The sequence below is a fragment of the Capricornis sumatraensis genome, chromosome 2 (assembly GCF_032405125.1).
Source record: "Capricornis sumatraensis isolate serow.1 chromosome 2, serow.2, whole genome shotgun sequence".
Taxonomy (NCBI): domain Eukaryota; kingdom Metazoa; phylum Chordata; class Mammalia; order Artiodactyla; family Bovidae; genus Capricornis; species Capricornis sumatraensis.
Window position 1 is genome coordinate 205,797,205 of NC_091070.1, and position 71,021 is coordinate 205,868,225.

At 47.8% G+C, this 71,021-nt stretch overlaps 2 protein-coding genes across 4 annotated transcripts; one reads left to right on the top strand and one right to left on the bottom strand.

Moving 5' to 3' along the window:
* Positions 1-2,749: 2,749 nt before the first annotated feature.
* Positions 2,750-6,359, top strand: SLFNL1 (schlafen like 1). Its single transcript, XM_068961874.1, has 4 exons — positions 2,750-3,136; positions 4,876-5,376; positions 5,498-5,641; positions 6,231-6,359. Exons 1-4 carry the CDS (start codon positions 2,750-2,752, stop codon positions 6,357-6,359), a joined length of 1,161 nt encoding a protein of 386 aa, XP_068817975.1.
* Positions 6,360-8,813: 2,454 nt separating this feature from the next.
* Positions 8,814-39,574, bottom strand: CTPS1 (CTP synthase 1). Of its 3 annotated transcripts, none has more exons than XM_068963931.1 (19): positions 39,515-39,574; positions 35,840-36,018; positions 34,128-34,298; positions 31,794-31,894; positions 30,889-31,005; positions 27,886-27,969; positions 27,325-27,405; positions 23,295-23,446; positions 21,807-21,939; positions 18,984-19,072; positions 17,743-17,837; positions 17,009-17,071; positions 14,821-14,864; positions 13,703-13,799; positions 12,480-12,535; positions 12,285-12,381; positions 11,596-11,740; positions 10,918-11,009; positions 8,814-9,623 (listed from the first exon to the last, which is right to left on the bottom strand). In XM_068963931.1, exons 2-18 carry the CDS (start codon positions 36,003-36,005, stop codon positions 10,925-10,927), a joined length of 1,776 nt encoding a protein of 591 aa, XP_068820032.1. In that variant the 5' UTR covers positions 36,006-36,018; positions 39,515-39,574; the 3' UTR covers positions 8,814-9,623; positions 10,918-10,924. The 3 variants fall into 3 exon arrangements, 2 of the variants coding, with proteins under 2 accessions (XP_068820032.1, XP_068820031.1); XM_068963930.1 differs by lacking the exon at positions 39,515-39,574 and adding an exon at positions 38,698-38,711; XR_011144407.1 differs by lacking the exons at positions 8,814-9,623; positions 12,285-12,381; positions 39,515-39,574 and adding an exon at positions 38,698-38,711 and having other exon boundaries at positions 10,921-11,009.
* Between the last annotated feature and the right edge of the window lie 31,447 nt (positions 39,575-71,021).

Sequence of the window (71,021 nt, forward strand, 5' to 3'; positions counted from 1 at the left end):
TCTCCAGCATAAGGCTGACCTCAGTCCCTGCCCACACCCCACCCCTACCCCTCAGCTGGGGTTCCTAGGCAGCTTGCTCAGACATCCATGCTTTCTGTGGTGTCAGGGATCCCAGCCACGGGCGCCACCCAGTGGACACTCTCCAGATAATGTGAGAAGAGCCCTATCTACAGCCTCCCTCTGCCCCTCATCTTTGGGCCCACCTCACATTCTTAAATTTAAATTCAAGAAGTCTTTTACCTCCGGTGCTCAGGAGGGTTATCAGTAAGATCACAGACATCCTTAAGAGGACTGAAGGGAGCTGCTTGTTCCATAACACTGAACTCAACGTCCGCCACCACCTAGCTCCTACAAAGCCTGGGGTGCTGTAAATAACCCAGTTACACTGCAGTGCATTTCAGTATTTAAAATATCATTTTGCAAATGTATTTAGTGCTTACAACGAAAGACAGTTTTTATCCCCCTGGCCAAAAAAAGATGGAACTGATGTTCAACTCACATAAGGTTAACAGAGTAATACAATCATTGAAAGACATTTCCAGTAAGAATGGGGAGAGATTTGGCACTCAAATCCGTCTGGGAAATTTCGTGCCAAACAGCTGGTTGATAGTGAGGCCCCTGGAGAAGGATGTTGTGTTCACGTTTGTTCTCTGGTACATGTCTCATCTGTCAGGGCACCTCTCCTGACCTTCTGTCAGTCTCTGCCTAACTCAACATGGCTTAACAGCCTAAATCAGCCACAGCCCCCACCCCCCACCCCCCTTGTACACTTTCTGTGAGGACAGCTCATGATGGCAGTCTAGAAAGGCCTGAAGAGGAGGACCCCAGAGAGCTTAGAGCTGTTACCCCGTAACTCTCGGCATGACTGCAGAGATCAGGCAGCACTGGCTGCAGAGTCCCTCCCCAGAGCCTCACAGTACCACCTCTCAGGGCCTGGAGCCTCTTCTTGCCCCCACACCACAGTCGCTCAGGTTCCCCACCCAAGCTTCTGCCTCAGTCCCTCAGGGAAACAAAAATTCATTAGCATCTTCAGAACGGGCTGCTCAGAAGAGGAGGTCAACCTTTGCACCTGCCCTTGGACACCACCCTCCGCCCTGCACCCCATCAGAGCTTGCAGAAGCAGTGGGAAAGTGCTGCCTACATCTGCATCATGAAAAGCACCATCACAGCCCCCACCCACCCAAGAACGGATTTCTGCATTAATGAAGACCGTGTATCACCCGAATCTTGGTACCTGTTGAACAGCAGGTGACAACCCTGTCCTTCAAAAGAGATGGCAGTGCTTGACCTATTTCTCAGGGCTCTTCAGGACAGGAACCATCTCTGCAGCCCTGGAACCAACTGCATTCTGATCCCTGCTCAGGGAGCCTGGGATTGGTAACTGAGGTGGGAGGTGAGGCCCAGTGTGGGCACAAGGGCCTGGAGAGACCTGGCAGAGGGAGGAAGTGTGTCTTCAGCCCCTGGATTCTAGGAGCTGTCCGGAAGGAGCCCCCCACCAAGCTGCACAGGACATCTGTCTACGTGGGGGTGGGGTGTCAGGGAGAAGTGTTCCTGACCCCTCTTCATAGCCTGCCTGCTGGAGGCATTGTCGACTCTCCTGAGCTCACAGAGGTAGCTGCACAGGCCCCGCCCACTTCCCACAGCCCTGGCTCCCTCTCCTGAGCCAAGCCCCTAAGCGCCCTGTGGAGCTGCTGGCCAGGGGTCAGGGGTCTGTGGGAGCTGAGGGCTGGCACCTCCCATGCTCCCCCAGGAACCATCAGGACATGAGGGTCATAGGCCTTCCTCTTCCCCCTATTCCCGTTTGCCCTGGAAATGAATGTCCCCACTCCAGCAGTGGTGGCCCCCAGACCCTGACTGCCTTAAGGATTCAATCTGAAAAGATGCAGGCCAGCCATACCTGCCACAGAGACCGGAGGCTCGGTGTGTGTGGGTGAGTGGAGGGGCTGGTGTGTGCACAGCTCAGGAGCAAGGTCCCTGGCCTAGTGAGAGGTGGTGGGGGATGGACCCAAGGGCCCAGCTCCGACCCTTCCTCGCTTCCTCTCCCTGGACCCAAACCGGAGGATTTGGTCGAGACAAACCTCCTCAGATTATATGTATGTATGCAAACGCTGTTGTCCTGTGAGGGGCCATAGCTTCCATCAGAGTACCCAAAGCATAAGAACCTCTCTCTAAACCCTCTGACCCAGCCTGACCCCTTCAGAGCCTCTGCTGGGCTCACACCAGCTTCAGAGCAGGCAAGAAGCCCAGGGGGTCCGTGACTAATCCTCAAGAGCCCTGGGTTAACGCCCTAGCCTGGGACTTCCTGAGGGAAGACAGGCCCGCTGAGGCCAGTGACAGGATATGGGGGCCCCTCAGAGACCTGAGTTCTGCCTCTCCCCCTCTTTGGTCGTACCGCCTCAGTCTTCCCTTCTGTGGAAATGGAGCGGCAGGCACACACGCTCTGTTCGCTGGCTCAGCTCTGACTCCCCTCTTCCCTGTCCTAGGCCTTGGGTGGGGGGCAGGGCCCTTCCTGCTGGCTCTCTGCCCACCCTCTCTCTCTCTCTGGCCCTCCTCAGCCCCTGTCAATCTGTGAACCTCCCCGGAGCCTCGGCCTCCCCGAGTCCCCTGGGAGGCCCTGGGCCAGGCTGAGAGCCCAGGCCCTGGGAGGAGCAGCCAGTGGTGAGGAATCCTAGAAGCCCCTCCAGGGGAGGCCCCTCTGGAGACTCCCAGGAAGAGACCACCAAAACACAGGCACCCCCCGACCCCTGCCATGGAGCCCCCAGGCAAGCAGCCCCTGCTGGAGCTTCCCCCAGAAGAGCCCCGGCCTGAGGACTCGGGTGCCAAGGCAGCTCCCAGCAGGCATGTTCTCTACGTGGGCCACCTGAACCCCCAGTTCTCGGTGCCGGTCCTCACCTGCCTGCTGAGAGACGCCCTGGAGCGTCTTGAACTGCCGGTGGCGCGAGAGCACATTGAGGTCGTCCGGCGGCCACGCCAGGCCTACGCGCTGGTGCAAGTGGCCACCCCCGAGGACACCCTGGCCTCCCTGCCCCAGCGCCTGCACACGGCCTGGGGGCAGCACCAGATCATCAAGGAACTGGTGGCCCACGGGAAGGAGCCGGTGCTGGGTGAGGGCCAGGAGCCTTCAAACCACCGAGAGGTAAGCAAGGCTTCCCACAGCAGGGGGGCCGCCAGCCCCAGAGCCTCCCTCGAGAGAGGCCTCAGTGTAGATGGCCTTGCCCGGTGGGCGTGAGGGGTGTCTTTGAGGAACTGGGGACAAATTGGCAAACTGGGGCTTGCTACTCAAATAACCATGGTCCCAGAGGGACACTGACCCTTGGAGCTTGCCTCCAGCCTGGAAGCAAGTGAAAGCCTGAGTATCAGACCCTCCCTGCGTCCATCTACAGCCAGCAAGTGGGTCCGGCCAAGCCAGGCCCAAGCATATACAAGGGTCCTGACCTTCTCCTTGGCCAAGTTCATCCACTCAGTTGACACACACCTGCTCCGGCGGGCAGCACAGTGGAGAGTAGGGCTTGACCCTGCCCTCGGGGAGCCCTGCTTCTATGAGCAGAGCCAGACCCTTCCAGGGCGGTGGAGGGGGAGGCAGCCTGAAACTGGAGAAGGACCCAGGAAGGTCCTCACTGATCTCTGAGGACAGATTCCCCAGGGAGTGAAACCCAGGCTGGGGCTTAGGCAATGGGACTGACTCCATCAAAGGACATCCCTAGCAGAGGGATGGGGCACATACCAGGAGCCCAGGTGAGGGTGGCGGCATTTGCAGGGTGGTTGGTGGCTGTCCCAGGGGGGGGACTGACGAAGAAAATCAGGCCGGAGGGCAGGGCTGTGAGACCACAGCAGTGCCAGAAAAAGTGGGCTTTTGTGGGAGAGGAGGGAACAGTCAACTCACTTCTTGAATTCTCCTCCTCCTTGAATTTTGAATTCTTGAACTGAATTTCCTTCTGGATGAAGCCTCCATGACATTTAAACTGTTGCAGAGCTACATGGGCTTACATTTCAAGACCTGTGGCCTGATGGCACGTTTATATGACACTGAGGCTGCTCTCAAGTCTCTGCTAAGCTTGTCTTCTCTGGGAGCTGCTGGTAGGGCAGCTGGGAATGGCTCTCATCACCACCCCAGCCCGCACTGAGCTCCCAACCCTGGAAGCTGCTTTTGGAGGCTGAAAGGCAGCAGGGAACCAGGGAAGGGTTTTCAGCACAGCGTGACTGCGGGACTTGTATCTGGGGTCAGCGAGAGAATGGATAGGACAAGGATCTGGAGGCAGGGAGTCTGACGGTGAGACCTAGACCGGGGCAGCGGCCCTGAGCAGGCTGCTCCTGGAGCCCTCACACAGCAGAAACCGCGGAAGGGACTCAGGAAGGCCCAAGGATGGGAGGGATTCAGGCCCGGATCAACCAGGCTTTCAGGGAGACTAGGAAAGGGGTGGGATCTTTGGGAGGCCCTCTCAATTCAGAGACCTGCAGCTGTGTCACAGGGGACCTCAGGGCGCTGAGGCATCTTCCAGAATGATCCAACCCTGTGTCTCCTAGGCCGATGCAAAACCCGAGGGCAGAGAGCAGCTGCAGGTGTCCCAGCTCCCGCTGGAAAAGAGAGCTCCTCCCCCACAAGCCTCCCATGGTTCACCTGGGAAGAGGCCGGAGCACTGGCTGCTTCAGACCCTCGACCCACAGGGTTTCCCACATTGGCCCCGGCACGATGGGCAGAATTAGGCCCCTCCGACCGGGAGGGGCATCAGGATGCCCTGTGTGGGCTGGGCCCCGGGGGCGGGGGTTGGAGGAGAAGAGGGAGATGGGGGTTCTGGCCGCCTGTCCCTCCGGGTTGGCTCCTAACTCTTGCCAGGAGCATACACCCTGCTCTTGCCCCCACCCCCACTCCAGCAGGAAGAGGAGAGTGGCCCCAGCCCCGGTCTGGTCCTGGGCTCCAGCCCTCCGCGAGCCAGGCCGGCCCGACCCCTTCCCACCCGGGCATTGGGTCCGCAAGGAGTCTCCCCCAGCTGGCCCAGCGGCACGCGCTCAGACAGCGCCATCGCGCACCAGGGCATCCTGGGCCAGGAGCGCCTCTTCCAGGGCGCCTTCCTGGGCAACGAGACGCGCAACCTGGAGTTTAAGCGCGGCGGCGGCGAGTACCTGAGCCAGGCCTTCAAGCACCACTTGCGGCGCTACGTGTGCGCCTTCCTCAACAGCGAGGGCGGGAGCCTGCTGGTGGGCGTGGAGGACAGCGGCCTGGTGCAGGGCGTCCGCTGCAGCCACCGCGACGAGGACCGCGTGCGCCTGCTGGTGGACTCCGTCCTGCAGGGCTTCAAGCCCCAGGTCTTCCCCGACGCCTACAGGCTCACCTTCATCCCCGTGGTCAGCACCTCCACCACCGACACCCCCCTCAAGGTGAGCCCTGCCCCCAGGCTGCCCGGGAGCCAGCGAGGCAGGGCCGACGCCAGGCGGGGCGGGGCGGGGGCCGCACGCTGTCCTGTGCGGCGCCAGCAGAGCTGCCGTTGCCCTTCCCAAGGTGATCCGCCTGAGCGTGCAGGCTCCCAAGGCCCAGGCTGAGCCGCAGCTCTATGAGACCGACCAGGGGGAGGTGTTCCTGCGGCGGGACGGGAGCATCCAGGGCCCGCTGTCCGTGCGCGCCATCCAGGAGTGGTGCAGGCAGGTGGGTGGCCCAGGCCCCGGCTGGGCGGGGAGGGGGCCCCTCAGCCATTCACCAGGCAGGCCTGGGGTCATCGGGTTTCCCACCAGTGCTCCCACGGGGAGCAATAAGCCCGCTGCATCCCAGATTCCTCTGCAGTGTAACTGGAGGAGCAGGGAGAACAGTGTCAAAGCTTTAAGACAAACCCAAGAACTGTGTACTGCACTTGGGGGAGGTCCTTAAGCTGGGAGTGAGTGCCTAAGTGAGTGCTGGACGCAGCCCCAGAGAAAAGCTTTCTCAAGAGGGGAACATCAGGTGACACAAAAACAGAGGAGGGCGAGGGCTGACAGGACAGGGCGAGAGGCTGCAGAGGGCGAGTCACCCCAGGGTCTGGGAAGTTGGCAGGACTTTGCCCAAGACCCCAGGGCTGCTTGGTCAGGGAACCTGGCTTCTCCACCGACCAGGCCCAGGGTGGTGCCCAGTGGCCTGGAGCAGGCACCCCCCCACCCCACGACCACTTCCAGGCTCTCTGGGCCTCGCCTCCCTCCCATCAGTTCAGCCCCGGGTCTCAGCCGTCCTCAGCTCAGACCTGGCTTCTCCCGTGTCCCCTCAGAAGTGGATGGCTGAGCTGAGCAAGCTGGAGGAGAGGCTGCAGGCGCTGACGGCCGAGAAGGAACAGCTCCAGCAGCAACTGCAGCAGCAGCAGCACAGGCCCGTCTCCTGCACCTGCTGCGTCCTGTGAGGGCCCAGTGCCCCACCTGGAACATGTGGGGCTTTCCTGCTTGACCCTACGTTGCCCCCAATAAAACCAGTCTGGGCTGCTCAGAGGTGGACAGGAACACTGCACTTCCTGGCTCCTACGACACCGTGCACACAGGCTGGTCCCCACGTGGTGTCAGTCCTGAGCAGACCCTGGGCTGTGTAGCTAAGAAACTGCTCTAAGCACGAGCCCTCCCCCCAAAATCCCACCCCAGGGGGCCTTACTTTCAGAAAGAACTGGGCCAGTGCACTCCCTTGGCTGGGCTGGCAGGGACTGTCCTTCTCCCTGAAGGGCTCGTGTAGCTCAGGCTGGGGTCCCTGAACTCCCAACGGCTAGGCAGGGCCAGAAAAGGATTCATCTTGGGAAAGCCCCTCTGCAGATGGCACGTGGCTAACTGTTCCAGCTGACAGACCACCCTGCAGCCCCTCCCCTGGCTTGCTGGGATTTGGGACTAAAAGCTCTTTAATAAATTACATGCACCCAGGCCAGAATGGTTCTTTCTAGAACATTTGGCTGGTTGGTTGCAACTTGGTCATGAGTCCCATGCCCAGCCCACCTCTGTCCAAGAGACTGAGCCAGCCCTGGGCTCCTTCCCACAGAGAGCTGTGAGGGAAGGAGCCTGGATGTTTGGGGTCCAGTCCATCTCAGCTTGGAGACCGGGTGCTGTGCTCAGTTGCTCAGTCGTGTCTGACTCTGCGACCCCATGGACTGTAGGGCTCCTGCCAGGCTCCTCTGTCCATGGGGATTCTCCAGGTAAGAATACTGGAGTGGGTTGCCATCCCCTCCTCCAGGGAATCTTCCCAGCTCAGGGATAAAACCCAGGTCTCCTGCATTGCAGGCAGATTCTTTACCAGCTGAGCTGCCAGGGAAGCCCTGAAGACCAGGTATCTTAGGGCAAATCTACAGGACAATAGACAGGGCAGCTGGTCCTGATTCTCTCCAGCACCTGCACAGGAAGGAGACGTCTGACTTCTCCATGCACCCTCCAGCCACCAGAGAGGATTCCTGCTCTGGCTGTTTCCCCTGCCATCTCTACCAGCAGAGCCGGGGACTCCGCAAAGCCAATGTCTGACCATGCCATGCTTAGGTTCAAAGTCTTCCATCTCATCAAAAGCAAAGCACCACAGCACTCAGGGTTGCTCCATGAAGACAGACCCTGCCCAGATCACCAGGGATGAAGAGGAGGACAGGGAGTGGGCCCAGCTCCCTCCCCAAGAAGTCCTGGGCACTGGGTGGCCCATGCCAGGCGTGAAGGCAACCCTCCTGTGCCATCTCCACTACAGCCCGCGGCCCTGGTACCATCCTGTCTCCGGGGTGAAAGGCTAGCGGGGCTTGGCAGGCCCCAGAAAGTCATTCTGGTGGTCCTGTTTCTAGGTTACGTAAGCAGCCCGCACTTAACTGGCTGGTGGAGGCCCACTCAAAGCAGCGGGGGCACAGCTGACCCCGTGAGGTTTTGCAACCGTGTCCTCACTGTTGGAGGGAGCTGCTGTCACCAAGAGGCATCAGAGCCTTCAGTCTGGGGACTGGCTTTTATAAAAATAACTGAAGACAGACCGGAGAAGAGGTCAGAATTCACCCAGTCAGCCACATTCAGAGTTCCCAAACCAGTATGGAGTCCTCTGTAAGTGAAGAGGCCGTGAGACTCGCCAACAGACAGAGGCAGCTGGGTTGGCCTAGGTCAGAGGGCGGTGCTCCCACACAGCCTTCTAGGCCTCCGCCGTAACGGTGGCCTTGGGCTAGCGGGTGGAAGGCAAGCGGGAGCCTGCCTCCTTCCTGGGTCTCCCTGATGAAGGAACTGGGCCAAATGGTGGGAAACATTTTTCTCCCAACCCCCGGCTTCTCAAACGTCAACAAGCAAAGGCTACAGACCTCTGATAAGCAGCCCAGTCTAAGCCCTGGGCCTCGGCCTCAGACACAATACAGAGGAGCCAGCTCCCAAGCAAGTGTGCTCGGCAGCCAGAGGGTGGGTGGGTGGTCCCAGCGTCACCATCGTGCCACGAGGAGCACGGATTCAGGGTCTCGATTTTCACTTTGGAAGAGAATCCAAAGGACGATGACCCGCACTCAGAAGGCCAGGGCGGATGAGGCAGGCAGGCTGCTTCTGGTCTACACCCATCAAAGGGACTGGCCTCCTTCATAAATACTTGAATGTCTATATGCTGAGAACCCAAATTTGAAGCCTTCTGGGGAAATTCTGGTTCCTATTAGGCTCCTCTCTTAGTTTTTAAACAAAGCTATCAGATCCCCCACCTCAGGCTGCTCCCTGTGGGGAGAGCCTGGCACTGAGCGAGTTCAGGGGTCACACGTGGCCAGCACTGTGCTCCAACGGCTCCCATCTGGCCGTGACATGAAGAGCACGACAGACAAGGTGTGTCTCTTGCTCTGCATTATTTATTTAAGTTAGAGTATACACCAAGTCCAGCCAGGATATAACAGGCACGCAGCTCAGCCTGTCGTTACACCACATTAAGAAAATAGCTTTTCATATTGCATTCCAACCGGAGTAACACCATTCTGGAAGGAGACAGTCCCCTTGAGCAAAGCTGTCTACATAAGAGAGGGGTTTAGAGGGAGTGTTCCGTAAAGATCCTTTGTTCTTTGTTAAGTGACCCCTTGATGCAAGGAGTGATTCCGGAGGGAACTCGCGGCCAGAGGACAGGGATTCAACACACTCAGACTTCAGGGAGACAGAGTTCTTGCCGTCTCATGTGATGCCAAACTGACGGTCCTGAGCAAATCCCAGCCATGGTTGCCACAGAGAATCCCTGGCGCAGAACGGAGCCGACCCTCTGTCTCTGGTTTCCCTCTTCCTCGTGGCAAGGGGTGCCCTTGGGTTCTGGCACCAGGTAATGACCACAGCTGGACTCACCCCTCATGCCCACTAGACCGCATGGCACACCTCTTATAAGGGCCCCCAGGGAAGGAACAGCTGCACACGCGAAGCCACAGTGATGCAGGGCGGCCGCAGAAGCTCCGTGGCCGCGGGCTGCCCCGGTGCCCGGCCCTCACCCGATCGGCCCCGACGTCCTGCCCCTCGTCCGAGGCTGGAGGACCACAGAGGAGAGCGCGGACACCCGTGCGGGAGCTGGTCCACACAGCAGGACATCAAGTCACAGTCTCCCTGGATCCCTCCCCCATAATAAAATAATCTTAATAAAAACATAATTTAAAGGAAGTGTCAAAAGCTGAGTGTAAAATCAAAGCTGTAAATTCCTGAAGTCCAAAGGCTCTCTTCAAGAATTATCCCTGTTTAAAAAAAAAAAAAAATGAGCAATTAATTATAGGATGCATGTTAAAATAGAAAACTGAGAATTTGTTGTCAGCTGCTGTGTTAAACTGCCTGGTTTTCACTGAGGACCAGTATTAGGAGCCTAACTCGAATCACGAGAAGCTAAATTTCAGATCCCTACAGAATCACATGGACGCCACCTCTGCCCCAACACAAGCAGTGTTTTCCAGCGTGCCAGTCTCCTCACGGTGCCACTCACAGGGGATCTCCACTTGGGGCGGCAGTTAGAAACTCCATGTAACTGACCAAGCATCTGCCCCTGTACCGTTACAAAGGTTCCTTTCTTTCCAGGGCAGTTACTTAGACTATCAGATTGCCTACAGCAATATCTGGTGAAGATTAATGAATACATGAGTGCTAAATGCTCACCCGGCAGAGAAGGCAACCAACTACCCCCCACCCCCACCCCCAATTCAGACCTCCTTCTCACGCCTGCCCACGTGGCTACGGTCATCACAGGCCAAGCAGCTGCTCAGCATGACTGCGTGCCCATGAGACCATGCCTGCCGGTGGAAAGGTCCCCGGGTGGGGAAGGCAGCTTCCCATGCCTGAGGCAGGACCTCAGCTTCCCTATGGTGGGAGCCCCCGCACACCCCTGGTTCTCCTTTAGACCCCCCAGACACCCGGCTGACACCCCAGCCCCCTTCTGAGCAGGTATTTCTGCCGAGCGTTCATGCAGTTAGCTTCATGGGATTTTAGACAATTCTTGGCAGCTGCCCACAGTTACTGCACTTTATAAATTTTCCAAAGGGTCACAAAAGACAAATATTCCAAGTTGTTCAATAACTGCTCTGATTTTAATTTATTTCCAGAATAAGCAAGCAACACGAAAGTGTTGTATGTATTGGTTTTAAAGCACTTCCTGGTGAAAACTTGAGGGTCTGCAGAAATGACAGCATACTGCCACGCCTGTCACCTCCTTCAAGATCTCCAAGTTTATGGCTACATGAAATACCATGGCTCTAAGAATCCAGTTCCCCCAGGTTAGGTCAGATCAGCACCTGAAAGGAGCAATCAGCCAGACGACAACTGCCCCATGCCTGGTGTCGCCCCAGTGGAGTCCCCAGAGCAGGGCGGGTAGATGTACTCTAACTGTGGGGGGCCGGGTCCTCACCCTTTGGATGCTCACCATGACCTGACCACTTGTATCCTCTGGCAGATACAATCTTTCAGCACTAAACTTTCATGATGCTCTTACAATTCTGGTGTCACCACCATTTAAAACAAAACAAGTTTCAAAGTATCACTTACGTTGCCATCAGTCGTGATTTATTGACGGAAACTTCAGTTCAGTGATTTCAGAGTCAGGGGAGCTGCTCCCACTTCTGTCACTGTAGGTGTCCCTGTAGAATTCAGATAGTTTATTCATCGGCTTCCACCAAACACTTGCTTTACTTCCCTGATTCTGCAGCCACCACGGCACCCACAAAGGGATGTTTGTCTGCTTGCAGCAGAAATCAAAGACATTATATATTTAGCAGAAAGCTGCAGGAGGATTTTCTTCTTGTTATGAAAGATATACATTCGCTTTATATCTCAGTCATGATGGTTAGAGACCCACCAAGACAGGGTTGTTCCCAACCAACACAGCAGTGGCGCATGAAATCCCCCCAGGCTGTGGCCAAGGCAACCCCCCCCACCTCCCCGTGAAAAAAAACACAGTTCCCCACGGGCCACAGGGCCCGAGATGGGATCCTGGAGCCCAGGCGCTGGAGAGGGGGACATGGCCACCATGCCGGGGGGCAAGGCCAGGGGCGGCACAGAAGCAGCCTGAGAAAACCCCAGGGAAGGAGAGGATGCTTGTGTGTCAGCGTGAGAAGCAGGGTCCCAGCAAGGCTCCACAGTCCTTTGCTCATCATCGATGGTGTGGGGACGGCTCTCTGTAAGAAATCAGTGACCTCCCAAGGGACTAGGGGAGCGCGACCTCACCTGGGCGAGAGCCTGCAGCCTTTCTGGAGGTAATGCGGGAGCCTCCCCACGGAGGCTAGGAGGAGACCAAAGTACGGTGGGGAAGGCTTGATAGGTCTGGACAGAAACTCAGGGTGATACTGCACTCCAACGAAAAAGGGATGATCTGAAACAGAAGCACAGAAGAGCCAGCTTCACTGTGTGTCCGCATTACATGTGGGAAGATGGGAAAAAATCTTGAACGATCCACGTTTCTGCAGACCCTAAAATCATCTGAAAACAACTTATCTGGAGCCTGGGTAGAAGCAATCACAAAGCACAGGAGATGTGATGCCCTTGAGCTGCAGATGAAGTTGACCCCTCCTCTGCAGGTTCTGCCACCCCGATTCTCACCCCCACACCCCAGCTCCCTGACTTGAGCAGGATTGAGTCCTGCAGGTCCCGTGAGATTAGACTCCGGTACCAAGTCTGAGCTCTCATTCTGGAGAACAAGAACGTGAAGCCAGAGGTCAAGCGGCTGCCTAAGGAAGGCCTTGGTGGGAGGCTGAGTCCCCCAGGGCTCCAGAACCTTGTCCCCAAGAGCCCTCCCCTCCCCAGGCGGCACGGCTGCCTGATCTGGTGAGGTCAAGGGCAACAATTTATATTACTGTGTTTTTCCCACATGCCAAGAAAACCTGTTTCCCACTAAACACAACCACCCAAGCAAGCACCTTCCAACTCCACTATTTCCATTCTCTCTCCTTCAACATCTTGGCCAACGAACTTCAAGCCTTGCTCCTCCAAACACTTTTTCAAGACTGGATTCACCTGTGAAGCATGAAGAACAGTTTTGCTGGGCTCTCAGCTGTGTTTCCAGAGTAACAGGAAGGAGAAAATGTCAAAGGTCACAGAGCTCACATCCTCACCTCAAACCTGTGGCGGTGCCTCTCTTCCAGGTAATCTGGATCTCCGTAGAGTTTCCCTGGGAAAAAACCCACGTGACATGAAGGACCCTGATTTCACAAAGGCGTCCATTCACACCACATCCTGCCGCCCAGGTTGCCTATTCTCATCTACACGGCCAGGCCCTTTGAAAGTTATTTCTGTGACTTTGCTGCCCATCCCCACTGCCTGCTCTAGGAGCACAATTCAGATTCTTGGGCTTTTGATTCTTTGCAACTAAGAAAAACTAACAGAAATGGACTTTTACCACCATCCCTCACACGTGACTACAGAGACACCGGGGTTAAGTCAGAGCCGCTAAGGTTACCCAGCGCCTGCTGTTCCCCGGGAACAAGAGTGGCATTTGCCCACAGGTGAATTCCCAGAGCCAAGTGAGACCCCCCAAACCACAGGAGCTTAGAGCCAGAGGACTGGATGACCACCTACTCAAGTGACTCAAATTACGCAGCCTCCGAACACCGGACAGATGTATAGGTGCTCTGCCAACAGTGGCAGAGTTTCCCCAGTGGAAGAAAAAGCAAATCTAATCTAGTAAATTCCTAAATATCTTAAATTTCCCCTAAATCTTTAGCAGATGTTAGTTATTGCTGCTGTTTGTCACTAAGTCATGTCCAACTCTGCAACCCCACAGAGCCAGCCAGGCTCCTCTGTCCATGGGATTTTCCAGGCAAGAATACTGGAGTGGATTGCCATTGCCTTCAAGGGATCCTCCCGACCCAGGGACTGAACCCACGTCTCTTGCGCTGGCAGGCAGATCCTTTACCACTGAGCCACCAGGGAAGCTCACATTATGTTAGTACGTCTAGAATAAAATCTGTTTAGGTTGAACCAGGTGAAACTGCCATTTCTGTAAGATAAGTGCTCGACATCTGCCATTTAAGTGCTCGACATCAGCAGTTTTATCCACTTTGACCTAATAAGACCGGGAAGTAAGACTGCCATGGATTTCCCCTAAAGGACTCATTCTGGTGAGTGGTCCACACCCAAAGTTCCCCCAGACCCCCAGCTGTACTGCCTGTGACCTACGAGCATGGTGCTAACTTAGGCTATTACAGTGCATCCTAAGGAGTGTCACTGGGAAAGAAGTAAAGAACTTCCAAAGTAAGAACAAAGCTGTAAATGCCGGCCTGGCTGTAGCACCGGGACGTGCGTCCGGCAGGCTGGGCTGGAGGGAGGCCGCTCTTACTCATGACAGAGTTCTTGGTCTGGAACAGAGTTCTCCTCTTGCCCAGCCGCATGGTTCCACCCATCTGGCCAGGGTTGTGTTCCGGCATGTCTATGACCTGGAGATGTTCCAAAAACAAACATGTGCTACCAAACCCTGCCTCAGTTAGGAGACAGACCGCCCGCACTGAGTGAAGAGAGCCTGCAAGGAGGTCCAGCCTTTCCTTAGAAGAGATGCTTGTCAGAGGAAAATGTATCCTAATGGCCATTCTTAAACCTATTCTGGCTGAGTGTTTCACCCTTCAGCCTGTCCTCCTGAGTCGCAGGACTGGACATTGCTGCCCCCTGCCCTGGCCATTCCTGCCCTGGTCCTTTGGACCCCAAGGGCCTGTTCTAATAAAGACTGACACAGTAGCGTGGACACGAGACCAGACGTGTTATCATACGTCTCCTCCACTAGACTGACAGCTGCTCGAAGGAAAGGGATGCTCTTATAGGGCTGGCCAGGAACCGGGAGGAGCTTGGCGAATGTCTGCGGGACTAAGAGGACCTTTTCTGGGCTCCCCCACCTCCCTGAGGTTCCACGTCTCAAAATCTTTGCTCTTTTCTCCCTGTCACGCCTGGGCTGGGGATTCAGTGACGAATGAAGGCACTGTCTGCCCCCCATGAACCACATTCTTCTGATGGGAGATTTAACACGAGGAATGCCAGCCTCCTGGGGCTTGGGCCCATGTCAGACAATCAGTCCTAAGTTCCAGCAGTTCTTTACTAAGACGGCCTTCTCTCGGGGTTGCTGGGGATTAAGTGATACAGAGAAGTGAGCAAGTGCCTGGTATGTAATAAGTGCCCACGTAAGTGTTTCGTGTCAATATTGTTCTAGAGCGTTCCTGGGAATTACTTAATCAGGAACCCCTACTGCCACCCCCAGTTGGCTGAAGTGGCACCTGTCTTAAAAACTTCCTGTGGCTAACTGCGAAGAATAGTGAAAAACCACGTGATGAAAACAGAAAGTTCTTCCTTCCTAGCTGGGACATCTGCAACAGGGTCCTCCAGAATGAACCCAGTGGTCTTGTTTCCCGTCTCCAGCCCTCAATCACACTCGTAACATCCCTTCCACACTCTTCCAGACACGGGACTCACCACGGGATGATTGGTGTTGGGGTCAAACTCTGTAGAATTGGCATCTAAAAAGCCAAAATACTTTTGTTACAAAAATAGGTACAACCAAACGGATTATTTAACAGTTTCATTCCTAAGCTCTAAGTCACAAATTCCCTCCTCAGCTTAGTTATTCAGTGATGAGAACCAAAACCAGGGATAACATTCTCAAGATACAAGGGCACTCAACAAAGGGGAATTGTTTCCCATTGTATCTGTAACTCTCTGGGAAGTCAAGCTGTACAAAATGGCAAAATCAAATCAGTGGCATAACCTGATAACCTTTACTCAGATAGTGCATCCGTTTGATGGCTCCTAGACTGTCTCTCTCTCCCAGGATCTCTCCTTGATGTGCAAATACTGTTTCTTCTATGTTTCTTTCTTCCTCAGCATCTTACACATTGTACTACCCAACTGCCTGACTCAAGAGCTAAATCAAAAATTTGATTTCAAAACCCAAATATCCTTTCTATCCTTTACTGAATTTACCATCTGACTATAAGGGAAAGCACTGAAGACTAAAATAGGAAGAACCCAGTCCCCGGCACCCGGCACTGTCTGTCTGCTTGCTCTTTCTGTGCATCTGTGAGCTTTCATCCCCCTCCGGGGCCTACCCTGGGGCCAGGTCTCAGATGCAGGGAAGCTCATCTCCAGGTCACCCACCCACCTGGGGACCCCGGTGGGTGCAGCAGCAGGAGGTGATGGCTGTGCAGGGGTGCAGGGCGCCCGAGGGCCACCTAGAGTGGTAGGTGGTAGGACAGAGCTCAGAAGCCAGCACCAGGCCGTGCTGCCTACAGAACCGAGCCGCTGCCTCCTCAGGGTTCCTGTGAAAATCTGTGACAGCGAGCTGGCCCCTGGGAACCCCTCGTATTTGGTAAAGCCAGGCTGTGTTCTATTCCTCAGGTCACTTTGCTGATTCTGCTTAGAACATGTAAGGGTCTGGTGGCTGCGATGGGATCACTGTGCCCCAGGATTCACACCACGTGTGGTCCCCTCCTCCCTCCGATGATGGCTCAGCCATGGGACACTTGGTAAGGGCCTACACAGCAGGCCAGGTGGTCGCCACGCCCTGAGGAAGCTCGGCTGAACTGGTGGACAATGAGACTGTCCCTCTGCCTCTGCCGGGCAGAGTTGAAAGTAGGGCAGGCTGAGTTGAGACACAGCACACACTGAGCAGGAAACCACACACGAGTCCACTCAAACCACAGAGCCCTGAGAAACAGGAAGCCACTGCTGGAAGCCACTGAGTTCCGGGTGGTCTGGAAGCAGCAACACAGTCAGTGTAACCGGGCCAGCGTTAGGGAGCGCTTCCTATCGCCAGGCGCTGTGCTGGGCCTATTTACAGGTGGCATTTCACTCAGCTCCCACAACCAAGTGAAGCAGGTTACCACTACCACCTCCATTTTACAGGAGAGACAGAGGTTCAGAAAGGCTAAGATCACCCACAGTGATAAAGGGACTTCCCTGGTGGCTCAGTGGTAAAGACTCCACACTCCCAGTGCAGGGAACCCGGGTTTGATCCCTGGTCAGGGAACTAGATCCCACACACGCAACTAAAGATCCCGCCTACGGCAACTAGGCATGCATGCGTGCTCAGCCGTGTCCGACTCTTGCAACCCCATCGACTGTAGCCCCCCAGGCTCCTCTGTCCATGGGATTTTCCAGGCAAGAATACTGGAGTGGGTTGCCATTTCCTCCTCCAGGGGATCTTCCTGACCCAGGGATCAAATCTGCATCTCCCAATTAGCAGGGGGGTTCTTTACCACTGAGTCACCTGGGAATTCCCTAAGACCTGGAGCAGCCAAATTTAAAAAAAAAGAAGGGCAAAATTTGAGGCCAGGTCAAGTTCATAATATTTGCACAGGCTCACACTGGCCAGAGTTGGTTTCCTTGCCGTGTGCCAGTTCAGGGTCTACAGCCATGGTGACGGGAGTGTGGGCATCTCCAGAGAAAGGTGCAAGGACAGAGGCGGGCAGCTCACCATGCTCCCTCCTCCAGTGGCTAGTGGTTCCCCTGGAGGAGGGCAGAGTGTTTTCTGTTGATACATTCAGCAGCTTCCCTTCGCGGTGGCTGTGAGATACTGGGAAACCAAGCCTGGCCTCCATGGCCCCCACTGCCCAACAGGCACCAGGAACATTCCAGTGAGAATTTAACACAAGTAGACACTTACCTTGCCATCCCAGCACATTTCTTGAAAATTCAACCACTGCCAACTGCATTCCTAAGCACACACCTTCCAGATAGAGGGAAAGCAAATGAAACTCCATTGAAAAGGGAGTCCCCATACTTCCAACCCGCCTGCGTGGATGCGGCATGCTGACTGTTCACAGAATTCCAATGACAAACATTCATAATTTTCTGCTATAAACACGCAACCCCCTGCTATGTTTTATCTATAACAGATTTCAAACATGGGGTTTAAGTGTATATGAAGATTTCAGGTTTTAGAGTCATGTGATCTTAGAAATAATATTCTCTTCAGCACTTTAAAATTCAAGTTTTCTTATCCTCTCTCATTAAGTTCCCACTTAAAATGGATCATGCTGAATATGACTGAAATTTACAGCACCAGGAAGCATCCAAAATCACTCTCCCCAATTAGACAGCTGGTGTTCCAAACAAGGATATAAAACCCAGTCTCACATGTCCTGCCAAACAGCTGGTTTCAGTAAATGGACAAGATTTCCTAATTGCTATTTCATTCTCTCAGAAGTCCATAACAATGACATGGAGCTCAAGTTTTAAATGTTCATTTTAAAAAGGAGTTTAGATTTCTCAAAAACAGAACCCAAAGGCTTCTACTTGAGCTGCTATCTGGAGAGACAGCATTTATGTTTGATTTTGATAATCTCTGTTTATTTACAGGCTCACGGGGCACTTTTTCTTGTCTTTCCTACTCCTTACCCAAAAAAGGCTTCTTCTGTTTCCGAGCCCAGGAGATGGCTTGGATTTTTCCTTCAGTCCCTCGGACACCAAATCCTCCTGGAACCAGCACGCCACTGTGCAAGAAAGCACACCACAGGCAGCCCCTTTCCACCAAGTCCAGCTCCCGGAAACCACCCGAGGGGTCACTTCCAAGACACTGACACCCTGAAGTCACTCCAGCTCTGAGGACTGTGATTTCAACCCTGCCCATGACTTGTATAGAAGCACTATGGACTTGGAAAATGCACATAAAAGCATCCACTCTCCTTCTTAGTAACATCAAGAAAATGCTTATAACCAGGAAAAAAAAGATGGCATATGTAACTGTAATGTCACTACTGCACAGTATTTGTCCCAGGCAGGGATTCTTCCCTAGGTTTGCAATTTTTTTTTTTTTTAAACCCCTCGGCTCCCCCAAGTAGGAAGGGGGCCTTTCCTGGTCAGTCAGCGCCACACTAACCATAGCTGTATGGCTCTGTAACATTCAACTTATCTAGGGAACCAGAAATTCTTACTGATTTTTTTTACTGTTATATTAGATAATAGCTGCCAGAAAAAAAAAAAAAGAAAAAAAACCCTATTTATGAAATTCTACTGATGGACCCTCATCAAATGGTCTGAATGAAAAACCTTTTATAAGCCTCATCCAGAGAATCCCCTGGTGGTCTAGTGGTTCGGATTTGGCACTTCCACTGCTACGGCCTGGGTTCAACCCTTGGCTGGGAGACTGAGCTCTCATAAGACTCGAGGCACCAGAAGGGATTTTTTTTTTTTAATTAAAAACAGTCTCATCTAAAGATGCATACAGTAAACATTATCAGTGAAGTTAGAAGTAGGCTGCTTCATAATAACTACACTAATAAGCTGTGGAACTTCCTCGGTGGTCCAGTGGTGAACACTTCACCTTCCAACGCAGCGGGGACAGGTCTGATCCCTGGTCAGGGAGCCACGATCCCCAGATGCCTTGTGGCCAAAACACCAAAACATAAAAACAGCCATACTGCAACACAAACACTTTAAAATGGTCCACATCAAAAACATCTTTTTAAAAAATTGATAAGCTATCTTTTTGTGAGGCTTCAGTCCTCCAGGGTGTAGCCCTTTCAACAATTAAAAGACATTTAAACAATCAGATCATCTGTCCCCACGAGAGAGCACACACTGTCTTCATGAAGGCACACCTCGAGCCCCTGAAAGCAAAGGTAGAGAGTTCTGCTTACTGAGCGCTGCAGAGCTTCTGCCAGGCCTCGTGGTAGCGCACCGGCTCCTCTTGCAAGGTGCTGTGCTCCAGGTCGGTGGAATCTACGTACTGGGCGTGGGCAGAGCGGAGAGAAAAGAAGCAGGCTCGTGACTCCTGCACACGTTCTCTCCTGACCTCTAAACAATGTTACCAGCACACCATCTTTCTTAAGTTTAAAATAAAGTTTAAAAATAACTTTCATGTATTCATACTAATCTTTTAAAGATGAACTTTAGCATCTTTCTTATATTTTAGAATATGAATTTCCTTCTCAAATCATTAAGCTTTGGCTCTCCATCTATACTCAGTCGACTGGGTGCAGACCCTGAAGTTTCCCCTCTGTTCAAGACATCTTCCCCAGTCCATCTCCCCTCCCAGGGGGCTTCTCATTCTTTCTCCTCAATTGTGCTGAAGTATAACTTACATACAATGAAACACAAGCATCTTAAGTGTGTACTTGCCTGAGTTTTGTCCCATGCAAAGGAGTGACCCCTACCTTGATTAAGATCTAGAAAGTTCCCCACGGTTCCCTCTGGCCCCCTGCAAACAGCGTCCTTCCTGCCTCCTGCTCCAGACGATCCTGGCTCTTGTTTTCTGTCACCACTGGTTCTGCCTCCTCTAAAACTTCAGACAAATGGAGCTATGCACTGGGTAGCCTTCCGTTTCTCAGATTCATTGTGGTGTGGCGTATCACCACGGACTTCATTCCTTTCTACTACTGGGTACTTTTCTACTGTAGGAATACACCATATGATAATGTTTATCCACCAACTCATCCTGGATATTCGGGCTGTTCCCAGATTTTAGCTGTTATGACTAACTGGTCCGTTTGTATAAAAATACATTCTTTCGGTGGACATGTTTTCACTTCTCTTGAGTAAATATCTAGGAGTGGGATGGCTGGGTCACACAGAAGGCGTGTGTTTACCTTCATGTGAAACCGCCAGACTCCTTTCTCAAGCAACTGCACCAGTTTACGCTCCCGCGTCCTCACCGACACGCTTAGCCACTTAGGTGGGTGCGTGTTGGTACCTCACTGAGACTCAATTTGCATTTATCTCCCTGACAACTAAAGGCATTAAGCATCTTTCCGTGTATATTGCGTGTATCTTCTATGGAAGTGTCTGTTCAAATCTTCCGCCCACTTTCCCATTACATTGCTCATCTTCCTGCCCCTTCCTGCCTAATACCCTGCGGTGACTTCCCTGAACCTGGGGGCAAAATCCAGGAGTGGCCCAATTGATACATTTCACGACCAGGCCCTCACGAGCCTCTCTCCAGACACCCTCCAATTCACACTTCTCCCATCCACTGAGCTCCCAACCATCCCACACCTCCAAGTCCTTGGATAAACGCTATCAGCTCTTGGGAATGCCCTTCCCTGTGACCTTATCCATCTTCCCAGACCTGCCCACACACCCCTCTTCACACATCTACCAAGGCAGGATCTCCCCGCTTCTGCGTGTTCCCTTCATACCTGAGAGACCTCACTGACTCAGACACCCTTCTCAGCCTCTACAATCTAACACATGACTGGCACAGGGTACCTCCAAGGGGAGAAAATGAATCAGGGACTGAAGAAACTAGTGAAAAAATAAGGCAAGGCAAGGTAAAGAGATCCCACAATTCTTAAAGCACATAGAACAGCTCCTCCTCTAGGAACCTGCTCACCAGCTGAAGGCGGCTTCATTTTCATCCTGAGAAACTGGTGGAAAGCAGGAGGCCAACCCCAGTGCCAAGGGCGAGGTCAGCTCCCCAGGGCCATCAGCTCTGTGCCTAGTCAGCCCCTCAGCACTGAGCTCCAACTTCACTTCTAATTTCTGACCCCTCCTGAAAAGTTCTATGTGGGAGACACTTTGCTGGGGAAAAAAAGTATAAAGGGACAGCGGAAGGTTCTCAGGAAGAGCTGACCCATAAAGTACTTCCTCCACCCTAGACACAATTCCAAGCACTTCACATGAACTCACTCAATTCTTACAAAAAGAACTCTGTGACAAAGACACCATCACTAACCCTTTTCAAGATGGGGAAAGCAGGATTTCCCTGGTGTCCACTGGTTAAGAATCCACCTTGCCTGACAGGTTCTATCCCTGGTCAGGTAACTAACATCCCACGTGCCTCAAAGCAGCTAAGCCTGCACACCCCAAACAGAAAGTTTGTGTACCATAAGGAGGGTCCTGAGTGATGCAACTAAGACCCAATGCAGCCAAATAAATTAAAAAATAAATATTTAAAAAAATTTTTTTTTTTTAAATGGTGAAACTGAGGCCCAAAGAGAGCTAAGTAACCTGCCCGGGGTCACACAGACTCTGCGGCTTTGCCGCTAGGCTCTGGAAGCCCTGCCCTAAACCTTGCCCCTCCGCCGCCTCCAGGAGATGGGCAGGGGCTGTGCCCTGACATGCCAGCAGCTCAGCTTCTGCCTGGCTTGTCCCAGAGAACACAGTGAGCACTGTTCACCAGTCACTGCCCATGCTCCAGGCACCAGCTGGGTGAGTGGAGACAAGTTACTGAGAAACCTCCTGGTTCCACAGGGTGGACACCGGCCAGAGGCCAGCAACTACGCCACATGCTTGGCCACTAGGACTCCTCACCACTGGAGTCATCTGACGTTCAGATCCAGGTGTCCCTCCTCGTGGCTTCTACTCTGACCACATCTCCCCATATTTCCTAAAAACGCTCTGCTGCTCTCTCCCAGCCAGGAGGCAACCACAGATCTTTTTGAATTCTAAAAAGAAATTCTGAGCCCCAAAAATACAAAGCAGGTGTCCATGCCACACCACACTACACCTGTGTCCCCGCTCACCTTGATTTCCAGTTTGTGGTTGATGGCCAGTGCAGAATGCTCCAGAGCTTTAATGACAGAAGCGTACGAGTCTGAGAACTTGGTGTATTTTCCCACGAGGGCAATAGAGCAGGTCTCCAGCAAGCGATCATATCTATCACACAAAGGTCAAGAAACATCAAGTTATGCAGGCCATATGTACCTCCATGAGACGAAAATCACTACTTAAAGAGGGGGGGAAAAAAGTCTGAGAAAAATATGATAGGAGCGACTACTGTCTGAGTTCTATGTACAGAACAGCAAAGACAAAGCAAGTTTCAGATCAACATGGCAGGCTTTGTAGAGAAAGTAGGATTTTGGAACCTGCTACCAAGAGATGGCTTCAAAATCTACTCCAAATTTTTTTAATGAAAAAACTAACAAACACAGACAATTCACAAGAGTTATGTGATGAAGGGAACAGTCCAATTATGGGCATCCACAAAACAGTCCAAACTTATTAAAAATTTTTCATTATAAAGTATTGTCAGTAACACAAAAAAGCTTATAACATTTTATGAACGATCATAAAACTGTGTGCTATTTTTGTGGCCACATAATGATATACAAGCAAATGGACATAGACTGAAAGGGAAAAATGTCAAAATGAAAATGAGGATGGCTGAGCAACGGCATGCGTGCTCCCTCTGCAAACGCTGCTTAGTGCTGTCTGGGTGACTGCGGCTCCAGCAGCCCGCACCCAGAGCTCAGAGGCGCTGCTCAAGGTCTGTCACGTACTGTGTAAGCATCTCAGAGTGAGGGGCACACAGGGTGGGCCAGTCCTCAAACCGATGAGCTGTGACAGCAGCAGTAAGAGTAGACTGGCCAGGACCTCCAGCCCAGAGTGACCCACAGCGGCAGGCGGGGAGGTCCTGACAATGTTCCAACCCCCTGCCTTCCTGCTTTTACTTTGATTCAGATCTTGAGCAGCTTCATGCAACTGTATTTATTTTTGATGACAGACGCCCAGCTAAAGCTTTTCTTCTGCCTGATAATATCACTGGCAGCTGAATGTTTTGAAAAATTCTCTTCCTCTGACACAGAAAATAAGAATCCAAATTCAGTGACAAAAAGAAAGGAAGAAAGAAAACACTGGACATCGTTGCTGATCTTTTTGTGGTGTGGGATGGGCACGTGCCCAAACACAGCTCAGGTGCCTGGGAGCACCCAGGAGTGCTCCAGCCATGTCCCGCCGTCCATGTGGGCCGCAGGTACCAGCCCATCACCACAAGGAGCCCTGTGTGCACGGGAGCAAAGGGGACAGCTGTGTCACCGGTGACCTGAGCCAGCTCTCTCAGGACTTCCTCATCCATGACGCAGCTACGTGAAGGCTGGCTAAGATCCTCTCTTCCATGAAGGCCTTTCCAATGTGAGCTGATACCACATAAGAAAGAGCTGAATTCCCTGACCTTCCACCAAAAAAGGGGAAAAATAAGGCTGAGACCCCCAAGTCCTTATTAAGAAGCAAACCTGTCGGCCATCTCTTTCCATTTCATCAGCATTTTTCGTGGCTGCCTCTCAATAGGAAGGTCAAGTCTCCGGAGGAAATAATCTACAACCCCCTGCTCCTCTAACAATAAGGGGACGCGGTAGATGGACGAGACATCGTGGACACAGATCACCTGTTTAAAAATGAGCAAAGTTAGTTCATGAAAAGGAACAAAAACTAACTGTGCCAACAGTCTCCTAGCAGGTATTATGACCTTGGGAACATAACTGTTCTAAATTTGAAAAACAGAGAAAAGGTCAACTTTCTAAAAAGTATAAATTGAGAAGAACAGATAGTGGCTAATCTCCTATGAACATGGGTGCTAAAGTCCTCAAGAATTTATAAACAAAACCACAAATTAGTTTTAAAAAAAATTATGTCCAAGTAGCAAATGTCCCACAATCAATAATTTTAAAAATTGGCTTTCACTGGAATCACTCCCAAGTGAGCTTTTAAAAATTCAAAGGCCCATGCAGCACTGCACACCACTTAAATTTAACAGTAGAATTAACTACAGAAATAGATTAAAAGAGGGGGGAAAAAATCACCTTGGTGGATGCAAATTTAATACAAATTCATAATAAAAATTCTTGATGAATTAAGGAAAATGTGAAAATATAAAAAACCCACAGCAAATACCATTTGGCTTGATATTTAATATTAATGTCACTTAATACGTAAAGTCTGAAACAGGCCAACCTGGCCACTATCACTATTTCTATTCAATATATTAGAGATATGAGACATTACAATTAGTTAAGAAAAAAGTATATGAATTGGAAAATAAGAAACTATTGCCGCTAATTGCATATAATATTGCTTATTCATAAAAACCAAGCAAACTTACAGGCAAACAATCAGAACTAATAAGTTTAGTAAGGTTGCTAAGCTTGCGATCAACCTCAACAGGGTTTCCTACGTGTGTATGTGTGTTCGCCACTCGGTCATGTCAGACTCTGTGACCCCATGCGCTGCAGCCCACCAGGCTCCTCTGTCCATGGAATTCTCCAAGCAAGAATACTGGAGTGGGTAGCCATTCACTTCTTCAGGGGATTTTCCCGACTGAGGGATCAAACCCACGTCTCCTGCACTGCAGGTGGATTTTTTACCACTGAGCCACCAGGGCAGCCCCCTACATAGGTCATATCTAATCAGGAAATTAAATTTTTTAACAATATGCCATTCACATAGTAACAGAAATTATGAATACCTATAAATAAACCTAAAACACAATTCCCAAAGATAAAAAGTCTATAAACCACCTTCAGAAAGAAAACTAGATTACTGATCTTTCAACAAACGGAGCTGGAACAGCGAGACAGCTCCATGCAAAAAAGATGAGTTCCAAATTTTACTGAAGTTACCATCCATAAAAATTAACTTACTTACAACGAATCCTAGACCTATGTACGTGTTACGACCTAAAATTATACAACTTTTAGAAAACACAGAAGAACATCTTCATGACCTTGATTAAGCAGAGTTCTTAGATATGACACCAAAAGCACAATCTATAAAGAAAAAAACTGATAAACTGGGAGTTCATCAAAAATGTAAGAGCTTCTGTGCTCCCAAAGACACCATTAAGAGAATGAAAAGACATATACCTGAAACTAACATGACACTGTAAATCAACTGTACTTCGATCAAAAAAGGAAAAACAAAATGAAAAGACAAACCGCAAGCTGAGAAAAAAATATGCAAATGATGTATCTGATAAAAGACCTGCACTCAAAATATGTAAAGAACTCCTAAAACTCAGTTAGAAAATTAAAAGACAGGAAATAGATGTGAAGGTCTAATTTAAATACAGAAACACCTGTCACATTTTTAATAGTGACTAATTTCAGCAAAGTTCTAGGATGAAGAGAGAGGAGGAGGAAAAAAAAAATCTGTATTTTTAAATAACATGCAACCTTGGTTCCCAGCATTAGCTGTATGATGGAATTTGCTTCATATGTACAGTTCTGCTTCTCAACAGTTGTGAATTTTTTTTAAAGTCCCCTACTGCAGCCATGAAATTAAAAGATGCTTACTCCTTGGAAGAAAAGTTATGACCAACCTAGATAGCATATTCAAAAACAGAGACATTACTTTGCCGACTAAGGTCCGTCTAGGCAAGGCTATGGTTTTTCCTGTAGTCATGTATGGATGTGAGAGCTGGACTGTGAAGAAAGCTGAGTGCCAAAGAATTGATGCTTTTGAACTGTGGTGTTGGAGAAGACTCTTCAGAGTCCCTTGGACTGCAAGGAGATCCAACCAGTCCATTCTAAAGGAGATCAGTCCTGAGTGTTCTTTGGAGGGAATGATGCTAAAGCTGAAACTCCAATGCTTTGGCCACCTCATGCAAAGAGTTGACTCATTGGAAAAGACTCTGATGCTGGGAGGGATTGGAGGCAGGAGGAGAAGGGGACGACAGAGGATGAGATGGCTGGATGGCATCACTGACTCGATGGACATGAGCCTGAGTGAACTCCGGGAGTTGGTGATGGACAGGGAGGCCTGGCATGCTGCGATTCATGGGGTTGCAAGCAGTCGGACATGACTGAGCAACTGAACTGAACTGATAGAAGTTGGAACTTTCCTTTACATTTTTGGTTCAGATGGTGCCTGCAATGCAGGAGAGCCAGGTTCAATCCCTAGCCCAGGAAGATCTGGAGAAGGGAATGGCTTACCCACTCCAGTATCCTTGCCTGGAGAATCCCATGGACAGAGGAACCTGGCAGGCTACACAGTCCATGGGGTTGCATAGAGTCGGACATGACTGAGTGACTAACACTTTCAATTTTAATAATGACCTATTCTATTACAGAATTGAATTACCTTGGCTTGCAGGGACAGAAATATAAAAAACAACTGAAGTGCATGAAAAAAAGGCTGTTTATACCAATGAAAGTATTCTGACGTACCACACACTTAGTGTGAAACAGAATCCCTTGGATGGAGCTCCTGGCTCAGGCATCAACCCAGGAACAATGATCTCCAGCCTCCGGCTGCTCCCACACCCTGAAGCACAAGCTGCCAGGGAGCTGGAGAGGGACCGCTGCTTCTAATGGACAAAGGCTTCCCTTTGCTTCATGGGCTCTAATGTCAGCACAGTTACTTTTGTTTTCTCATATTCACTTGCCATACTCCTAGAAGCCTTGTGCATGGATTTCTCTTATTTTAACCCTGCTGCTTCACTCATTCCTCTCTAGGCCAGCGGGGCTCCTCTGATTCTCAAACAACCTAGTAATAGAACAAACCATCCATAACCCGACCGTAAGTTCCTTGACCTCAACTTCCTTCTGCTCTCCATCAGCCAAACATGACCAGAGTCACAATCCCAACTCACCACCCCTGGAATTTCCATACCATGCACTTGAGATATATCAGCTTCCAAAATGCTGAATTTCCTGTACCATAGGTAACTGCCATTAGCACAAGTAACAAAAAAAGACTTAAATATGTCTAGAGCCTCCAACACCTTAGACAGCAGGCTCCAAGAATATAAAGTTGAATAAAGTGATCCTTGCCTTTAAGAAGCTCACGGAGACATACACAGACGAAACACACACACACACACACACACACACGGGAACACATACACATAAACACAATAAGGGGCAATGACAGGCTCACCAACAGGACCTGTGAGACACACAGGTCACCCAGAGTTTTGAGGAGGTTTGGAAGGTAAAGCTTCTCAGACAATAGTGTGTCCTAGCGGGGCTCCGAAGGATGAGGAGGAATAGGAGATTGTCAGGCCTATTTCCAGGGAGGGGAACACCCACTGGGCATGGCTGGAGCAAACAGTAGGAGGAGTCGGGACAGACAGGACAGGTAAAGGATGTTTGGGGAACCACAGGGATAAGGTGATGGAAAATCACAGAGCCCATGGGTGTCAGTTCTTCTAGGGAACAGTCTCCTGTCTCAAATCATGAAATAGCAATAAGCCTCATGAAACTGGTTAAGAGAATAGGATAATTAGAAGCAAAACACGGTTTATGAGAAGATGAAATTTCTACTTACTTGTTCAGGTTCCACATGGCAGAACATCGATATTTTCTCTTTCACTGACGTGTCAAGAGGATTTGAGCACCTGCACACAACCTAGACATTTGGAGGGACAGAAGGGGTTACAAAGTTGGGTTTTTCTCCCGATCGAAATTAAAGTAGACACCACATTGTTAAGCTGGATGAAAATGTCAACTCCTAGCACAATGCAGGGAAACTGTAAAAATGGTACCTGTTTTCAAAACTTCCTAAATCCCAAGTCGGAGAAATGTGCAAGAGTGGTAGGACAAATTGACAGAGAGATTAATGAGCCAACTGGGGTTTTCCTCAACCACTGTTCTTGGGTAGGAGGAAAAGGAGAATGAGTGATTGGCTAGCAGGAGAAGACACAACTTCATACATGCCAGGTAGGGAAATCTTTGCAAACCACATCCCAGTTCAAAGCACTAACTCTATTTGGCCACCATCGGCTAGCTACACGCAGGCCAAGAAAACAAAGGTTTTAGCTTTCATGAAGGCCAGGTCTTAATTAGACAGACAAGGTCACACTGAAACCAGGTAACCAGGAAATCTTACCAGATCTGGGGAGAGCCCAAGCCCTCTGAGTTCCCGCACGCTGTTCTGGGTGGGCTTAGTCTTCTGTTCCCCTGTTGAACTGGGCTATTTTACAGGAGGGGAAAAAAGAAGTTAGTTTCTCTGTGATACGGGACTTTCAAGTATGACTTTTCTCCCAACCTCTTTTAATACGTTACCTAAACTCCCATTTAGTTTTTAGACTGTCAAGTTTACACACATACATGTTTTACAGTAACAGAATCATTTAAGGTTTGTCCAAAAAGCAGTAGTACCAGACCTATCTATCCCTTTGCCTTTCCAAACCCTAGAGACAGCCACTCTTCCACTTTTGTCTTTAAATTGGAGTATACATGGTTTTTCTGGTGGCTCAGTGGTAAAGAACCCGCCTGCCAGTGCAGGAATGTGGATTTGATCCCTGCGTGGGGAAGATCCCCTGGAGAAGGGAATGGCTACCCACTCCAGTATTCTTGCCTAGGAAATCCCACGGACAGAGGAGCCTGGCCAGCTACAGCCCATGGGGTCGCAAAGAGTTGGACACGACTTAGCGACTAAAACAATAGTTGATTTACAATGTTGTGTTAGTTTCAAGGGTACAGCAAAGTGACTCAGATATATTTTTATATATACGTAACTATATACATATATATACATGTGTATGTGCACACACATACATACATGTATACTTTTTCAGATTCTTTCCCATTATAACTACAAGATATATAATGTAGTTTCCTATGCCATACAGTAGGTCCTTCACCCTTGAATAAGCCTCCTACTATGCTTTACACTGCTATTTCTTGACATTTTGAGGCATCTTCTACTGATTTCCCTTTGGGATCAGGAACCCACTCTTTTCATTTCCCTGCCCCCATTACATGTACCTGCCTTGTGTCTGCAGCCCCCATCTCAGTAGATACTGTGCAAACTAAACCACATGCCATGACTTTTCCAATGATTTGGCTTCCTTGGTTGGTTTTTTGGTTTTATTTTGTGGATATGCTGAGTTTTCTATATACTAAATTATTCTCCTCTCACAGATATATTTGTTGGGTATATAATTCTAAGTTAGAAGTCATTTTCCCTGAAATTTTTTAAGGGAAACAGCTTCACTATCTTTTAGCTTTCAGGACTGCTGTTGAGAACTCTAATGCCATAGTGATTCTCGATTTTTCTCTTTAGAGATTTTTAAAATTTCTGCACCATTATTTCAAATTTTCACGACTATGTACCTTGGTGGGGGGTCATTTTTCATTTAATAGGCTGGGCATTAACTAGGCCCTCCAATCTAGAAACTCCTATCTGGAAATTTCCTTGAATTCTTTAAATCAGGAGTCAGAAAAATTTTCCCATAAAAAGCCAGACAATAAATATTTTAGGCTTTGTAGGCCACACAGTCTCTGCCACAACTACTCAACTCTGATGTTTTAACACAAATGGGCACGGCTGTTCTATTTTCAGAAACAGAAGGTGGGCTGATTCGGCCTGTCTGTTGACCCCTGGTTCACATCGCACATGCCTCTCCATGTCTCCCATTTTTTAAAAACCCCATTATTTGGATCAGAAGTCCTAGACCAACCTCTAAGTCCCTTGCCTTTTCTCTCCTGATCTTCCTGCTCTACTTTATAGGGTATTTCCTTAGCCTTCTCTCTCCTAAATTTTCATTCTTGCTATTTAATTTCTAATTTCCAAGAATTCTTTTCTGTCCTTTGAACATTCTCTTCTTAAAGTATCCGGCTCCATCTAATGGATGCAGTTTATTTCCTCTTAATTCTGAGGATGTTAATGAGATGTTGCTTTTTCTCTTTCTGAAGTTTCCTTTTCCTACCCCTGCAGAGCCTCAATTTCCTCTAAGTTAATTTTCTTCTGTTGTTTTGGTCCCTTGCACGCTAGACGCTTTCTCAAAATGCCTTGTGGTCACTGGCTGCCAGCTCACTGTAAAAGCTAACCACAAGTTCTGTGAGTAGGTGGGCTTGTCCCTCAGGGCCCTAGCTGTGGGAATCTGACTGGTCTATTTTCACCAGGGAGCCTCTGAAGGCAGTGTGTTTTCTCTTGGGTTAGTCACATACCCCAAGAATCCTACAATCTCTTATAGACAGTCCCTGCCTGACTATGAAAGTGTGAAAGTGAAGTCGCTCAGTTGTGTCTGACTCTTTGCGACCCCATGGACCATGGAATTCTCCAGGCCAGAATACTGGAGTGGGTAGCCTTTCCCTTCTCCAGGGGATCTTCCCAACCCAGCGATCGAACCCGGGTCTCCCACATTGCGGGCAGATTCTTTACCAGCTGAGCCACAAGGGAAGCCTGGCTATGATATCTGCAAACCCAGTAGCAGAAGAGGGCAGGGTGTCGCCACAACATAAAATTACACTGTCCCTAGTGACTACTCACCCAGAAAAAGCCTAGTCCTCTGCCAAGGCAAGAGAGGACTGATGCCCAACAGTGCACATTAGGGCAGGGGATGTCAGAGTCTAAGTGCTTCGGAAGTAGCAATTATAGCGAGCCCCACCTCACCCCGAGGCGCCCAGGGCTGCCCATTCCCGAGTCTTCATGGTTCTGCAGGGTGAGCAGGCTTGCTCTCTGTTTTCCCCCGCTGCCAGCTTAGGATCCAGCTCTCCCAGGTCTGCCCGGCTCGTTTCTACAAGGCCCTCTGCTTTCTGCCTTCCTAATTTCTTGTTGCTACTGACTCCACTCAGAGGATTCATCTTTGTGAATTTTTGTCTTAAAAAAAAATTCCCTTCACTCCAGTTGCCGTATAGTTTCACCATGTACTAGAGACAAACGGACCTGTGCAGCCTACTGTCTTCAACTGCAAATTTCCCTGATCAATTTTTCAAATGTTTTCCATTTGACCTTTGTAAAAATATGATTATAATAATTTAAAGTTCACAAAGAAGTGTGTATTCCCTGTTTCCTGCACCTCAAATATTTGAAACAGATAAGGAGTGAAAACCACCCTTTTCTCCCTCTTCTCCGTCCCCCAAAGTGAAGCCCGAAATGCCTTACCTGCGGCACGAGGCTGACGTGAATGTTACAGAAGTTCTCTCTTTTGACCTTAAACTGGAATTGACGGAAGGCCTCAATAAAGGGCATGCTTTCTATATCTCCTACTGTCCCACCGAGCTAGAATAACAAAGTTAATTTAGAGGTGAAGCACTATATCTTCTTGTGGTTTAGTTTCCTAACAATTGCACTGTGTCATCTCAATTATCACTAACAACATAATACAGATGCCCTGAATCCAACAGACGTCAGTTAACAAGAAGCAGACGTTTCTCTGGACTAAAAGATCCCTTTCTGATAGGCTCACCATTCCCCAAGGTCATCACAGATCTTTCCACATCATTTCAAGGAAAAGGTCAGGTAAGCGATGCCCTAAGGAATTTTATTTGTCTGAAGAGTCACAAAGCAAAGAACCTGAGGTCTTACTACTTAGCCATAAATAACTTCTGTATTACAATAAAAACCAGCTTTAAACAAACTGCTGGAGTCTCCTGTTTTCACAGGAACACTGAGATCTAACAGCTGGGACCAGCAAAGCAGGAGCACAGAAACTGAAACCAAAGGAGGCTCAGGGAGGAACATTCCTGCCACTGGAAACAGAAGGTCGGATCACCTGATTTTCTCAAGAGACAAAGGAAAATGTGTCATACCACTGTCACTGGTACAAGCCATCCTAAGCAAGTGTATAAACGCTGGAAAAGGAGAAGGCGTGAGTGAAGTATCGCTTTTGATGGTGGGGCCACTCCACATGACCGTGATGGTACCCTCACCTGCCACGCTGCCCTTGGGACAGTCAAGGGCTTCACTGGCAATTGGCTTATCAGTAGCTGGTGGCTGACTAAAGAGGAGAAAATGTACACCCGGTCACATGCACGGGTACCATGGAGTGCCACGGAGACTCAACAAACCTCGATAACACACACTTGAGGTTCCAGACCATCTTCGTCCACAGGTATTAAGGCCTGTCTCATTACCCACTCCTGGATTGCATCTGTGATATGCGGGACCACTGAGGAAGAAAAAAGACCTGCATGACTTGCACATCCCACTGGCATTAACTGAGGCAAACATACTCTTTGTGACAACAAACCGCAGAGCAGTAGGAGGATATAACAGTATCTTTGAGACCCCTCTTGAATGCCCTTGAATTCCTGAATGAATTTCCCAGTTGTGACTGGAAGCCCTGCAGGAGAGCAGGACCTCGAGGGGCAACCTGAGCCACCTGGGAGCAGAGGCCCCAGTGCAGAACCTACCCTGGTTCCACAACCACTGCGCGGCTACTACCCCTACTGCTTACGGCTGCGGAAGCACTTCACACACACCCTTTCCCAAGAACAAGAGAGCCCCAGGACCCAGATCCATCTGGTTTCCAGCTTTCTGAAGGGTAGACAACCTGCTGCAGGGACAGGACAGCACAGCAGGGTGTCTGGGACACAGCATCTGGGCCAGAACGTCTGGATTCAAATCTCAGGCCCTCCACTCATTAGGTGTGGCTTTTGGGGCAACATTGCCTAACTATTCCTAAGTCCAATGTCCCTAGCTGTGAACTGGAGGTAAGAGCTTCTCCTTCCTAAGGTCGTGGAAATGTCATCAAAGCGCCCTGGGGAGCTGATAAGCAGCACCCTCGCAGACAGTATTCACCCTCACCAGCCACAGCTCGGCACTTTTTAAATCACAGTCCTGGGGCTCAGAAGGCCAGTTCCAACAGAGCAGAGATTACTGTTTAACCCACTATGCATATAACCCGCAGTGCCTCCAGCACAGGATATGATGTAGTTTACTCACAGCAGCCAAAGTGATCTTTTAAAAATACAACTCAGAGTTCATTTCTCCCAGGCTTACACTCTTGAACGGGCTTCCAGACTCTGCGTAAAAGGTGACCTCCATGCCGCGTGGCCCTTCGGGAGGCCCCATGGAACCCAGGTGCAACCCACCTCTCCCCTGTACCTTGGTCTCAGTGCAGAGTCTCCCTCCTGGTCCCTAACCAGGCCCAGTGCCGCCGGGGGTCTCTGTCTGCGCTGAGCCCCCTCCTTCCCTCCCAGGGCTAGCTTCTCAGCTCACAAGCCCCCTCCTTGGAGGCTTTTCCTGACCATCAGTCCTGATCCCTTTCCCCACCACTCTCTCCTCACTCTATTTAGGTCCCTCTTAGCTCCTACCAGACATTTCACTTCATCTGTTTGTGTTTTCCTCTCCCATGTAACCCTGTGTAACCTCCACGAGGACAATGGCTTCCCTGGTCTCGTTCACCATTTACTCCCAGCACCAGTGAGCAACTGACCGTATTGAGCACTGAAGAAATCGCTGATGAGTGAATAAATGAATGAAGACATCAGGGGCCTAGAACAGCAAACTGTATGATAAAGATCACTGCAGCTCCTAATCAATCCTGTCCTGTGTGTTGGGAACTCAGAGACATACTCCACTGACTCAGCTCCTTTAATTCTGCCAACAGCCTAAAGAGGTAGGCACTGTTATTAACCTCATTTCACAGAAAAGAAGTTAAGACTTCAAAGAGCGGAAGTGATCTGCCAGGGCTCACAAAGCTGGTAAGAGGCAGAGCTAAGACCTACACATGACCCCCCAGCCCCAGAATCCGGTCAGGGTGGCTCCAGGGCAGAGCCAGCTGTCAGCGCAACCCTCCATTCTCAGTCCATAAAGTCCAAAGTCAAAAGCAGATTTACTCTCATGACTCAGATGAGAGTCACTCTTCAACAACCCCCCAAATTTGGATTTATGCCATTATAGCAGACCAGTGGTTTTCCAACTCCACCTTTTAAAAAGCAGCACGAGTCTCAAGCGACCAGTGTGCAAAGGCACGAGCAGTGCTGCGCTGGTGAACACTCAGGCAGACCCAGAGACCCGCTTCTCAAACTCCCTCCAGCCCGCGACCAAAGGCCAAAGGACATGATGGGCATCCTTCTCCTTCTCACTGTCTATACACAGAACATTCCAGACGCACAACACACACTGTCTGGCTTACTGCCCTCATCGCTTCACACTCATCACTGTGCAAAAACAACAGCTCTCTTACTCAAATCACATAGCTGGACTGTCAGCTTCAATGTCATTCATAGAGAGGCGGGAGCCCACTCAAAAAATAACTTGAAGTTTCACCTGAAGATATATTTCAATCACAATACTTGATGCTTTCATGCTGAAATTGCATAAAAGGTACATTTTTATACACAAAAGAAATTAAGCTGGTTAAGATTTTTAAACATTGAAGGCAAATCCTATATTACCTTGGACGGTTTTCCCCAAATAATCTCCTTTGCGTTCCTTGTTAATGACGTACTGATAGATCTTGCCAGTGGTCAGATTATTGTCCTTGGTGAGGCGGATATCAAGGAAACGTTCATAGTTACCCAGGTCAAGGTCTACCTCCCCACCATCATCCAGCACAAAAACCTCACCTGCAGGGAACAGTGAAAACCATCAGGACCCGTGAAAGATACATACACCATGGCACAAACTGAGTCCCCAAATATAAACACCTGAACAGACCGATGTTTGCATTAACTTGACAGGAAGCAGGGAAATTTATTTTAGAAAAGTAAATATAACATGAAAGAAAAATCACCCACCATTCTGCAAAAGGTTAACTCCATCCTTCCAGTCTACCTCCACACCCAGTCTGAATCAGAAGAGTCTGCTGTGAAACAGTATGGAATGAACAGAAGGAAACTACGGCCATGGAAGACACAGGGGACTTTATATGGTATGGCATCCATCACTCAGAGAAAAAGAACTTTCAACAAAGTCTTCTACTTGAGCAGAGAAAGGTTTAAATGGGATAAAAGCAGGACTTGATCCAAAAAGTTAAACATAGTCTAGTCATGCTGATTATAAAAACTGACTTCTGGGCCATGTTTTAGTCCAAAACAAAAGTGCAAAATTGCTCAAGTTTCCTCCTATTCTTTTGTTTAACATGCATGCCTTGACATGCCATTACAATTTTTGCCCTACATGGGGCCTTCCAACCATCACAATGGGAAACAAGCTCAAAACTAGGAAAGTAAAAATTGGCCTTGCTTTTCCCTCATCCTCTGCTCTCAAGAATTCTGAAACATTGCTTCAATTTTTCCATCTTTTCCTGATGGAAAAGATTTTGCTCTGATGATACTCATAGATTTTTACCTCTTATTAGAAAGCAGGAGTATGAAAACAATGTAAAAACTGAAGAAGTTCTTTTTCTTACCATGTCTTAACAGTACGTCTACCCCCAATTTCAAGTAGTTAGTTACTCTTTTACATAATTCAGACAGTTACCACACAGGAGGTGATCAGCAATAGCAAAGAAGTAAAGCGCTGTATTCCTACCCTATCTTAATGGTTTCGACTTTTCACTCACTTCAAAAGATGCTTGTTCTTATCCAAATTCTGTAAGCAAAACAGAATCTCAAGCATAGAGAGCATCCAAATTCAACATCTATCTGTGGCCTGAATCTCTACAAAATGGTCCTTTGGTCTCTGAACATTTCAACCAAAAGGAACCAAATTCTTGAAGTTGTCACCCCACTCTTGGAGAGCATTTGCTATTAGTAAGATCGTATATTGGGCCAAAATCCATGCTCTTACAACTTCCATCCACCCATCCTATTCCTAAAGATTGGAGCCACAGAGAATAAACACAATCCCTCTTCTCAAATATTCGAAAAGCTACCATGTCATCAGATATCCTTTTCCAAGAGAAGAGACAAACTTTCATTCAGCCACCTAAAATATCATTTCTATCACAGAAAACACAAAACTCTAATAACCCATTGCCTCTTAAGATCTCTGCTTCCTTTATGTCAGGGTGAGAAAACCATCACTCTACTCTGCCAAGGACTCTTCTCAGGAGGCAGGAAATGGAGGACATGCAAAGCAAAACACACACAATTTCTAAGAGCTGACATTTTCTTTCACATATTACATAATTATTATTTTTAAAAAAGAAATGCATTTTGCTTACCATGCTCATAAGGAGAGAATGTGCCTGCATCAATGTTAATATACGGGTCAATTTTAATGGAGGTCACATGTAAACCGCATGACTTAAGTATCGTGCCCACACTGCTGGCGATGATTCCTTTTCCAATTCCTGATATGACACCGCCAGTAACTAGAATGTACTTCATTTTACTTGTCGACCTGAGAGAAAGAAAAAAACATACCTCAAGAAATCAAACTGATGTGGGTTGAAATGCCAGCTCTGCCACTTACTAGCTAAGAAGCCTCCAGGAGTCTGTTTCCCTATCTGCCGTGTGATTTTAGAATGTCGTTATGTGGGATCCCAGCAAATGGTTCTTGGATCACTGGATGGCTTTAGTCAAATATGAATTGGAAAACAATTGCTAATTATATAATGCCACTTTTGTTTAAAGCTTTGACAGCTAACAACCTTGTTGCTTAGTCGCTAAGTCGTGTTCAACTCTTTGCGACCCCATGGACAGTAGCCTGCCAGGCTCCCCTGTCCATGGAATTTCCCAGGCAAGGATACTAGAGTGGGTTGCCATTTCCATCTCCAGGGGATCTTCCTGACCCCAGGGATAGAACCCACATCTCCTGCTTGGCAGGCAGATTCTTTACCACTAAGCCACCTGGGAAGCCCAACAACCTTGAGGGCCTATGAAAAAACAAAAAAAACAAACAAAACCCAGCTCTGCTGACAGAACCCAATGCTTTCAATGCTGGCTGACACTGCCACCAGACACTGGGATGTGCTTCAGGTAGGTGCTTCATTATTATCCCTTCATAGGGAAAATATTTCAATATTGGATGAGCACTCTGATTCCCCATGAAAAAGGTAATGAATGTCTTTGGCTAAACTATACTGTATCGCCAAGAAAACACAGTTCGTTTAGGTTATAGAAGACAGAATAAAAGAACTTCAACGTTTAAAAGGAGCTGCAGTTAAAACTAAAGGTCTTTTAATTAAAGGTAACTCTCTTCTGAAATTTGACAAGTTGTTCCTTACCAACAATCTCTTCCAGGTATGTCATAAGGAGAGACTGTACATACTGGAGGAAAAGGACATCAGATAATAAACCAGTCTGAAGCACATACTGGGCAGAAGACTCAGAGAGGGAAGAGAAGATTAAATCTTAAGAGCAGGGGTGGCAAGGAACAGAAGAATCAGACTTGGTGAGAGAAAAAGGGGTGGATAGATGCAAGAACTGCAGAGGTGAGAGGTGAGCAGACAAACAGCAACAGGCTCGCCAGGGAGAATTTACCGCTGGCTCCAGCTTCAGAGGCTCAGAAATATCACTGGGTCAGTAAACCCAAATGTGATCAAAACAAGAAACACAATCACAAGTAGAAGAGAATGTTTTGGCATAGTCCAGGACATTTTCCTCCTCTGGGAACACTTCCATGTGAAGCCAAATTATAATAAAAATAAGCTAAGAAAGGAACAAGGAAACGGGAGTTCTGCTTGAAACATTCCCCTGCCCCGCTGTGTTCCTCCCCAAGGCAGGAATGAACATACTTGGCAAAGAGATGAGAATGCTCAGAATGTCCTCCCTACTTGGACAGCAAAAAAGACACCCAACCATGTCCTGCTCTTTCTATTCTGTTGCAGCATTCCCAAAAGCATGCTCCTTGGTTTTGTCAAAATGCACACGGGACTCCAAAAAAGGGCTTTATGGACAGACTAATCAGAGAAATGCTGGTTAAGCAGTCAACTGGTTTCTTTAATGCAAGACCCATGGGAGCCTTTAATAAGTCAATGTGCACTGTGATTTCCCAAAGGGATTTTCTGCAGTTTCTCCAAACTTGTTTGACCCAAGTCCCTAGCATTTAAGAGACACCCTGCTCTCACTTCACACCTGAACAGTGCCTTACAGACATGTGAGTATCTAGACCTGGCTGTATTTTAGAGCTGTCCTAGCCAGGCTATGGTGTAGTCTCACTGAATAAATTTTCGATGTTCCCAGAAATTCCTCAACCATTCTGAGTGGGTACAGAGTGGATTACTTCTATAGAAGACTCATCTCATCCATTTGCATTTAACTGGCCTTGATTTTACTCACAGAGGATAACACCTCTCTTTAAGGGAGATTCCTGTAGCCCCCCACAGTGCCTGGCAATAAATATCCCAATGTACTCAGCGACCAGGCAGGAGATGCTGATGGGAGATACTGACAGAGAGTCACTCCACGGATGGCCTACCCAACAGCTAAATGCTACTGTGCTAGACACTCTAGGGACCACAAAAATTACTCAGATTTGGGCCCACAGCTCAAGTTGCAGTCCAGTTAGAGAGACAGAACCGTTTACAATTAAATGAGTAATCTAGTGATGGCAGGTAGCAGAGGGATGATACATGACAGGTATAAATGGGGAAGACAGAGCAGAAAGCTTTCAGAGGCAAGACGAGGGTAAGTACCATGGACTTCACAAAAAGGTGGAAGTAGTGAAGAGAGGATCCAGACACCTCCTGCTACCTGGACCTGACAATGGCTTTGAAGGGCAAGGGAACAGAGTGGACAGGAAGGTGACAGCTATCTACAGAACAGAGACGCAGGGCCAAGAAAAGAGACTGAGAGTGAGAGGGGTCTGGGGACGGTGGGAAATAAATTGCAAATTTAGGCAAGGGCCTAAACCATGTGGCAACTGTGAGTGCTCAATCTGAGCTTCAGTCGGAAGGTGAGACACGGGAAGGTTTTCAAGCACAGAAGTAACATAAATCAAGATGCATCAGAGGAATTCAACAAAGATGAAACAGCAACAAAGATGTTGTTGGGAAATGCTGAGATCCAGCTGCAGCTCCACCGGTTATGTACTGGGACCTGTCAAGTCACGGAAGCCGCCTGAAGCCCGAATCCTTACATCTGTTAAACCGGGCTGAGAATCTCCGCATCGCCCGTGTCACAGGACTGCTGAGAATTCAAAATTATAATGAGTGTGGACGTAAGTGCGCCACGCACACGTAGTGAACTTCTTTAAAATGCAGCATCTTCATTCTGGGCGGCCGGGAGGTAAGGAGGTGAGGAGGCCAGCTGTGGGGCCGAAGCTTCCAGCAAGGGAGGCCCTCTGGCTCTGTAAGCTCCGAGGCCCCTTCCGCCTGCGGGAGTCTGGGCGCGCCCGAGGGGCCCGCAGCCAGGCCGCCGAGCCCATCCCCCACCGCGGAGGGCCTTGATCTTCCTCCAGCGAGGCTAAGGCCATGCCTTGAAGCCGGAGGGGAGAGGGCCCGGGCAGTCCGAATGGAACGGCGGCCGCCGGGCTCTTTGCTCGGGGCGGGCTGGGCAGAAGGGGGCTCCCGCGCCTTTATGGCCCCCTCCGCCCCCCAAGCCACCCCGGCACCCTGATCAGGAGAGCCAGGCCACACGGACGAGGGCGCTGCCGGGGGCCGCAGCCCGGGTCCCCGCGGCCTTTCCCGCCGCCCCACGCCCCCTGCGGCCGCTCTACCCAGCTGCGCCCGGCCACGCGGCCCGGCGCGCGGGAGCCGGCTCCTAGCCGGCCAGGCCACCCGCCCCACTCCCGTTAGGCACGCAGCCCATTGGGCAGGCCGGCGGGCCACCTCGCCCCTGATTGGTGGGGACCATGTCTGTCACGGGCGGTGGGGCTGTCCCGCACCGGGCTCGGCTCCCGCCGCCGATTGCTGCACTGGAGAACAGCTCCCGCGGGATCCCCGGAGTCAGCCTACCTGAGGCCGGCTTTAAATCCTGGCGTCGGCTAAGAAGCTAAAAGAGCGACGCTCACACTGAGCCCCGGCAGCCAGTGCACCAGCCCGGCCGCATGCGCCGGGCAGTCTTTCACGGAGGCGGGCTCTAGGCGGTGCGCACGCAGAGGCAGGGGGCGGGGCGGGGGTGCGGGCCCTCCCTCGGGCGGGATCTGGATGCGCGGGGCTCAGGGCCCCGAGTGCGCAGGCGCGGGGTGGCACGCTTTCCCACCAGTGCGGCGGATCCAGGGATCGTGCTCCCAACCCTGCTGACGGCTGGCAGACGCGTGCTGTTGGGAGACCGGGCAGGTCGTGGCGTTTCTGCCTTGCTGTCTTTGTCACAGCCAGTAGTGCGGGCTTCCCCTCCGGAGGGCGAGGATATCCTGTTTTGATTCACACTTGGCAAATCCCATCTCCTGGCTCCAGCCACTACTCCCCAACAGCCTTCTAGAGGAGGCGAGATCATCACACGGTGTCCCTGAACCGTCTGACCTTGTGGGCAGGATGGTGTGACCCCCCCAACCCATCTCCCCTGCGGCGCCGTCTAAACCATGGGATGCCTGCAGTCTCCACCTCTAGTCCAGGGAAGGCCGAGAAGGAGGCTAGACGCAGGCTCCTTCCTCATCTTGAGAGTAAGAATATGTGAGGCAGAAAGAAAAGCCGGTATGAAGGCAGTGAGGCCCAGAAGAGCCTCGCCCAGTTGAGTTGGAGTGCAGTGTCGCTGCATTGGAGAAAGCCAAGGAAAGACAGATCAATATGGTGTGGCCACACCACGCAGAGCGTTAGGAACCAAGGATTCCCGCCCCCGCCCCGGCAGTGAAAAGCCATAGAAACTTTTTTGAGGAAGGGGTTTTGTTTTGAATACTGAATACCTGCACATTTTTTTTTTCTCCGAACACTATACATGTGTATACCTAAAAGGTAAGTCTCTGTATCCCAGGGTTCTGTTTTCTTCCCTGGAAGCAGTTTGTCAGGAGTCCTTGTATACCTTCACTGAAGGATGTAAAGCAAAAGTATGACGCGATCAGACTTGTATTTCAGGACCATGACTCAACCAAATGGATTTCGAGAAACCAGTTAGCAGGCTTTTGCCTTCTTCCCAATCTGAATCACCACCGCTTCTGCTCTGCCAAGATGCACTCTGCTCCAAACCTCAAACATGCTTGGGATGTTTTACAGCCACGCTTCTTTTAAGAAGCATTTGGTGTTTATCAAAGTGCCTGGGATGTGATAGACACTGAGAACATACTTGCCAAAGTAAAGAAGGTGCTGTAGAGGATACAAGCCTCTCGCTCAGCTCCTCTTCTGGCTGCTGCTTTACCATTTAGTCTCCTTCTGCAGACCTCTACTGTCTCAGCTGATGGTCTTACTTCCTGTCTCACTAAGAAAATAGCAGCCATCAGGAGAACTCCCTTGAGTTCCCACCACCCTATCCATCAGCCTGCTTGCATCTGTGCACACAGCTCTGCTTTATCTCCTGTGCTGTGGACCAGCTATCCATCAGCCTCTCGTTGCCAGTGCTGTATCCTCTCATCGACTTAAGAACGTCCTTCCAGTAGTTCTCCTCTCCTGCATCATTGATTTCTCTCTCCTCGATGAGTTTCACTAGCGTGATACAGTCTCTCTCATCTTAAAACTCCTCCCTGACTCCACATAATTCTCTAGCCACCCCTCCATTTTTCTGCGCCCCTTTTCAACACACCTCCTAGAAAGTGTCATTTGAAACTGTTGTCTCCAATTTCTTCTCTCCTGAACTCATTCTGTCGGGCTGTAGCTCATGTAATTCCACTGAAACTCCTCTTGTCAAAAATTAAGTTCTAGGACTTCCCTGGTGATCCAGTGGTTAAGACCTCACTTGCAATTCAGGGGACAATGGTTTAATTTCTGGTGTGGGGCAACTAAGCCCACGAACCTCAACTACTAAAGCCCACATGCTCTAGAGGCTGTGCTTTGGAGAAGCTACCACAATGAGAAGCTTGCGCACCACAGCTAATAGCCCGTTTGCTGTACTGAGAAAGCCAGTGTGCAGAACAAGAAGACCCACCACAGCCACACACACACACACACAAATTAACTTCTAAAAAAAACTTTAACTTCTACCTTCTCGGACCCCTTCTCTATATACAAGCGCTAGACTCACAAGCACCATGTGTACGCACATGATGTGAGCGTAGGTGTGTGTATTTACATATTTGGGCTGCTCCTCTCGGTCATCTTGAGCTTACAGACTCTCTTTAGACTTCTGGGTGCAATCATACTGCACCCACATCCTGCCTCTAAACTCACTACTTCCCTAACAGCATTTGTCGCAGCTCATCACTCCTTCCTTAAAATGTGTTCTTCACTTGGTTTCTAGGAAACTGCTTTCTCAGTTTTCCTCCTATTTCATAGACCTCTCTTTCCACATCTGCTTTCCTAGATCCTTTCCTCCTCCTGACCTGTAAACATTAAAACGCCTCAAGGCTCAGAATATCCCTTCACCATCTATAATCATTCTCTAGATGATCTCATGCGGACTTTAACTATCAGACTTTAAATACTAGGCTTTAAATACCGTCTATATTCTGACAACTCCCAAAGTTCTATTTCCAGCCTGGACCTCTCTCTTTATCTCCGAGTTTGAGGCCCTTCTAAGCACGAGGTTCCAAAGTCTGCCCTGGGCAAAGGTACAGAAGGCCAGGCCCCTTGGCTTCAGGTGGGACAATTCTACAGTGCTGTTCATGCTCCAGAACTCCCCCTGGGATCAGGCTGAGACTAGACTCAGCTGAGCTAGGGACTGCGGCCTTTCTGTAAAGGGCCAGATAGTCAACATTTTAGGCTTTGTGGGCCTTCCAGTGTCAGTCACAATTCCTCGACTCTGTCTTCATACGCCAAAGATGACCATAAATGGTATGTAAACAGAATAAGGGTGACTGTATTCCAGTACAAATCTTTAATTCTAGAAATACAGATCTGGTCTGAAGTCCAGATTGTCCACTCCTAAACACACCCATTGTCCAGCTTCTTCCTGCCCTGCCCCACTTCCCTCATTCCCTTACAAGCTGCTCTTGAGAACACTCCACAATTACAGTAGATCCCCTACATACAAACCTTCAAGTTGTGAACTTTCAAAGATGGAAACGTGCATCTGGTTCCAGCAAGGAGCCAGAACCTGTGCCATCAGCATCAGGCATGAGTGAAATTGCAGCTTGCCCTCCATCTCCTATTGCTAATGAACCTTCAGCTCTGCCATCTCCCACCTCCTTTCTCTCCCCCAGCCAGTAACTCTTCTTGCCTGTTCACTCGATGCCAGCCCCTGTGTGCCAGTGATTGTACTGTAGTACTGTACTTTTCAAGGTACTGCACTGTAAGGTTTAAAATGTTTTCTTTGCTTTTTATGTATCATTTGCATAAAAAGTTTTATAAACCTATTATAGTACAGTACTATATAGCTGATTGTGTTAGTTGAGTACCTAGGCTAACTTTGCTGGACTTATAACAAATTGGATTTGGAGGAGGAAATGGCAACCCACTCCAGTATTCTTGCCTGAAGAATCTTATGGACAGAGGAGCCTGGTGGGCTACAGTCCATGGGGTCGCAAAGAGTCAGACATGACTGAAGCAACTTGGCACACACGCATAATTGGACTTACGGAATGGAACTCATCGTAAGTAGGGGACTTACTGTATTCAGCTACCCCTTCTCAGATTGGTTTCCAGGGAACCCAACGTAAGGCAGCACCCTTCCTGATGTCCTCCCGTGCTGCGCTCACTTCCCCCGAGACACTTCTCACAGGGTGCTCACACTGCCTACTTGTCCGTCCCCACACCACACTGGAATCTCCCTGAGATTACCTGACCTTTCTGTGTCTCAGTTTCCTTATCAGGTTCAGTCTTGCTCACCTTTTAATAGCCAGGATGAAGCATATTTAATTCCCAACACTCCCCTGTAATGTACATGCCACCATTATTGCTCTATACGTATAATGAAGCCAAGACTGAGAAGTATAAATGCCCTCCCAAGAGCACTTGTGAAAGTTCTCTTTGAATCCTCTTTCCATTTTGCACCCTCCTCATTCTACCCATCACCAAATCTTACTAATTCTTTTCTAACCAAGACTCCTTTTAGTTAATTTTTTCACTTTTACATCAGTATGCTGTCATCCTAGCCTGGCATTCTGACACATTATCTGGGGGAGCAATGGGGCAGGAGAGAGCCCACAGCTATTGACTTAAATTTGTTGCTGTTGTTTTTAACCAGATTGGGGCTCTCTATTGTAAAATTAAATTTTACTTAGTTTTTAATAACTATGTAAATGGTACAAAATTCAAAAGATAAAAAGGAATACCTAGGGACTTCCCTGATGGTCCAGTAGTTAAGGATCTGCCTTCCAGGGCAGGGGATGAAGGTTCGAGCCCACGTTGGGGAACTAAGATCGCCCATGCCACAGGGCACCTAAGCCTGTGCTCCACAACGAAGACCCAACACAGTCAAAAAATCAAAATTAAATAAAAAGGAATACACAGTAAAAGCCTTCCCCTCATACCTGTGCCTGCCACCTAGTTCTCCTCCTCAGGGCAACCACTCTTCCTGATTTCTTGTTTATCTTTCAAGAGACACTGTGCATGTCTGTATTCTTTCTTACTGGCTATAAATTATTTTAGCATGAATGTGTTATGTTGGATTTTCCTCCCTTGAGCTAGCTTCCCTCCATGATGTTGTGTGTGTGTGTGTGTGTGTGTGTGTGTGTGTGTAAAATACGAGAGAGAAATAAGGCAAAGGAAAAATAAGGGTAGGAGCTTTTTCTCTTCAATGATATCCATTGCTTTCAGGATAAAGTCAAAACCACTCTTGGAAGCACAAGGCTATGCACAAGCTGGCCTCAGTTTACAACCCTCTGGCCACATGACCCATGCCAGCCTCTAGTCACCCTGGACTCCTCCAGTACCCTGAACACGCCATTTGTTCTTTCTCACACCTGGATCTTCACATAGCCCTGCTGAAATATCCCCTTTGTCTTACTAAAGTCACATTTCAGCCTGGCCTTCACTTCCCCAAAGTAACTAATCTGGGCAGCCTCCTTCCCTCAAGTTGGGGTTTGTCTTTCTCCCCCGTGCTTCTCCTGCTGCCTGGGTTTCCCCATACACAGCACCTACAGATTGCGTTTTAACAGTTCTATTCCTTGTCCAAACCTCCCACTTGTCTCTAAGCTCCATGAGGTCTGGGACCTGTTTCTCTGACTTACTGTTGAAAGCTGAGTGCCTAGGTGGTTCCAGCATAGAGTAGGCACTTGATTCCACAAATAAATGAATCCAGAAATTAAAGTAGGTCCCAAATCCTATTCTCTCTAGAGGCAAGTCACAAATATGATTTTAACTTCCCAGCCCCATAATTGATGAGGATCAGTGTGATCAAGTAGAAAACCACACAGTTGATCATGAGGAATATCACTTCCTCAAATACCTCTTCACTGACCCCCATGCCTTCTAATTGGGCCCCTAAGTGGCGGTATTTTTCTTGTTAGCAGTTACCACAAGTGTAACAATTGATGGGGTAACTGGTTACAGGATGTCTGTGTTCCCTATCAGACTGTACTTCATTTATGAGTGTATCCCCAGCACATCTGTCTTGCCTGCATGTAGGAGGTGCTCAGTAAATGTTTTTGGTTTTGCTTTAAGTATTTGTTTTTACTTATTTGGCTGTTCCAGGTTTTAGTTGCAGCATACAGGATCTTTAACTGTGGTAGGTAGGATCTATACCCTGACTAGGAATTGAACCTGGGCCCCCTGACTTGAGAGTGAGGAGTCTTAGCTACTAGACCACCAAGGAAGCCCCTCAGTAAATATTTCCTGAGTGCATTAAAGGGAGCATTATTCCTGCTAATAAGCTCAGCGATCAGTTTCTCCTGCAAGTCTTCATGGAGCAGATGCAGGGTACCCAATATAAGAATGAGTGGTCTCAGCAACACCTGCACAGCAGACGTACAGGCCACAGTCACGGGGCTGTTCCTTATAATGATCCTCTATAAAGCCTGCTGGCAGTGCCATAAAGTACAGGTCAGGCAAAGTGATTCTGCGGAGGGCCCGTAGGCTACCAATAGTATGCAGTATCGGGGAGAAGCCATTGGAAGGCCTGGGCTTATTCAAGAGCAAATTACACAGCATCTTCTGGCTTTCCTCTGGGCGAGTTGTTCCCTAAATGCAAGTGCTGGGTAGAATTTGAGGGTCAGTGAAGTCAGTATTATACTCTCTGAGAAATACATGGAATGAAGCCATTCTGAGCTCCAAGTTAAATTCAAAGGCTTTCAACTGTCAGTTGAGCCTGGGGGTAAAATTCCTATCCACCTCAGAATTGATGGTGTCCTTCACAGAGAATGTGAAGGGATGTCAGAATGATCTGCTGGAGACATCTGTCTTGTGCAGGGTGTATAATAATATGTATTACTGTTATATGACCATTTGGTGTAATCATACAGTAGGGCCTCATTAACAAATTGGAGGGGGGGAGGCGGGACATTCAGTAAAAGAGAATGAAGAAAAACTGTTTCAACAAAACATGTTACTGTGAATTCTTAGTCGACAAATATGACATAGCTAACATCACCACATATCCCAGATTGGAGGGGACAGTTCTGATTTCTTGAAATTGTATTATTTTTAATAAAAGGAATGTGCTACATGTAAAGTATTTTGTTGTGCATAGTCACTCAGTCATGTCCAACTCTTTGCAGTCCCAAGGACTGTAGCCTGCCAGGCTCTTCTGTCCATGGAATTCTCCAGGCAAGAGTACTGGAGTGGGTTGCCATGCCCTGCTCCAGGGGATCTTCCCAACCCAGGGGTCGAACCCAGGTCTCCTGCATTGCAGATGGATTCTTTACCATCTGAGCCAACAGGGAAACCCAAATATTTTGTTATTAAATCCCTAAAGTTTTTGATGCAAATAAATGGGTAGGTGAGAAAATGAACACTTTTTAGATCATATGTTTTGACTTTGGGGTTCAGAAAACACAGCAAACAAGGTACGTTTCCAGCATCCCCCACCTGGGAGAACCCCTCCAAGCCGCTCATCTGCTTGAGTACCACTCCTTGATCCACAGAGCCTACTCTGTCCTCATCTCTCCCAGCAACCACATTATATTGAAATTATCTGGATTGGCTTCTTCCTAGACTGAAAAAACTGCCTCTTTTCAGCTCCGGAAGCTGCGAGAGGACTGGTAAAACCTCTCCCAAACTTCCATAAGCCATATAATCCACCTACAAACTGTGTTCTTGTTACCCAAACAGAGCTCCCAAACAAGCTCCCACCGCTTGCTTCCAACCAGCATGTGGCCCCTAAACACTTGCAGCATCCAAAGTCTAGAGGCAGAGCATTCTGTCCACGGTATCCGGCATATTGCCTGGCACACAGCAGACCGTCAGTAAATATTTGATGGATTAGGACTAAGAAATGACCCCGTTAATTTTTTTTCTTTTTTCTATTTTTGGCTGAGCTTAGGACAAGATGGCTGGATGGTATCACTGACTTGATGGACAGGAGTTCGAGCAAGCTCTGGGAGTTGATGATGGACAGGGAAGCCTGGAGTGCTGCAGTCCATGGGGTCACAGAGAGTCGGACAGAACTGAGCAACTGAACTGAACTGAACCAGATCTTAATTCTCCCACCAGGGATCAAATCTGGACACAGGTACTGAAAGCACCAAACCCTAACCATTGGACCAGCAGGGAATTGCCCTGTGACTTTTAACCTCCTCGGCATCTGGCTTTTTTCCACCAAGGCAAATGAGTATTCTTGCAAGAAAACCAATTGTATTTCAGTTGATGGGGAGATACCACAAAAGCAATCCCTACCCCAGCCCAGCTCAATAATCAAAGGGTCTTGAATGTTTCCTGGCAATGTTCCACCCAGGGTAATCAGAAGATCACTAAGGCGATCACTATGCCAGTATTCTCCAGGCTCCCACTGGGCATCTAGCATTCTCCCAGCTGCCACAGAGTTGAGTGACCTGACAGATGCTAGGACACTGAGAGATTTCCATTTAGGAAGCACTCAGTGGAGCCCTAATTTGTATAGAACTCAATAGTTGTAATTTCAAATTCTGGACCCAAGCTCCAGACATCTGTATCTCAGATCTCTTTAAGAGATCTATTTCTGTCTCCAGGAATAGTTCACACTCCTGCCATTAGTGCCATGATCACTTGGAAGGCACCTTTTAAATCTGGGGAAAATAGGGACTACTCATACAGGATAGCCAACATCCAGGTTTACATAATTAGCCCTTCAATTCCTGTTGCACAAGAGGAGAGTGTTTCAAATGATTCAACCTTTTCAAACACCTGCATTCAACATATATTCAACTACTCTTAAGCTCAAGGGCATATGGGAAAGACACTCATCTGTTCGTGGGTTTAAACAACTGGAAAGATTGACAAGGATGGTATGGGAGAGGGTGATGTTATTTTGAAGAAAGAAGTTAAGGGCTGTTTTTTCATTTGTTTGTTCTGCTTTTTAAAATGTACTTCTATTTTGTAAATTGTTTTTGAAGTATGATATACTTTCAAAAGATGTAAAAATCGTAAGAGAACAATGTGATGAGTTTTTACATACTTGACCACATCCATGTAACTAGCACCCAGACCAAGAAACACAACATTACTAGCATTCCAGAAAGCCCCCTTGTTCCCCTCCAATTTCTACGCCCCCAGTATAAACAACTACCCTGACTTCAAACACCCTACATTAGTTTTTTCAGGGCTCTCTTTAAAGCTATACTGGGGTAACACAGTCATCTATTAAAGCTCTCCTCTTTTCCCACAAATCTTAAGATCCACAACATTCTGTTTGGCTCCTTTAAGTTGTACCTGCCTCCTCTCTTCCTCTCCATGCCAGATCCTCTTTCTTTTTAGGTAAACAAATCATCTTCCTCGGATTCTGGTTATGCAAAGCAAAAGAGCTGTCAAAATGGACATCTACTTCATTCATTTATTTCCAGAGCATTTATTGGCATCTTCCCTGCGCCCTAGGCACCAGGGTTACAAAGACAATTATAATACGGAGGTCAGTAGAGAATTGGGGGAAGTGGTGGGGTGCGCCTTGGAACCCCCGGAGGGGTACCTAACTCAGCCAAATGGCCATAAAAACTTCCCACAGCAGTGTCTCTCAGGATGGGCAGGCGCCAACACAGGAGGAAGGGAAGCCAGGCTGGAGGATGGGGTAAGAGCCCACCATGGGGGAGGAGAGGGGGGTGGGTCACGTGCTGAGTCACAAGCAGGAGGAGCTTATCCATGGAGGAAACTGCAGTTTATTCTGTGCGAAGAAAGACCACAGCAGGGAGCAGACTTCTATGTTAAAGTGGTAGCTTGAACAAACACAGCCAACTTTCCCTTCCCATGGTAACCTCATTGAGACTACAATAAAGAAATTTTTTTTTAAAGCATAAATCTACATGAAGGCATGGAGAACAGGAGAGATGACAGGAGTAAATATTTTGGAAGCAAGAAATCAGATGAGTGAATAAAAACTGAGCAAATTTAGCAAAGACAAAACGCCAGCCAGCCGTGGGGAAACAGAACCCAGCAGGCTCACGCTAAGGGCAGGAAGGATTAATGCTGGAATGAGACCTTGCACAACGGTAGGAGGAACTGAGGAAGTGAAGGTCCAGATTAGGGAGACGAGGGATGGGAGGACTCAGTAACAAATCCTCCTGGATAATGGTCAAAGGTGGACAACGTGGAGCTTGCTGGGAAGCAGAAGTTGGGCGAGTCTGGCCACTGGGAACTGGGGCCTTGTGCAGAGGCTTGTGGGGGTGCTGTAGCCTCGGGTACCCCTCAGTGGGCCCGAGCCTCTGGTGGTGTGCCCAGGGCCACGGTGGTCATTTGGGAAGAGGTGCAGAGTGAGGCACAGAGGACAAGGTGGACCCTGCCGAGCATTTCTTCTGTCACCATGCCTCCCCTTCAGACAATAATAGTGCTTGCCTTCCATCTCCCAAGCCTCACACCAGATCCTCTGTGGGATCCTCTCTCACATGGAACTCTATAGGGAAAGGGGTTCCAGGAAATGCGGCTTCAGTTTAACCAAGTTGAGAGTAAACCTTGGGACACCTCAAGTGCAGGGGATAACGAGTCAGAAGGAGGCTAGAGGCTGGCTGCAGGGGCAGCCCCGGATTGCTCATGCCTGGAATATGGGGCGAGAGGAAGAAATTCCATCTATGCTGATACTCATGAAATTCTGGGGCTCTTCCTGTCACTGAATGCAGATCCCAATTAAAACTACTTTGTCACTTGCAACTGTTACTTGCAGCTTCAAATCCCTCCAAGTCATGGCTCTGCTCTTTGCCTTTCATTCTGTGTCAGACCCTGGGCTTCCCATGCTGGTGGACAGCTCGCATGCCCACAGCCATTTGGAGTCCAAGCCAAGCCTTATCACTGTGGCGGGCTGTAGCGAATTCTCCCCCAAGCCCACCCAGGCCTTTCCTCCAGGCAGGAGAGAAACTCTGCTGTCAGCTCTGAAGGTCCAGTGTCTTTTACCATAAGCCCTGCCCACCTTCTTTGCCTTCTCCAGAAAGAGCTGGGCTGAGGTCTGCACTTAGCCCTGCAGTCTCCCTCTCTGGGGCATAACTCACATCTCGACTGTGGGTGCCTGTGTTCTTTAGAGGCCTCCTCCACAGCCAGTGTATGAAGGGTTTCCAATGCTCACTCTGCTCTGATGGGTCCCGGGTGTACTCTCTTGCCTTAATCAAAGGCCACCTCACCCCCTTGGTCAACAGGAAGCTAAGACTCCATGCCAGAGACCCTGAAATGCAGTGGCTTAACTAAGATGAATGTTTATCTCTCACTTATGTGACAGCCTTGGGGTGAGTGGTCCTGATTGACAGGCTAGTCATCTAGGGACTAAGGTTCCCCCCATCTTGTTACTCCGCCTTCCCACAAGGTGCCCTGTCCTTATCTGCATGTTCAAGGCCGCCGTGTCTGTGCTCACATCTGCACAGGAGTGAGGAAGGAAAGGAAGTGAAGGAAAAACGATTTCCTTTAAAGCACATACGGTAGAAGTTGTCCACACTTTTTCTGTCACGTGCCATTGGTTAAAACTGAGTCAGAGGGCCATGTCCTGGCCGCAGGGAGGTTGGGAGACGTTACAGATGCAGAAGTGGGCTCGATCCCTGGACTGGAAAGAACCCCTGGAAAAGGAAATGGCAACCCACTCCAGTATTTTTGCCTGGGAAATCCAGGGACAGAGGAGCCTGGCGGGCTACAGTCCTGGGGGTAGCACAGAGTCGGACGCGACCGGAGCGACTAAACGACTGTGTGGAGTCCACCACAGCCTGGCTGCCACCGAAGGCCCAGAAAACGATCACTCTCTTCTGCTAGCCACTGTCCGCTTCTGGCAGCAATCTTGCCCTCCCTCATCCCAGATAAAATTTACAGTCTACTCAGACCTGAATTTTCTCAAAAAGTGTGAAAATGACACGATGGTTCAGTCTAGCAGATGCTGTCATCACCCAACCCATGTCCTTAGCCCTCCAGGGAAGATTACCCTGCCTTCCAACTGTTCTTTCCGGAAAGCCTCCCCCTAGGACTTTCTGCAGCTGCCAGAGCCAGCTATACCCACAGGGGAGGCCTAATGTGCTGGAGAATTGGCGTCTTTCCACTGAGCCCAGTTCAGTTGAGTTCACCTCAGACAATGCTGATGCCGGCCCACCTATTTCAGGCTCCACGCTGGACACCAAGGATGCAGAGTAACCCTGAGGTCCATGAGCACACGCTGGATGCCAGACACAGTCCTGACTGCTTCAGCTGCATCCCTACTTTAATTCTCACGGTGCTCTTCTTTGCTCCATCTTACAGATGAGAAAACTGAGGCTAAGGGAGCATAAATACCGCTGAAATCCCCAGCTTGTAGTCACCAGAGACTTTTTAAAAATATATTTATTTATTTATTATTTGACTGTGCCAGGTCTTAGCTGAGACATGAGGGATCTATTTCCCTGTCCAGGATCAAACCTGGGGCCACCGGGAAGTCCCAGCAGAAATATCTGTTTGATTCCAAGACTGCTGCATCTGATGAGAAATGCTCCCTATCCCCAAAGCATGGCAGTTCAGGTCAGTCACTCAGTCGTGTCCAACTCTTTGCGACCCCATGAATCGCAGCACGCCAGGCCTCCCTGTCCATCACCATCTCCCGGAGTTCACTCAGACTCACGTTCATCGAGTCGGTGATGCTATCCAACTATCTCATCCTCTGTCGTCCCCTTCTCCTCCTGCCCCCAATCCCTCCCAGCATCAGAGTCTTTTCCAATGAGTCAGCTCTTCTCATGAGGTGGCCAAAGTACTGGAGTTTCAGCTTTAGCATCATTCCTTCCAAGAAATCCCAGGGCTGATCTCCTTCAGAGTGGACTGGTCGGATCTCCTTGCAGTCCAAGGGACTCTCAAGAGTCTTCTCCAACACCACAGTTCAAAAGCATCAATTCTTTGGCGCTCAGCCTTGTTCACAGTCCAACTCTCACATCCATACATGACCACAGGAAAAACCATAGCCTTGACTAGACGGACCTTTGGTGGCAAAGTAATGTCTCTGCTTTTGAATATGCTATCTAGGTTGGTCATAACTTTCCTTCCAAAGAGTAAGCGTCTTTTAATTTCATGGCTGCAGTCACCATCTGCAGTGATTTTGGAGCCCCCAAAAAGAAAGTCTGACACTGTTTCCACTGTTTCCCCATCTATTTCCCACGAAGTGATGGGACCGAATGCCATGATCTTCGTTTTCTGAATGTTGAGCTTTAAGCCAACTTTTTCACTCTCCTCTTTCACTTTCATCAAGAGGCTTTTTAGTTCCTCTTCATTTTCTGCCATAAGGGTGATGTCATCTGCATATCTGAAGTTATTGATATTTCTTCTGGCAATCTTGATTCCAGCTTGTGTTTCTTCCAGTCCAGGGTTTCTCATGATGTACTCTGCATAGAAGTTAAATAAGCAGGGTGACAATATAAAGCCTTGACGTACTCCTTTTCCTATTTGGAAACTCCATGTCCAGTTGTAACTGTTGCTTCCTGACCTGCATACAGGTTTCTGAAGAGGCAGGTCAGGTGGTCTGATATTCCCATCTCTCTCAGAATTTTCCACAGTTTATTGTGATCCACACAGTCAAAGGCTTTGGCATAGTCAATAAAGCAGAAACAGATGTTTTTCTGGAACTCTCTTGCTTTTTCCATGATCAAAGGAATAACTAGGGCTTCCCAGGCGGCGCTACTGGTAAAGAAAGTGAAAGTGAAAGCCATTCAGTCGTGTCTGACTCTTTGTGACCCCATGGACTATACAGTCCATGGAATTCTCCAGGCCGGAATACTGGAGTGGGTGGCCTTTCCCTTCTCCAGGAGATCTTCCCAACCCAGGGATCGAACCCAGGTTTCCTGAATTGCAGGCAGATTCTTTACCAGTTGAGCCACCAGGGAAGCCCAAGAATACTGGAGTGGGAAGCCTATCCCTTCTCCAGTGGATCTTTCCGACCCAGGAATCCAAACCAGAGTCTCCTGCATTGCAGGCGGATTCAGAACTCACCCACTAATGCAGGAGATGTAAGAGATGCTGGGTGAATCCCTGGGTCAGGAAGATCCCCTGGAGAAGGAAATGGCAACCTACTTCAGTATTCACTCCTGGAGAATCCCATGGACAGAGAAGCCTGGTGGACTACAGCCCATGGGGTCGAAAAGAGTTAGAGATGACTGAAGCGACTTAGCACGTGCACAAGGGAATAACTAGCAGTCTATGTTGAATGCAACAAAGAAACATGTGAAACTAGGCAGAGGACAGTTTCTTCCACCTTCTTGCTTGAGAGAATGTATTTGGGTGAAGAGTTAAGGAGCCATCATGCCATCCCCAGGATGGCTTACATGTAGATTGTTGCTGCTGCTGCTGCTAAGTCACTTCAGTCGTGTCTGACTCTGTGTGACCCCAGAGACAGCAGCCCACCAGGCTCCCCCGTCCCCGGGATTCTCCAGGCAAGAACACTGGAGTGGGTTGCCATTTCCTTCTCCAATGCATGAAAGTGAAAAGTGAAAAGTGAAAATGAAGTCGCCCAGTCACGTCTGACTCTTAGGGACCCCATGGACTGCAGCCTACCAGGCTCCTCCATCCATGGGATTTTCCAGGCAAGAGTACTGGAGTGGGATGCCATTGCCTTCTCCGAGGATTGTTACCTGGGGGGAAATATGGTTCTATATTTTTAAGCCACCATTATTTTGATTTTTTTTTTAACAACAACAATTAAACTCTTTTAACTCAGTGCTTCCTAATGGTTTCACATCATGGGATATGTAGAAAATGGCAGTATTTATATGACATATCAGGATGTACTCATGGTTTGGGAATGTATATATAGGACTGGAGAAGGCGATGGCACCCCACTCCAGTACTCTTGCCTGGAAAATCCCATGGGTGGAGGAGCCTGGTAGGCTGCAGTCCATGGGGTCGCAAAGAGTTGGACACGACGGAGTGACTTCACTTTCACTTCTCACTTTCATGCATTGGAGAAGGAACTGGCAACCCACTTCAGTGTTCTTGCCTGGAGAGTCCCAAGGATGGGGGAGCCTGGTGGGCTGCCGTCCATGGGGTCGCACAGAGGCGGACAACGACTGAAGCGACTTAACAGCAGCATATAGGACTGAGTGAAAATACTAGTTACATTTTTTTGGATAGTATATACGGAGAAGGCAATGGCATCCCACTCCAGTACTCTTGCCTGGAAAATCCCATGGACGGAGGAGCCTGGTAGGCTACAGTCCATGGGGTCGCTAAGAGTCAGACACGACTGAGCAACTTCACTTTTTCTTTTCACCTTCATGCATTGGAGAAGGAAATGGCAACCCAGTTCAGTGTTCTTGCCTGGAGAATCCCAGGGATGAGGGAGCCTGGTGGGCTGCCGTCTATGGGGTCGCACAGAGTCAGACACGACTAAAGCGACTTAGCAGCAGCAGCAGGATAGTACATAATTATGAAAAGAAATAAAATACAAAGTATTTAGAAAAATAGTAACTATTGAATTAGGATAAAACTTCCAAATAACATCTTTTTCAAATTTCGGATGGGAAATCAGTTTGCTTCCACAAACATTTTGCAATAGAGTCTGTACTTGAAATGACCACAAATTCCTTGTTTTGTTCTTCCAGTTATGGTCACGTCAAGTTCATGATCATCACCATTCACAAGAAACATTCACAAGTAGATGCTGTGAATGGCAGCGAGATCTATTATTTTTCCCCCCACTTGTTAGACACTCCTTCCTACTTCTTAATAGAATTAGGATCCTTTGAATTTTACTTGGATGATGCAATTATTCTCTAAATCTAGTAGTTTGGCCTTTTATTTCACTGACAGATATAATGTTGAAATTTCTCGTAATAATATTAAGGTCTTTAGAATACAATAGTACTTTGTTCAAGTTAAGTACTTTAAAATCATGATGAAAATTTCTTCCAGTGTACACAGACAATGCTCTATTAGTCTGAATCATTTTTCTTTAGGATTTAAACAGTAACCTCCAACTTCGTTCGCTGGTCATTTCACTTCTCCAAAGGTAAGTTTTTTATTTGATTCCATAAACGTTGTTAGCACACATTACTATTGTGCGGAAAGACCCCAAGACCATCCTCAGGCTCAATGATTTGCTAAAAGGACTCACGGAACTTAGAAAACCTGGTGTCTTCATGGGCATGGTTTAACATAGTAAAAGGATACAGATTAAAATCAGTTCAGAGAAAAGACGCTTAGGTGAAGCAGTCCAGGAAGGACTAGGACAAGCTTCTACTTTTCTTCCTGTGACATCACATGGAGAGCACCTAATTCTCCCAGGACGATGTCTGAAAGCAGGGCATTGTTGACACTCAGGGAGGCTCACCCAGACTTGGCGTCCAGGCTTTTTACTTAAGGGTCAGTTACTTTAAACGGCAGCACTCACAAAATTGACCTTACTTACTCAATCTTGGCCTACTGAGGTCAGATTGATGCAGCAAGGCTCAAAGTTTTAGGCTAACAAAAACACTCATCTGGGAGATCATGTGGGACATTTCAAAGGCTCAAAGATCATCTTCCAGGAGCTGGTCAAGGGCTAGTCCCAATGACCTTTGCAATGTGAAAATTTGGGCCACCTAAGCCTGCTAGGTCAACTCATGCACAAATATACTTTCCCATAATTCTTCTAATTTTTGATCAAATTCATCCAGAGACTCAAAAATGTCAATTAAGTAAGTCAGATTTTGAAGCCAATTACTTATTCCTTCAAAAAAAAATTTGCAAAGTGAGACTGGTTCAAAATTTTTACATTTCTTTTTTTTATTATTTTTTAAGCTTATAGACTCTTGACAAAACTTTCTTTGGAGAGTCAACCCATTTCTGTACGAAAAAGGAAAAAGTAGTTCTCAGCCTTCTCATAAGGCCAAAACTATATACAGCTGAGAGCCTTGGGTTTTATTTCACCGTTTTGATCATATTGTTGTGGAATTCAGATCTTCAAGGAAATCTTTACAAACGATAACTTTCTATGAGTGAAAGAATATGTTCCTGAAATTTCAGGATTTGGGGAAGGAATTGTGAAGTAAAGCCTTGACACTGTGTTGTTGCAGCCACCCCAGGAGATCACATACTCACCTGGTGTTGTCAATTCAAGGTCCCGGATACCTCTGACTACTTCCTCCTCACTGGATTCTGAGCGTTCTGTTGCTTTTTCTAACTGACTACAGTTACTGATGTCTGTAGAGTCATCGCTCTACAGTGATTTGTCACTCTGCAATGCAAAAACTTTGGAGCTCCTAGGTTAGCTTTGGCTCTGTGTCATCTGAGATGTTTTCAATGCATCCCTAAGATTGTTTGGAATGGCAGCTTCTCTGTTTATTTCTTCAGCCCCAAACATAGTGCTGCTGATTTTTGTAGGGGCTGGTAAATGCAGTGATTCTGCAGATGGGCGAGATATTGGACTTGGACTATTAAGTGCAGGCTGTGAACTTCCAACCAGTCTCTTGTGCTCTGCCTGACAGTGTTGTAACAGAGTTTATAAAAGGACTTTGTTTCCTGCTTTGCAATGATAGACATTTACCAAAGATCAAGTCTTTTCCTGTAGTTTGTAGTCAGCTGTAGGCAGAGGTGATGTCTTTCTGCTCTACCATCCTTAGCATGAAGCTTTTATTCTCACATTTGCCTCATTGTGTCCTCATGACTGCAAGTTGGCTGCTTGAGCTCCAGCCTCAGGTTCACTTTCCAGGCAAGAAGAGTGCAACAAAGAGGAACTGGTGCCTCCATCAGGAAACCAGTGCTTTCTCAAACAACTTCAGCAGACTTCTACTTACATCGGTGTCTAGAACTGGCCACCCCACATACAAGGAAGACTGGAAAATGTACTTTTATAGCTTACTACACTGCCTCCTTGGGCAAAATCAGATACTGGTTTCCCTAATCTGGCCTCAACTGACTCTCAGATCTCATCTCATAATTTTCCCCCTTGACTTCTGTTCTTTAACCTTATCGATTATGACAGACAATGCTATCACTCCACCTCCACCAAGAGCCCTTCAGATCCTACTGTGTGTGTGGCCCCTAGCTGTGATTTGCTTTTGCTTCCAACATCCAGTACCCTTGGCTCTTTTGGGTGGCGGGGCAGCCTTTAAGTTGCTGAATCCCGCTTTGCCCATATAAAGTGTCCAAGCATTTACAAATCCTTGAAATGAAGTGAAAGTCTCTGAGTCGTGTCCAACTCTTTGCAACCCCATGGACTATACAGTCCATGGAATTCTCCAGGCTAGAATACTGGAGTGGGTAGCTGTTCCCTCCTCCAGGGGATCTTCCCAACCCAGGGATTGAACCCAGGTCTTCCGCACTGCAGGCAGATTCTTTACCAGCTGAGACACAAGGGAAGCCCAAGAATACTATAGTGGGTAGCCTATCCCTTCTCCAGCAGATCTTCCCATCAGGAATTGAACCCGGGTCTCCTGCATTACAGGTGGATTCTTTGTCAACTGAGCTATGAGGGAAGCTGTTGGTGACCCTTGGGGTGACCCTTAACCAGGGATTGATGGGAACAGTAAAGTCTTAGTTGTCTTTGGTCAAGACAAACTCTAGGCATAACTCAGGGACCAGAGCTCCCTGTTCAGTTCAGTTCAGTCTCTCTTTGCGACCCCATGGACTGCAGCTCGCCAGGCTTTCCTGTCCATCAACAACTCCCGGAGCCTACTCAGACTCACGTCTATCGAATCAGTGATGCCATCCAACCATTTTACCCTCTGCTGCCTCCTTCTCCTGCTGCCTTCAATCTTTCCCAGCATCAGGGTCTTTTCCAATGAGTCAGTTCTTCGCATCAGGTGGCCAAAGTATTGGAGTTTCAGCTTCAGCATCAGTCCTTCTAATGAATATTCAAGACTAATTTCCTTTAGGATTGACTTGTTCGATCTCCTTGCAGTTCAAGGGACTCTCAAGAGTCTTCTCCAACACCACACTTCAAAAGCATCAGTTCTTCAGCGCTCAGCCTTCTTCATGGTCCAACTCTCACATCCATACATGAAACCATAGCTTTGACTAAACGGACCTTTGTTGGCAATGGCTGTTTTTTAATATGCTGTCTATGTTGGTTATAGCTTTTTTTCCAAGAAGCAAGCATCTTTTAATTTCATGGCTGCAGTCACTATCTGCAGTGATTTTCAAGCCCCCCAAAATAAAGTCTCTCACTATTTCCATTGTTTCCCCATCTATTTGCCATGAAGTGATGGGACCGGATGCCATGATCTTAGCTTTTTGAATGTTGAGTTTTAAGCCAGCTTTTTCACTCTCCTCTTTCACTTTCGTTAACAAGCTCTTCAGTTTCTCCTCACTTTCTGCCATAAGGGTGGTATCATCTGCATGTCTGAGGTTATAGATATTTCTCCCGGCAATTTTGATTCCAGCTTCAGCCACCCCGGGATTTTGCATGATGTACTCTGCATATAAGTTAAATAAACAGGGTGACAATATACAGCCTTGACATACTCCTTTCCCAGTTTGGAACCAGTCCGTTGTTCCCTGTCCAGTCACAACTGTTGCTTTTTGACCTGCATACAGAGTTCTCAGGAGGCAGGTAAGCCTGCTCCTACCACAGGGCATTTGCACACCGTCAGATACATGCACAGCCCAGAGCTTCACTTTGTTCAGATCTTTGCTCAAGTATCGTCTCGTCAGTGAGAATTTCCTTAACCATACTATAAAACAGACCCCCTCCATTAATTTCTATCCCTGTTTAATTTTCATTTATCATTGCTTTAAAAGGATATATTTTACTTTTGAAGTAGGAAAACAGCTCTCTAGATTCCATTAGCATTTAATGAGAAACGGAAACTGAGCAGGACCCTGTGGAGTTCCTGGGCAAGAAAGCCTTTCAAACAGCTGCTAATCAGGGAAGGGAGGGGACGCAGAGAAAAGGGAGGAGCAGTCAAGAAACGATAGTGCAGCTTTGGGGCAGGGTTCTGGTTCCATCTCAAGGGACACACATCACAATACCTTTGAACTCTTTCACAGATCTAAAACCCTAATGAATGGAAAATGTTAGCATTCTTCATTCCAGAGAAGGTCACAAGTTAATAACCTGGAGAAGGAGACCACCCGAGGCCAGATTAAAGGAGCGCAGACCCTGCACACACCCTGATCCTTATCAGTGACTCTTGAGCGGCTGCTATGAAACTCTTCACCAAACGGTCCCATGTTGGGACACACAGTTTTTCAAGGCATGAGCTTGCTGTGTCTCCCTTTGCCTGGTAAGGCAATAAAGCTATCTTTTCTACTTTACCAGAAAACTCTGTCTACGAGATTCAATTCAGGACAGGTGCACAGAGGCCAAGTTTTCTGCATCAACACCAAGGTTGAGTCAGTTCAGTTCAGTTCAGTCGCTCAGTCGTGTCCAACTCTTTGCGACCCCATGAATCGCAGCACGCCAGGCCTCCCTGTCCATCACCAACTCCCAGAGTTCAATCAAACTCATGTCCATTGAGTCGGTGATGCCATCCAGCCATCTCATCCTCTGTCGTCCCCTTCTCCTCCTGCCCCCAATCCCTCCCAGCATCAGTCTTTTCCAATGAGTCAACTCTTTGCATGAGGTGGCCAAAGTGTTGGAGTTTCAGCGTTAGCATCAGCTCTTTCAAAGAACACCCAGGACTGATCTCCTTTAGAATGGCTGGTTGGATCTCCTTGCAGTCCAAGGGACTCTCAAGAGTCTTTTCCAACACCACAGTTCAAAAGCATCAATTCTTCGGCGCTCAGCTTTCTTCACAGTCCAACTCTCACATCCGTACATGACCACTGGAAAAACCATAGCCTTGACTAGATGGACCTTTGTTGGCAAAGTAATGTCTCTGCTTTTGAATATGCTATCTAGGTTGGTCATAACTTTTCTTCCAAGGAGTAAGCGTCTTTTAATTTCATGGCTGCAGTCACCATCTGCAGTGATTTTGGAGCCCAAAAAAAGAAAGTCTGACACTGTTTCCAGTTTCCCCATCTATTTCCCATGAAGTGATGGGACCAGATGCCATGATCTGAGTTTTATGAATGTTGAGCTTTAAGTCAACTTTTTCACTCTCCTCTTTCATTTTCATCAAGAGGCTTTTTAGTTCCTCTTCACTTTCTGCCATAAGGGTGGTGTCATCTGCATATCTGAGGTTATTGATATTTCTCCCAGCAATCTTGATTCCAGCTTGTGCTTCTTCCAGACAAGTGTTTCTCATGATGTACTCTGTATATAAGTTAAATAAGCAGAGTGACAATATACAGCCTTGATGTACTCCTTTTCCTATTTGGAACCAGTCTGTTGTTCCATGCCCAGTTCTGTTGCTTCCTGACCTGCATACAGATTTCTCAGGAGGCAGGTCAGGTGGTCTGGTATTCCCATCTCTTTCAGAATTTTCCACAGTTTGGTGTGATCCACACAGTCAAAGGCTTTGGCATAGTCAATAAAGCAGAAATAGATGTCTTTCTGGAACTCTCTTGCTTTTTCCATGATCCAGCAGATGTTGGCAATTTGATCTCTGATTCCTCTGCCTTTTCTAAAACCAGCTTGAACATCTGGAAGTTCATGGTTCACGTATTGCTGAAGCCTGGCTTGGAGAATTTTGAGCATTACTTTACTAGGGTGTGAGATGAACGGAATTGTGCGGTAGTTTGAGCATTCTTTGGCATTGCCTTTCTTTGGGATTGGAATGAAAACTGACCTTTTCCAGTCCTGTGGCCATTGCTGAGTTTCTATGAAGAACTACAAGACCTTTTAGAACTAACACCCAAAAAAAGATGTCCTTTACATTATAGGGGACTGGAATGCAAAAGTAGGAAGTCAAGAAACACCTGGAGTAACAGGCAAATTTGGCCTTGGAATACAGAATGAAGCAGGGCAAAGGCTAATAGAGTTTTGCCAAGAGAACACACTGGTCATAGCCAACACCCTCTTCCAACAATACAAGAGAAGACTCTACACATGGACATCACCAGATGGTCAACACTGAAATCAGATTGATTATATTCTTTGCAGCCAAAGATGGAGAAGCTCTATATAGTCAGCAAAAACAAGACTGGGAGCTGACTGTGGCTCAGATTATGAACTCCTTATTGCTAAATTCAGACCTAAATTGAAGAAAGTAGGGAAAACCACTAGACCATTCAGGTATGACCTAAATCAACTCCCTTATGATTATACAGTGGAAGTGAGAAATAGATTTAAGGGACTAATAGATCTAATAGATAGAGTGCCTGATGAACTATGGACGGAGGTTCGTGACATTGTACAGGAGACGGAGATCACGACCATCCCCATGGAAAAGAAATGCAGAAAAGCAAAATAGCTATCTGGGGAGGCCTTACAAATAGCTGTGAAAAGAAGAGAAGCGAAAAGCAAAGAAGAAAAGGAAAAATATAAGCATCTGAATGCAGAGTTCCAAAGAATAGCAAGGAAAGATAAGAAAGCCTTCCTCAGTGATCAATGCAAAGAAATAGAGTAAAACAACAGAATGGGAAAGACTAGCGATTTCTTCATGAAAATTAGAGATACCAAAGGAACATTTCATGCAAAGATGGGCTCGATAAAGGACAGAAATGGTATGGACCTAACAGAAGCAGAAGATATTAAGAAGAGGTGGCAAGAATACACGGAAGAACTGTGCAAAACAGACCTTCACAACCAAGATAATCACGATGCTGTGATCACTCACCTAGAGCCAGACATCCCGGAATGTGAAGTCAAGTGGGCCTTAGAAGGCATCACTACGAACAAAGCTAGTGGAGGTGATGGAATTCCAACTGAGCTATTTCAAGGTTGAATCAAGAACTCCAAATTGTTCACAGTCTCAAGGAGGATTCAGACCCCACAAATCTGTACTTACATGCTCTGTGAAGTCTCTTTACTGGTCTCTGCACAGGGTGACATAGGCGATCACTCTCTGCCTGGGAGAGTCCAAGGGAGGCTTCACGGAGGAGGCCATAGTCGACATTAGAGTGTTTCTCACAGAGAGAAAGCAGTTTGTGGCCCTCTTGGGAGGAATAAATCGCATGTGAGAGGGCATGTAATCATGGCCTGTTTGTGTGGGTAAAACAGAGGGCTTCCCAGAGAAAGGCAGTTCACCAGGGACAAGGGAGGGTGTGAGGAGGGGCCGACCTTGAGTGTTTAACCTGGGGAAGGGTCAGAGCTGGGTTTTAGCACATTTCCTCTGGTGCTGACATGAAGGAGGTCCAGAGGGGAAAACCAGTCCCTTCTCTCACCCGTCACAGCTCCAGGTGCAGAGCTGAGCTGTTGGCACCAGAGGGCGCTAAGACCTAGGACACAGGTCTGGCCTTTCCGGCCACCTTTGTGGGCACCACACCTCCAGCCTTCCAGCTGGGTCACCATCACTGTCTGGCTGTCAGCACGCAAACCTTGGGAAATCTGTATTGCATCTTACCATTTGACTTCTCTTTCTATGCGATAATGACTGAGACTGAAGTGCTGCTGGAAGTGATAATGGAAAAGAAACTTCATAGCTTGGAGCAGGTTCTCTACACCAGAGGAGTACCAAGTGGGATCCCTGGGACCAGCAGCATCAGCAACTACTGTGAACATGTGAGGAATGCAGATTCTCAGGGCCCCTTCAGACTTACTGAGTCAGACACTCTGGCCCAGCAATCTCTGCGCTTTCAAACGAGTCCTTCGTTTGAGTCTGACGCATAGTCAAGGTTGCAAATCATTGGTCTCAGGAAGTACTGCACAATGTAGAGGGTGCCTGGAAGGACTGAGTCCAGTGTGATGCCGAAGAGCCTGACTCAGGTGAGCAAAGGCCACAGGAGGCTTCCTGGAGGAGGTGTCGTAGAAGTCAACAACCAGTCAGGGGAAGAGAGAGAAAGTGATTCTAAGCAAAGAGAACAAATACACCAAGGCCTATAAGAGGAAAAGCTTGGTCTTTTGGTAGACCCCAGCTGAAAGGGAGCTTATTTACACAGAGCAGCTCAATCTTTGTACCCCCATGGACACTCCTGACTTCTTTTCAAGGGATCTCATGTTTAGAAAGGTATTGTATCCAAATAACTAATAGCTCATCAATTTCCTACTACTTATTAATCAATGTCTATAGCTTCAGTCAGAGTTTCTGATTAGCATGAGATGTTTATCTTCACCATCCTGAACTGATAACGGTAGTCACAACCATTTGCCAAGGGCTGGCAAGCACTTTATGTGTGCTAGCTCATTTCATCTTCCTACACCTCTCTGAGTGGGGGTACTGTAATTGCCAAAGAGAAAAAAAAACTAGCACAAGAGAGGCTGTTCACTTGGCTGAAGGCCCAACTGGATATAATCTACCTGGGTCAGCCCTCCTGCAGAGTGCACTGGTATCAGATGCTTCCCTGTTTCTTGGGAGCGATGGAGCTCCAGCACCAAAGAAAGATACTTGTCAGCACGTACAGCCTTACCCCGAGCGAATGCACCATTCCTGCCATGCATTTAGATGTACGAAAATAACTCCTGGTGCCCATTTCTATCTTGAGAGTTCCCTAGGGTTCTGGGACTCCAGGTCAGAATCACTGAACTAGTCCAGCATTCTCTCTCTCCCAACACCTGCTATGTAGATAAACATGATCACTTTACTCTAAAGCAGAAACTAACACAATATTGTAAAGCAACTAAACTCTAATGAAAATAAAAAGAATACAAAAGCCCAAGGAGGGCCATGACATGGAGGCAGCTTTCTAGGACCCCCTCAAAGCGTTCCCTGATATCCTGAAACCAAAACAGAGTTGCGGATCCTTGGGTCATCATCTCTCTCCATCTGCTCCCTTCCTCTCTCTCCACTGCCCTCCTTTGCTTACTTCCTTCTTGAGCATCTCCTGAGTCCTGGCTCTGGGTACCAGGGATACAAAGACAAATAAGTCCTTCAAGCCAGCCTTTCAATTTCATGTGGGCTGTAGTGGGTGGCTGCTACATGCTTTTAAGCTGCTTCATTACAAAGGCAGTCTTGCTGCGGTTGTTGTCATCAGCACCAACAGCAACTCTATCCTCACCCACTGGCTCTCCAGGATAAAATATAGTATAGCCCGGGTCTTCCCTGGTGGTCCAGTGGTTTAGAATCTACACTGGAATGCAGCAGACATGGGTTCAATCCCTGGTAGGGGAACTAAGATCATACATGCGGTGGAGCAACCCAGCTCGCACACCACAGCTACAGAGTCTTGCACTGCAACGAAAGATCCTACGCACCACAACGAAGGCCCGATGCAGCCAAATAATAAAGAAATATTTTTAAAAGGATTTAGCACAGCCTGTCCCACTACCCACTCCATCTCCCCACCCTCTCCACCTTGTTCCTGAGATGGGCACGCTCCATGCCCCCACCTGAGGTGCTACTGCCCTTCCTGGAAAGGGACCATTTGGTAAACTGAGTCTCTTCGTCTCACTTACCCTTTCTCCCTCCTGCCCTCCTGCCATAGATGGCTCATCGCTCATCCCTTTTCTCCCTGCCTTAGGGCAATTTTATAGCCAGGTTTCACCACCTGCCTGGTGGGCGAGTTCTCTTGGTCTATCTTGCATTCAGAAATAAGGTCAAGTAACATTTTCTAGGCTGGCTCCTAGAAGCACAGACAGTAGCTGGACTTGGTGTCTATCCTGGGGGAACTCACAGCCTGGGGTGGGAAGGGAAAGCTGCTATGACCACACTTGAAAGGGCAGCAGAGCATGAGAGCTTTATTACTAAGAGCTCACCTGGACTGGACTTGGGGTGTATTTGCTATGCCCCAGTGAGTACTAGGCAAACACAAGTGGCCTCTCTGGCTCCCCTAGGAAGGAGGGCAGTCCTTGAAAACTCTACCTGCCAAGAGAGGCCAGGATTCTTTGTGAGAAGTCTCTAAAAATCTGGAGAGGGAAACATGATCCAGCAAAAAACCGTTGGCTAGAAGGCTGGGTCTGTTCTCACAGACAGACTTTTAGTAACCAACTCACCAACACTGATATGTGAACCAAACTGTATGTTAATATCGTTTTAATAAAAAAATTTTTTTAACATCGGTGCAATAGTAGCATGTGCTCAGTGAAAAAATGATAAGTGATAGAGAAATAAACGTGAATTACAACCTTTGCCTTATAAATTTCCAAACACATCTAATCACATTTAGTCATATACATATATACACACACGTGTGTTTATATACAAATATATATGGAGAGAGTGAGAGATCATTTTAAAAATGTAAAACATAATGACATATTTAAATACATATAAGTTGACTATATAATAGTATTATAGATAAATAATATACGTACTGGTTCCAAGTCGTGAAAGGAGTACGTCAAGGCTGTGTATTGTCACCCTGTTTATTTAACTTATATGCAGAGTACATCATGCAAAATGCCGGGCTGGATGAAGCACAAGCTTTAATCAAGATTGCCAGGAGAAATATCAATAACATCAGATATGCAGATGATACCACCCTTATGGCAGAAAGTGAAGAAGAACTAAATAGCCTCTTGATGAAAGTGAAAGAGGAGAGTGAAAAAGTTGGCTCAAAGCTCAACATTCAGAAAACTAAGATCATGGCATTTGGTCCCATCACTTCATGACAAACAAATGGGGAAACAATGGAAACAGTGACAGACTTTATTTTGGGGGGCTCCAAAATCACTGCAGATGGTGACTGCAGCCATGAAATTAAAAGACACTTGGTCCTTGGAAGAAAGGCTATGACCAACCTAGACAGCATATTAAAAATCAGAGACATTACTTCGTCGACAAAGATCCGTTTAGTCAAAGCTATGGTTTTTCCAGTAGTCATGTATGGATGTGAGAAAGTTAAGCGCCAAAGAATTGATGCTTTTGAACTGTGGTGTTGGAGAAGACTCTTAAGAGTCTCTTGGACAGCAAGGAGATCCAACCAGTCCATCCTAAAGGAAATCAGTGCTGAATATTCATTGGAAGAACTGATGTTGAAGCTGAAACTCCAATACTTTGGCCACCTGATGCAAAGAACTGACCCATTGGAAAAGACCCTGATGCTGGGAAAGACTGAAGGTGGGAGGAGAAGGGGATGACAGAGGATGAGATGGTTGGATGGCATCACCAATTCAATGGACATGAGTTTGAGTAGGCTCTGGGAGTTGGTGATGGACAGGAAAGCCTGGCGTGCTGCAGCCCATGGGGTCGCAAAGAGTCAGACATGACTGAGAGACTGAACTGAACTGAATATATGTACTATTCAACTTGCTCTTTTTTCAAATTAGAACTATGTTGTGGGTATCTTCCCATGTTGGCATACACAGTCTCTTTCATTCTTTATCAGCTGTATAGTATGGACATACCATGAATTCTTCAGTCCTCTGCTGATACCCATGTATTTCTAGTCTTTTGTTATTATAAACAACACTGCAGAGAACTTCCTGTGTGTTTATCTTTGCTCAATCTTGCCAGCATTTCTATGAAATAAACTCTGAAAGGCGGAATTGACTGGATCAAAGGATGCATAAACATAAAGTCTTGATGGGAATTGATGAATTCCTCTCCAAAACTAATGGGCCAAGTTTGCACTTGCCCAGCAGTAAGGTGAGGGCGTGAGGAAACTCCACCCCAACACTGGGTTCTTTTAAATTTTTGCCAGTCTGATACATGAAAAATATTAACACGTTTTCATCTGGATCAGTTTTTCTGTGAAGTCAAACATCTCTTTGTGTGCTCATTAGCCATTTGGATCTCATCTTTTGTAAAATGCATTTTCCTGTTTATTCCCCTATTTTTCTTATTCATCTTTTATTTTTTACTTTTCTTCTTTTATTCTCTTTTAAAAAGTTGATTTCTCGGTTTTTCTTAGACTCCATCTGTCATAGGAAAGGAAATCAATATATTCTTCAGTGTAGTGTTTGTCATTTGCTTTGTGTATTTCTTTCCCTATGGGGCTTCCTTGATAGCTCAGTTGGTAATGAATCTGCCTACAATGCAGGAGACCCCAGTTCAATCCCTGGGTCAGGAAGGTCCTCTGGAGAAAGGATGGCTACCCACTCCAGTATTCTTGGGTTTCCCTTGTGGCTCAGATGATAAAGAATTCACCTGCAATGCGGAAGACCTGGGTCCAATCCTTGGGTTGAGAAGATCCCCTGGAGAAGGGAACAGCTCCAGTATTCTAGCCTGGAGAATTCCATGGACTATACAGGGGGTTGCAAAGAGTCGGACACGACTGAGTGACTTACTTTTTCACTTTCCCTATAGAAGTTTAAAAATACTTATGTATTTTTAAGTATCAGATCTATCCACTTTTTCCTTGATAATTTCTGGCATTTGTATCATGTTTTAGAAAGATTCTTTTTCCTACCCTGTGAATGGGAAAACAAATATTCTCTAATATTTTCTCCTAGAATTTTTATGGTTTTGCTTGTTATTTATACATAGTTAACCCATGGCAGGGGGTGGATTATTTTGGTGAATGCAATGAGTTAGGGACACAGCTAAATTTTTTTCCAGATGGCCCATCAATTGTCCTAATATGTACATTTCTTTCACGTATGTGAAATGCCACCCTTATTATATGCTAATTTTCCTTTTCTCTTTTCCTAACATCTCTCTCTGTAATCTCTCACCGAATCTTCTGGTGAGCTGTCCACCTTCCCTCTGGCTGTGTTAGTGCCTTTCAAGTGCAGTCAAATTCTTTATTCAAAGTGACTCTGCATTTCTCTGACTGCAGTCATTTATTCATGCAACAAATACTTACCAGCACTTGCTCCACGCCAAGGGCTGTGGAGGGATTAGGAGGGACAGAGGGAATAACACACAGGGGCCCTGCTGCAAAACTGGTTTTAGCAATTAACCCTCCAGGCCACTGCGATTCCACAATTCTCAAGTTCCAGAGGGTCTTCTCTATCCACCCAAGGACTTTCCTGGAAGCCACATCCAGGCCCGGTTGCTTTCGGATTCCCCAAGCCACAACTTAGCCAAGGCCAGTGGAAATGGGGCCAAAAAAAGTTCAATTTTAAATAAACCTGGCTTCCTCTCCACCATTGTTAGAGAGACCCTTATCCAGTTCACCCTGTTCCGATCAGATAAGAAAAAGTCAAAGTAGACAGGGTCATTGGGAACTACAGTGTGCTGTGAGCTTTCGGAATTTTTTTTTTTTTTAAGGGAGAGGAAGAAAACAAGAGAAAGAAACTGAGAAGAGCAGCTTGTCTAGAAATGATCTTTGAATTCTGGCAGTGGAAAAGGCAGTAAAGGATCCGTCTAGTCCTGTGACCTTCAGCGTGTCATGTAACTTCCCTGAGCTCCATCTCACACTCAGGGTCAACAGACAGGCGCTGTGCCCAGATCTCTTCTCGAAAGGTTTTATCTGATTCTCAGGGCACCTTTGTTGGTCACCACCCCAGGTTTACACACCAACACCCAAGATGCAAAAGGGAAACTGACATGGCTGAAGCTGCTTGTTTAGAAAAAGCAGAGCGAGGATTCAATCTGAATTCCATTCAGTTGAATCTAGGATTCAATCCTGAGCTAGGAATTTGGTTCTGGATGCCTCATCCTTTCTACTTTACCACAGATATCTCATTTTTTAATGAAAGAGATGGTCCAACTCCCCTCCAGCCCCAAGTCAGGGGGCCCTGCTGTTCTGCTGGGCACTTCTGAGAAGGACAGGGAGGAGGAACTTGCCCACCAGAAATCAGGACTCACTATAAAATGTGCATCTGGGATTCCCTTGAAACAAAAAAAATTAGCAAGGATACTAAATGTTGATTGGTAAACATTTCTTTTGGGTGTGTGTGTGTCAGTTGGCAGAGATGACAGAGGCTTTATTCTGAAAAAGAAATGGGCTTTTAGTTGGGGTCATGGGCAAAAGAAGCAACCCCAGGCAGGTGACTCCCCACAGGTGTGGGCTGAGGACAGGTGCAGAGCCTCAGGTCTCCCATTCAGATCCTCCCCTGTGGCAAACACTTCTAAATAAAATGTTTTCCAAATTTTTACTGAGAGATTTGAGCTGAATTCTAAGAACATAAATTTGTAGATAAGATTTTATGTCTTACCCATAATTCCTGACCCCCAAATTTAAATAATTACCTCTACCAATGACCTTCATCACTTTTTTTGCAACCATTTTAGCACTAATAATAATTGAAATTTTATTTGAAGAACCTAACAGCACTTCCTCTTCTGTCACTGATGACAGAAATTGCTTGAAAGGGTATTAGTGGACTTTGAACCTTGCTGTATCAAGTATTTCAAAGGACTAATGAAGCTCTTATTTGCAGAATTTTCATTGTGAGAGTAGTCACCCTGCAGCTACCCTGGGCACCAACAAAAGAACATAACTACCAGGGATTGATCTAGGTTCTGTGGAAGGCTGAGGTTTAACAATCTGCGGGGAGGAGCTCTTTAAGAAAAAGATTACAAAATGACAAGTGTACCAGTAGGTCTGAAAGGAGATTGAGTTACTGGGCCCAGTTCTTTACCCTTCCTGTGTCTATTTCTTTGCTGGATGACTTTGCATTTCTGGCTCCTAAAAGTATACTTTAGGAGTATAAATTTAGCAGAGTGTATTTCCAGGGTTCTCACCTCTGGCCACATGACTTGCATGATCAATGGAATGGGATGGCAGTGACAGGATGCCACTACTGAAGCTGAGGCTTGCCTCCTTACACCTGCCCATCAGTATGAGAAGGACTTCCTCTGGTTAACAGCAGAGTCCCAGCAGTAAAAGGTGATCCATGGAGCAGAGCCAACCCTCTGAACCCCGTCTGGATCACCTGACTCCCAGCTGCAGGGCCCCAGCTGACCTGCATCTGTGCGGATGAAGTGTGGTTGTGGACTTCCCTGATGTTCCAGTGTCTAAGACGCCACGCTCCCTATGCATGCAGCCCCACAGTCAATCCCTGCTCGGGGAACTAGAGCCCACATGCTGCAATTAGGACTTTGTACAGAAGGAAATGGCAACCCACTCCAGTGCTCTTGCCTGGAGAATCCCAGGGACGGGGGAGCCTGGTGGGCTGCTGCCTCTGGGGTCGCACAGAGTTGGACACGACTGAAGCGACGCAGCAGCAGCAGCAGCAGCATGCCACAGCGAAAGATCCTGCATGCCACAAAATGACAAATATATATATGGTTGTAAGCCGCTGAATTTTGGAAGGGAATGTTACACAGTGGTATTGTAGCAATAGCATAGCTATTGCATACAGGTATAAAAGGGAAGGTTTGTTCTTAATAAGAGAATACATTGCAACAGATCCTTAAATTTTAGCTACTAACAAATAGCACAAAAGTCAAAAAATCTGGAAAAATACATAACATTTTTATGAATTGTCTGGGGTTGCATTTTCTTTGTTTGCCTCTTCACACATGACAATAATTTTTTAAGTTTGTGTTTCTGTAGACAGAAAGAGAGATGATTTAGCCTTGGGAAAACAACAGAATGGGAAAGACTAGAGATCTCTTCAAGAAAATTAGAGATACTAAGGGAACATTTCATGCAAAGATGGGCTCACTAATGGACAGAAATGGTATGGACCTAACAGAAGCAGAAGATATTAAGTAGAGGTAGCAAGAATACACAGAAGAACTGTACAAAAAAGACCTTCACGACCCAGGTAATCATGATGGTGTGATCACTCATCTAGAGCCAGACATCCTGAAATGTGAAGTCAAGTGGGCCTTAGAAAACATCACTACAAACAAAGCTAGTGGAGGTGATGGAATTCCAGCTGAGCTATTTCAAATCCTGAAAGATGATACTGTGAAAGTGCTGCACTCAATATGCCAGCAGATTTGGAAAACTCAGCAGTGGCCACAGGACTGGAAAAGGTCAGTTTTCATTCCAATCCCAAACAAAGGCAATGCCAAAGAACGCTCAAACTACCGCACAATTGCACTCATCTCACATCCTAGTAAAGTAATGCTCAAAAATCTCCAAGCCAGGCTTCAGCAATACATGAACTGTGAACTTCCAGATGTTCAAGCTGGTTTTAGAAAAGGCAGAGGAACCAGAGATCAAATTGCCAACATCCTCTGGATCATGGAAGAAGCAAGAGATTTCCAGAAAAACGTCT

Coding starts and splice junctions, on each gene's coding strand:
- SLFNL1 (XM_068961874.1), top strand. CDS start 2,750: ATGGAGCCCCCAGGCAAGCAGCCCCTGCTGGAGCTTCCCCCAGAAGAG. Junction 5,377..5,497: donor CCACCGACACCCCCCTCAAG/GTGAGCCCTGCC, acceptor GCCCTTCCCAAG/GTGATCCGCCTGAGCGTGCA. Junction 5,642..6,230: donor TCCAGGAGTGGTGCAGGCAG/GTGGGTGGCCCA, acceptor GTGTCCCCTCAG/AAGTGGATGGCTGAGCTGAG.
- CTPS1 (XM_068963930.1), bottom strand. Junction 34,299..35,839: donor ATTCTCTCCTTATGAGCATG/GTAAGCAAAATG, acceptor TGTTCCCTGCAG/GTGAGGTTTTTGTGCTGGAT. Junction 12,536..13,702: donor GACCAAGAACTCTGTCATGA/GTAAGAGCGGCC, acceptor GTTTTTTCCCAG/GGAAACTCTACGGAGATCCA.